General features: G+C 45.2%; 3 protein-coding genes and 1 long non-coding RNA gene across 4 annotated transcripts; 1 reads left to right on the top strand and 3 right to left on the bottom strand.

The window, feature by feature from the left end:
- Positions 1 to 30,633: 30,633 nt before the first annotated feature.
- On the top strand, positions 30,634 to 36,796 carry LOC123171578 (uncharacterized). Its single transcript, XR_006485301.1, has 3 exons — positions 30,634 to 31,970; positions 32,371 to 32,414; positions 36,011 to 36,796. It is a non-coding gene; the product is annotated as an uncharacterized lncRNA (long non-coding RNA).
- On the bottom strand, positions 32,822 to 35,652 carry LOC123171576 (uncharacterized). The gene has a single exon (XM_044589030.1). The coding sequence runs from the start codon at positions 35,465 to 35,467 to the stop codon at positions 33,029 to 33,031; it is 2,439 nt and encodes an 812-aa protein (XP_044444965.1). The 5' UTR covers positions 35,468 to 35,652; the 3' UTR covers positions 32,822 to 33,028.
- A 20,019-nt stretch (positions 36,797 to 56,815) lies between the features above and the next one.
- LOC123171409 (BTB/POZ and MATH domain-containing protein 1-like) lies at positions 56,816 to 63,914 on the bottom strand. Its single transcript, XM_044588926.1, has 2 exons — positions 63,294 to 63,914; positions 56,816 to 57,310 (listed from the first exon to the last, which is right to left on the bottom strand). The coding sequence occupies exons 1-2, from the start codon at positions 63,912 to 63,914 to the stop codon at positions 56,816 to 56,818; spliced, it is 1,116 nt and encodes a 371-aa protein (XP_044444861.1).
- A 4,498-nt stretch (positions 63,915 to 68,412) lies between these two features.
- On the bottom strand, positions 68,413 to 70,205 carry LOC123169742 (BTB/POZ and MATH domain-containing protein 1). Its single transcript, XM_044587606.1, has one exon. The coding sequence runs from the start codon at positions 69,998 to 70,000 to the stop codon at positions 69,125 to 69,127; it is 876 nt and encodes a 291-aa protein (XP_044443541.1). The 5' UTR covers positions 70,001 to 70,205; the 3' UTR covers positions 68,413 to 69,124.
- Positions 70,206 to 72,089: the final 1,884 nt, after the last annotated feature.

The following is a 72,089-nucleotide window of genomic DNA, read 5'->3' on the forward strand; positions in this document are numbered from 1 at the left end:
TTGCGCTCACGAGAATAGTTGCCATTTTTTACTGGAGAGTTCTTTTAGGTTGATTATTTTTGCAGATGATTAATAGACGAATTCCTCACGTCCAAAAATTTATTTCATAATTTTTGGAGTACCAAAGTATGGTTGCTGTTCAGATCATTACAGACTATTCTGTTTCTGACAGATTCTGTTTTCATTGCATAGTTTGCTTGTTTTCTAGTTTCTATGGCTTATATTTCTCAATATAAATTGTAGAAATGATATGGTACAGTAGGCATTGTGTGATAACAATTATGATCCTTGTCTTTGACAGTACCAAAGTGAATGGTTTACTCTTTATCATACTAACCTATCTCACGAAGTTCCGTTAAGTTTTGTGTGATTGAAGTTTTCAAGCTTTGGGTGAGATATCGATATGAGGAGAATAAGGAGTGGAAATACCCTAAGCTTGGGGATGCCCAAGGCATCCCAAGGCAATATTCAAGGAAGACTCAAGCGCCTAAGCTTGGGGATGCCCCGGAAGGCATCCCCTCTTCCGTCTTCTAAACTATTGGTATACCTTACTCGGAGCTATATTTTTATTCATCACATGATATGTGTTTTGCTTGGAGCGTATTTTCAATTTTACTTGCTGTTTGAATAAAATCATTGGATCTGAAATCTTGAATGAAAAGGAATCCTCCCATGGCTAGTTAATTATTTGACTACTCAGTGTTCTTCACTTATATCTTTTTGGAGTAGCTTGTCATTTACTCACGTGCTTCACGTATATCCTATGAGTAAATGGTTGAATGAATTGAATATCATAAATCTGAAATTATATATGTTTCATATGCTTGTAACATGGGGAGTAATGACTTCACACATAATAACTATAGGTAGTAAACTTATTGAAAGTTAGCAAACGCATAATTGGTCACTTGAACAATTCATGAAAGAATATTGAAGGAAGAGAGATTTCACACATAAATATACTATCTTGGACATCTTTTGTAATTGTGAGCACTCATTAAAATATGACATGCTAAAAAGTTGATGTTGGACAAGGAAGACAACTTAATGGGTTATGTTTTCCTATATCCGAAACATTATACTGTCTTGGATCATCCAACATGTTGAGCTTGCATTTCCCTCTCATGCTAGCCAAATTCCTTGCACCAAGTAGAAATACTACTTGTGCTTCCAAGCATCCCTTAAACCAGTTTTTCCATGAGAGTCCACTATACCTACCTATGGATTGAGTAAGATCCTTCAAATAAGTTGTCATCGGTGCATGCAATAAAAATTCCTCTCTAAATATGTATGATCTATTAGTGCGAAGAAAATAAGCTTTATACAAACTTGTGATAGGGAAGTAATGAAAGCGACGGACTGCAAAATAAAGTTCTTTATCACAAGGGGCAATATAAAGTGACGTTCTTTTGCATTAAGATTTTGTGCATCCAACAATAAAAGCGCATGACAACCTCTGCTTCCCTCTGCGAAGGGCCTATCTTTTACTCTTACCTTCTACCCTTATACAAGAGTCATGGTGATTATCATCTTTCCTTTTTACACTTTTTCCTTTGGCAAGCACTTTGTGTTGGAGCGATCCAGATTTATATATCCACTTGGATGTAAGTTATCATGAACTATTATTGTTGACTTTACCCTTGAGGTAAAAGGTTGGGAGGCGAATCTATAAGCCCCTATCTTTCTCTGTGTCCGATTAAAACTTTGAACCCATAAATATCACGTGAGTGTTAGCAATTGTGAAAGATTAAATGATAGTTGAGTATGTGGAGTTTGCTGAATCAAAGCTCCGAGATAGACCCTTCCTAAAAATAAGATGAATTGCAATTGTTTGATGACTGAGAATATAGTTTGTTAGTTTCAAGAAAGTTTATGATCTATACTTTAACATGTGAATAGCTTGTTACTTGATCATGACAAGTTTTATGAGATGAGCTGCTGTTATGACATATAATTATGCTAGAAAAAGTGATTGAAATTATCATTGATCAAAAGTGTGCACTTGCTAGCATTCACACTTCATAAATTATTTCTTTTATCATTTACCTACTCGAGGACGAGCAGGAATTAAGCTTGGGGATGCTGATACGTCTCCAACGTATTGATAATTTATGAAGTATTCATGCCATGTTTACTATTGTCTTATATGATCTTGGTATGATTTGATTAGAACTAACTCGGACTGACGCTGTTTTCAGCAAAACTACCGTGGTGTTGTTTTTGTGCAGAAATAAAAGTTCTCGGAATGCGCTAAAAATCAACGGAGAATTTTTCTGGAAAATATAAAAAATACTGGAACAAAAATCTACCGGAGGGGGTTCTCGGGGGCCCCACAAGGATGGGGGACGCGCCCACCCCCCTGGGCGCGCCCCTGTGCCTCGTGGACTACCCGTGGGGCCCCTGACTTGTTCTCGACGCCAACCTCTCCTATAAATATAGAAACCTCCAGAAATTAACCTAGATCGGAAGTTCCGCCGCCGCAAGCCTCTGTAGCCACGAGAAATCAATCTATGCCCTCTCTGGCACCCTACCGGAGGGGGCCATCATCATCGGAGGCCACGGAGGAAAATCCCAGAGGGGCCATCATTGCCATGAAGGCCAAGGACTAGAGGGAGAACCTCTCCCCATCCTCATCTCTTTACGCGGTCCACTCTCCCGCACTGTTGGGGATATTACTACTGGGCGTAAACCGGCCAGGAGAGGCCGGATTATCCCTATAATGAGTTATTATATTTGAAGCATGTGAAGATAAAGATGATGACGCTTTATGAAGGCCCAGGGCCCAAAAGGCGGATTAAGGCCTGTAGTCATAAACCGACCTGGATATGTATGCTTGTATTGTAAGGCAGAGATAGTAGAGACCGGGCCGGACACGTTTATGAGCCGGCCTCAGAACCCTGTAAACCGACGGGCGTCAACCCATGTATATAAGGGGACGACCCGGCGGCGGTTCAAAGAGAACAGATGACAACTCGAGACTCAGGCAAAGCGTATTCGCTCCCTGGTCATCGAAACCCAAGCAATCCCACAACAACTAGATCGTAGGCTTTTACCTTCACCGCAAGGGGCCGAACCAGTATAAACTCTCTGCGTCCCTTGTCCGCTTTAACCCCTTTAAGCTAACCTGTCGCGATGGCTCCACGACTAAGTCCTTTCTCTAGGACATCTATCATGACAAAACCACAACAGTTGGTGCCCACCGTGGGGCTATCGCGCGATGGTTTCGAGTTCTTAGAGGGCAGCTTCGAAGGTCTCAAGGGTTACGCCGTGGGCCGGATGACCAAGAGTCGTCGCGGCAAGCTCTACATCAACGACGCAGGCTGGGGCCCCGAGGCCGACTCAATCTAGTACGGGTACCGGGTCCCCTTCGGCGGCATCCACATTTTCATTGCCAAGATTGGCGAACCGGGCCCTGAGCCGGACATCTGCACCGACATCGTCGAGACGGCTCAGCGTGTGAGATCTGTCCGGGTTAAGCTTGTCATGAAGCGTGCCTTCGTGGGAGTCATCCACGGAGTGGAATCTGAGGATAGATCGGAATCTGGTGGTGAAACCGTCATTTGTTCCGGCGACGAGTCATCGATCGGAGAGACTAAGTCATTGTATCAGTTGCAAGATGGCCAGATTGAGGGCTGTTCCGATGGCGACAGTATTCCGGACCCCTTTGATCTGCCAAACCGGGTTGCGATCTTTATGGCCGGTACCCAGCCGGCGCTCCACTCTTCGACCACAGTGGTGATGGTTTCTGGATCAGCAGCAGCGACAGCGACCGGGGCAGGAGGCCCCGTGCGACCGCCGGCTCAGGTTTTATCTGATTTATTTGACGCTTTGGCAACACTGATGGCGGAAGTTAATCTGGTGGATCAGGATGGGCATAATGCGGAAATCGCGAAGGTGAAAGATCAGATAACTCAGGCCAAGGCCGACCTGGCAGCTGAGGATGCCAGGATGACTGCAGAACGAGTCGCATTGGATGCACAGGCTTACCGGCTTATGTTGGATCAGAGTGCATCAAATGATGTCATGAGGAGAAGATACCGGTCTCACCTGCCGCCGGTTTATGAGGCCAGGAACCTCTTTATACCCCAGGAGTAGGGACCAGTAATCCGCCGGCGGTAAACCGGGCAGAGGCACCGGAAACGGGAGCGCCGGTTCAGCCGCGTCCAACAGATCCGCCCCGTCATAACATCGTTCCGTCGCAGCACGTCCCAACACCACCGGGTCACTATTCTAACCCGATGGATAACATTGTCGCTGCCGCTTCACGACTGGCGGCTCTCCCGATAGAAGGCGAGTCTCCAGTAGCGGTCGAGACGCGACGGGCTAGGGAGCTCCTTCAGACAGCTTTAACTCAGCAGCAGGCTTATTCATATAGTCGCGAAAGGATCCATTCTACTCCCCGCCCAAGCCGGAGTTACAGCAGGCGTATTGATGAACCGACCGTGTCAAGCCGTGCGCGAAACCGTGATCTGCCCCGTGGTCATAACCCGGCGGGTGGCGGTGGCGATGCTCAAGATGTGGTGGATCGCGCTAGGGCATGTCGAGAGGCCGAGTTAGCGGCGCAGCATGAGGCCCGCCAACTTACTCCGGTTCGTCCAACCACGTCGGTGGAACCAGGGGTTACTTCCAGCTCTTTGGGAGTGTCGTGTCTCGTCCCAGCGCTGCGCAACGTGCGCCTGCCTAAGGATTTCAAAGTCCCACGTAAAGTGCCGAATTACATCGCCGATTTATCCCCCGAGTCATGGGTCGAAAGCTATGAGATGGCAATGGAGATGCTGGATGTGGACGATGCGGCGTGCGCTAAGTACTTTACCATGATGTTGGAAGAAACGGCTCGCACTTGGTTGAAAAACTTGCCAGCTAACTCCATTGGGTCATGGGCCGAATTGAGGGCCTGGTTTATTCAGAATTTCAAAGGCACGTGCATGAAGCCCATGTCGATTGTGGACTTGGCTGCCTGTGTTCAGGAGGAAGGAGAATCAACAACCCATTGGGTGCGTCGGGTTTCGCAATTCTTGCATTCATCAGACCGCATCAACGCTGACACAGCAGTTTTGACGTTGGAAGGCAATTGCCGGTTTACACCTCTGAAGTTGAAATTGGGGCGGCTCAAACGTCACTGCAATGACATGGGGACTCTTATGGCTGCTCTGGTGAAGTATGCCGACTCTGATAGTACCAAGGATCCCGAGTCTGACGATGATAAGACAGGGAAGGGAAAGAAGAGCGGCAATACCAAGGGGCAGCAGCATAACCCGGCGGGTCATGGAAACAACGGTAAGCGTAAAGCGGATAACAGTTTGGATTTTGTGGCTAATACCAACGTGCAGGACAAGGGCCAGCGGCTAAGGGTAAACCGCCCGGGTGTAGTGGAGGACCAAGTCCTAGCCGGAGCGCCTGTCTTATCTGTTAAACCAGCCTTGCCCAAAGCACGGGTCACAGGACAAACTGGCCACGCACCTCTGGAAGGATTGTTATATCATGCAGGAGTTCAAAAATTCCGATTTTTCGGTATGATCATGAACCGGGTGGCGGTTCAGGACCCGGATCTCATGGGCCGGGTTATGGTGGAGGCAGTTCCGGTTCAGGTTTTCACGGTAATCAGAGCGGACATAACAATCAAGGCAATCAAGGCAACCAAGGTGGTTATAATCATCAGGGCAATCAGCAGCAACAGCAGAGTCGGGTTATTAGAGCAACCCGAAGCAGTTGAATAGTGGGCATCATGTCTTCATCACTAGCCTGTGCAAGCGCGATTAGAAGCTTCATAAAAGGGAAGTGAACTCCGTTGAACCGGCGGTGCCCCGTTACTTACGCTGGTCTGAACAGCCTATTGTGTGGAGTCAAGAGGATCATCCACCTCGGGTTGATAATCCGGGACACTTGGCATTGGTGGTGGCACCTCAGGTTGGAGGTTATAAGCACCAAAGTACTCATGGATGGGGGGAGTAGTATCAATATCCTTTATTATGAAACCTTCCGTCGCATGGGGTTAACAGATAAAAATCTTAAACCGTCTAACACGGTCTTTCATGGTGTGGTGCCTGGTAAATCGGCGTACCCGGTTGGTAAGATAGTTCTGGAAGTTGCCTTTGGAGATGAGCATGATTCAAGATCAGAGACATTAACTTTTGAAGTGGTAAAGATCAAAAGTCCGTATCATGCCCTGTTTGGACAGCCGGCTTATGCTAAGTTCATGGCAAGGCCCTGTTATATCTATCTGCAGCTCAAGATGCCGGGTCACAAGGGAACTATAACAGTGCACGGGAGCCGCAAGATCGCTTTGGAATGTGAAGAAGGTGATGCGGCTTATGCTGAGTCGGTTTGTGCAACAGAAGAGTTGAAGTTTTACAAGGATAATGTTGATCCGGCATATATGACTTCATTGAAGGAACCAACTACAGAGCACGATCCGGCCTTGAAGTTTAAATCGGCCGATGAGACTAAGCTTGTTGATTTCGTTCCTGACGATTCATCCAAGCAGTTTAGCATCAGCGCTAACCTGGATCCGAAATAGGAAAGCGCACTCATCGAGTTCATCCGTGAGAATCGGGACATCTTTGCGTGGAAGCCTTCTGACATGCCAGGTGTACCGAGAGAACTCGCTGAGCACACTCTCAATGTCGATCCCAAGTATGAACCGGTCAAGCAATTTCTTTGCCAGTTCAATGAAGAAAGACGCAAGGCTATTGGTGAGGAAGTAGCCAGGCTCTTGGCGGCTGGATTTATCATCGAAGTGTTTCATCCTGAGTCGTTGGCTAATCCGGTGCTGGTACTTAAGAAGAACGACACTTGGCGTATGTGTGTGGACTACACAGACCTCAACAAGGCTTGTCCAGCAGATCCTTTTGCCCTCCCTCGTATTGATCAAATCATTGATGCTATGGCGGGTTGCGATCGTTTGAGCTTTCTGGATGCGTATTCTGGTTACCATCAGATCAAAATGGCAGTTAAGGACCAGGAGAAGACAGCCTTCATAACTCCTTTTGTAGCCTTCTTCTATGTGTCTATGCCTTTTGGGCTCAAGAGTGCCCAGGCGACTTATCAGCAGTGTGTACAGAATTGTCTTCATGATCAGATCGGCCGCAATGTTCATGCCTATATGGATGATATTGTGGTGAAATCCAGAAAGAAGGAGACATTGATTGATGACTTGAAGGAGACTTTTGATAACCTCCGGGTTTATAAAATGATGCTTAATCCAGCCAAGTGTGTCTTTGCTGTACCGGCAGGCAAGCTCTTGGGCTTTCTGGTATCTAACAAAGGCATCTAAGCTAATCCGGAGAAAATCAAGGCTATAACTTCTTTGGCTAAACCGAAGTGCATCAATGATGTTCAACGCCTGGCAGGCCGGATTGCCGCATTGAGCCGGTTTATCAGTCGCCTTGGTGAGAAGGCCATTCCTTTATATCAGATGCTGAAGAAAACGGATAACTTTGTCTGGAGTAACGCCGCCAACGAAGCATTTGAGGACTTAAAGCGCCAGCGTGCTAATCCGCCGGTTCTTGCTGCTCCTGTTGACAAGGAGCCATTGTTGCTATATGTGGCAGCTAACGCCCGGGCTGTTAGCGTGGCTATTGTGGTGGAGCGCAAGGAGGCCGGAAAGGAGTATCCGGTTCAACGGCCGGTGTATTATATCAGTGAGGTACTTATTGAGTCCAAGCAAAGGTACCCGCATTGGCAGAAGCTGGTGTATGGCGTTTTTATGGCAAGCCGGAAGCTTAAGCAATATTTCCAAGGTCATCCCATCACGGTGGTCAGCTCTGCTCCTTTGGGGGATATAATACAGAACAGGGAAGCGACTGGCCGGATTGCTAAGTGGGCTATTGAGCTTGGGCCTCACAGATTAAAATATATGCCCCGGACGGCGATCAAATCTGAGGCACTTGTGGATTTCATCAATGATTGGACAGAATTACAGGCGCCAGAAGAGAAGCCGGGTCATACTTATTGGACTATTCATTTTGATGGGTCCAGGCAATTGGAGGGCTCGGGGGCTGGAGTCGTATTAACTTCCCCATGAGGTGATAAGTTTTGTTATGTTCTCCGTTTAATGTTCCCTTGCACTAACAATGCAGCTGAATATGAGGCTTTACTCCATGGTCTTCGGATGGCTAAAGAGATGAATCTAAGCCGAGTTAAATGCTTCGGAGACTCGTACCTGGTGGCTCAACAAGTGTACGGTACCTGGGATTCCAAGGACCCACTCATGGCGGCGTATTGTCGAGAGGTAGATATTGTTGCAGGTCACTTTAAAGGTTATCAGGTCGATCATGTGGACCGCCGGAAGAATGAAGCGGCAGACACTTTAAGCCGCTTGGGTTCCCAACGTAAACCGGTTCCACCCAATGTCTTCCTGTATGTGCTGCATAATCCGTCCGTCAAGCTCCCTGGTGAAGAGGATTTGGCTGTTCCTGATCCGGAGGCTCAGTTGGTGGCGGCTCTTCATGTTATCCCAGATTGGACAGTTCCATATTTGGCGTATATGAACCGGGGCGAGTTACCAGAAGATGAAACTTCGGCCAGGCAGATAATTCGGCGGTCCAAGTCCATGACTATCATCAATGGAGAGTTACATCATTGCAGTGTGTCAGGGGCATTTCAACGCTGCGTATCTCCTGAAGAAGGCCGTGAAATTTTGCGTGCAATCCACGAAGGAGATTGTGGTCACCACGCCGGTTCAAAATCTCTGGTAGCCAAGGCGTTTCGTCATGGTTTCTATTGGTTGACGGCTCATGCTGATGCCGAGGACTTGGTTAAAAGGTGTGATGGATGTCAAAAATTCTCACGATGCGCTCATGTACCGGCTCAAGAATTGAGGATGATTCCAATCACTTGGCCGTTTGCAACCTGGGGGCTGGATATGGTTGGGCCCTTTAAAAGATCCAAGGACAAGAAGACCCACCTTTTGGTGGCAGTTGATAAGTTCACTAAGTGGGTGGAGGCAGAACCAGACAGTAAGTGTGATGCGGCTATGGCGGTTCAATTCCTCAAGAAGGTGATTTTCCGGTTTGGCTTTCCACACAGCATTATAACTGATAATGGTACAAATCTATCCAAAGGAGCTATGAAGGAGTTCTATCAACGTGAGCACATCCGGCTTGACGTATCATCAGTGGCTCACCCCCAGTCTAATGGTCAAGCGGAGAGAGCCAATCAAGAGATCTTGAGAGGCATCAAGCCCCGGCTTATGGTTCCTTTGCAACGGACGCCGGGTTGTTGGGTGGAGGAGTTACCTTTTGTGTTATGGAGCATCAATACCACGCCCAACAGGTCCACGGGTTACACGCCTTTTTTCATGGTTTATGGAGCGAAGGCGGTTCTCCCTAGTGACATCCGTCATGACTCGCCCCGTGTGGCGGCGTATGTCGAAGCTAATAATGAGAAGGCACGGCAGGAAGCACTCGACCTGTTAGATGAGGAGCGTGACATTGCAGCGGCTCGTTCGGCGATTTACCAGCAGGATCTGCGTCATTATCACAGCCGCCGGGTTAGAACCAGAACTTTTCAAGAAGGTGATCTAGTGCTCCGACTCATCCAGGATCAGACGGATATGCACAAGTTATCCCCCCCTTGGGAAGGACCCTTTGTGGTCAGCAAGAATCTGCACAACGGGTCGTACTACCTAATCGATGTTCGAGAGCACAAAGACTCACGTAAATCGGAGGAGGAGACCCACCGGCCGTGGAACATCGCTCATCTTCGGCCCTACTATACCTGAGCCATAGGCTCTGCTTATGTACATAGTTATGACAGTGTATATACTATGATCAATATAATAAACCGGAGCCTCAGCTAAAGCGGGGTATCTGTTGTTTTTCTTATATCATGTGTGGTTACATGGGGGCTTCTTTTCATAAAGCGGCGTCCGGTTTACCCCTTGATTCAGCTTATCAAAGCTTTATATAAAAATCACTTGGGGGCTTGGTCGTATTCGAACCATAGTCATACCTCTTGATCGGCTCAAAGCCAAACTACTTCGGGGCCAAAGAGAGTGTTGCAAAAGAACAACTCAAACATAGGCACCCACTGAGCACAGCTCAAAATGTTACTTGGGGATTCTTTGCTGTCGCAATGAACAAAGAATCTACACTTGTAATAGGCTATCAAGCCATGGCTTGGAAGCCTGGTGTATACACCTAAAACCCCGGGTTAGCCTGCCTTTTTAAGTAAGTCACTCCGCCCAGGTAAACCTGGTATGACCCGTCGAACTTTGACAAGTTACTCTGATAAGACCCTGAACTTGTCAAGTTAAAACGACGATTGGTTAAGGATTGAGGACCATCTTAAAAGGCTTTGTAAAATGGTTTAACTCTGTGGCCTGGCAGCCCATGAAAAGCCTCGAATTTGGGGCCTGGCAGCCCGTGAAAAGCCTCGACTACAAGTGTTTCATCTGCTTTTATTTGCTAAGTTTTTTCTCCTTTGATGAGATTTATAATATTTTTTAGACTGGCGTTCATTAACCCGGCCTGACTTTCAGCTACAAGTTGTCAGTATATGATCAGTCATAATCCTGAGACTACTAGCCCGGTCTGGTTTCGACTATGAGCTGCCAGCAATGAATATGGATAAACCGGTGTTTCTCACAACCCGGAACGATTTCATCATAAACCGGCATAACATGAAAGGAGTTATTGTTACTCAAGATTAGGGTTATTACCCTCGTTACAAAGTTGGTCAGCCAACATAATGACTCAAAGTCACAGGTATCAATTATTTTCATATTTGATTATCTTTTTACGACCTTGGTTATAAACCTTGGCTATATATCTGGGCATCATGACCCGTCCGGTGGTAAACCACCAGGGCACTTTCAGCTTCTTGTCTGCAGGGATAGCTTGAATAACTTGCTATGGATTATGAACATCATATGTCTTAAGCATGGCGGATTAGCAAAAGTATCAGGCACAGATAAATATGCACGATGGCATAGCAGACCAAGTGTTTTAACTAGCCTATTACAAGGCGTTTCAGTGCCCAAAAGAATAAGTGTTTTTTGATAACTGTTGTAGCACGCGGAAGGCTAAACCGGCTTCTGGATCATGCTTCATCACCAGCTTGACCTGACGGCTGCGGACCATCTTGCACCGGTTCATCCTCTTCGTCTCTACCCAGCGGCTGGAAGTCAATAGTTGCCCAGTCGATCCCAGTTAGGGCTTGGAACACAGCTTCGTCGCTTATAAGGGCGGACGGTTCAATGTCAGGGGCATAGGTATGCTTACGAATTGGCGGGATGAGATTTTGAACCTCCGGAGTTGGTGCAGCAACCCGTTTGTTGTGGACGTCATAACTCGCCTGATAATGTGAAAGATCAGCTTCTTCAGCTAATTGGCAAGCCAGTGGACGTACTTCCCGGTTTATGGCTCGGAGGTCATCATTTCCGAATTATGATCCGTCTTCTTTTAAGCTCGGATAGCCTTTGCCCGGATCAAGATCAGGCACCCACGCCTTTGCCCGGGTTAGTGCGGTCAGAGCACCAGCCCTTGCAGCAGATCTCTTTAGTTCTTCTACCCGGGCAGGCAGCATAGACAACCTTTCTAAGGTATCCTTGATTAACATTGGGGGTGGTTTATTGTGTGAAGCGGTGCAGATGATTCGTTGCGCGCCGGTATACAACTGCTCTATCAGCGTGTAGGCAGCCTTCAGCTTCTTCTGTACATCAGAGCCCAGATGACTAATGCGAGTTCCTGCATCATTACAAACGTCAGTAAACCGGCAACGCATGGGAAGATATGTTGAAAGTGTAAAGCAAGGATGTTTACCGAACACAACAGCAGTCATGGCATGTATCTGCCGCTTTACGCCAGTTAGCTCATCTACCACCGGTTTAAGAGCGGCTTCTGCGTCCTCGGCTCTTTTTTGTAAAGCGGATTTTTCTGTGTCCCAATCCGCCCGCTCCTTGTTGAAACTCTCCTTCAGCTTTTCCATAGCGGCTAAGGCACTGGTCAGCTCATCTTTTGCTTTGGAGGTTTCGGCTTGCTGGGATTTGATGTTCTCTTGCAGATCAGCGGTTTGAGCTTCCTTTTTGCTCAGCTCAGCCTATAAGAGACAGAAGTATAATGAGTTGGTAGTACATATTTGAAGTACCAAGCACATAACAAGTTATGCACCTGATACTTGGGGGCTAATGCATATTTGCTTGTTCTCGGAAATTTCTACAAGTCCCAAGCACAATACAAATATTACTCTTGGCACTTGGGGGCTAATATATGTTTGCTCAAAATACTGACATGGAAATTCTTTTAAAAAGTCCCGGTTCATCTTTATCAAGTTAAACCGGCCCTTTGGGGGCTACACCAGTGAAAAGATACAGTATTGCAAATATAAAGTTATTACTAAGTCCCAGTTTGGATTGATATCATAAACCGTCACTTGGGGGCTACTGGAGTTGATATTTGGAATTTAAAAGAGAAACAACTATACAGAGTTGAGCATTAGTTACCTCGTATCGCTCTTTCATCAAGTTTACCAAACAGGCTTCATAGTCGCGGCTGGTGTACAGACGGTTCAAGAAGCCAGAGTGAATGTCTTGAGCATTGAGATGGGCATAGCTTGACAAGTCGGTGTTCCATTTGCCTTTGCCGGTAGCAGAAAGCTCGTCTTTGGCGCTGTGTTTAGATAAAGCGACCGAATTTCTAGGAGTGATGTGGCCAACGCCAGTAATCATGATGTCATCTTCTTTATCACCAGCAGCCTTCACTGGAGTCGACGGTTTATCAGCAGTTTTCACTGGACTTGCCGGTTTATCATCAGTTCGGGCCGGGCTTGTCGGTTTCTCGGTGTGGCCTCTGGTGTCCACTTCTACTTGTTCAACAATGAAGTTGTAATCTTGAGGTGGCGGATCGTCATGAATAACATCAGCATTGGTTCCCTCCAGATCTGGAGTTTTCTCCGGTTCAATATCCATATTATCATCAGTCGGTTTATTTAGCCGAGCCTTCTTGCTGGGTCGAGGCTTGGCACTGAAAAGAACAAGTATAAAAGGTCAATACATCAGGTGAATATAAGGTAGTAAGAGTCAGTTAAGGCATAACTCACCCAGGAACTGTCTTGAGGGCAGGAACTTGTGTAGCTGTTCACTCGCCAGAAGATGAGTGAGGTGTTCCCTAATAATTCGAATCAGACAGATTAAGAGGCTGTCTGAAACAACCCGCCATGGGGCAAGAAGTGTCAAGGGTATAAGAGACCTCTGATCGGCGTTTTCGAACCGGAGTGTTCGGTAAACCGGCGGAGGTAACTACCTGGCCGCTGTGCCGGGTTGTGCGGCGAGCTTCGTGTTGCTGCGTCTTCAAAAGAAAGTTTGGGTCCAAGTAAGCAAGGGGGTGAGAAAATTTTACTTTCCGGTTTGCTCGACGGATTTTTGATGTTGGCAGAGGATCTGAATCGGAGGAAAGAATGATTACCTCTACATCATCAGCTTGACTGCCTTCAGCGTCGTCCTGATAATAGTCATTGTCAATGAGGTGTATGAAAAATGAACCAAGAGAGTCAAGTTCTACCTCTGAGTCCGGATTAGCTACATCGGCATCACCATTTGGCTCGGAAGATGCAGTGGTCCTTTTCTTGGCAGGTTTTTTAACAACCTTGGTCTTCGGGCGAAGTGGCTTTGCCGGTTTGTCTTGTGGTTTTGCCGGTTTATCCTGTGGTTTTTTCTTCCAGGACGGATCATCACCCTGGCAAAGATGAACAAAATTTTGAGAGAATGTTTTAAAGGATTAAGCTGAAAACAAAGAAGTCATATGATTCTTACAGCTGCCGGTTTGTTGGAGGTGCAGAAAGGACTTAATCCGGTCTGGCCGCAGACGGCTGATGACCCACAAGTATAGGGGATCTATCGTAGTCCTTCCGATAAGTAAGAGTGTCGAACCCAATGAGGAGCAGAAGGAAATGATAAGCGGTTTTCAGCAAGGTATTCTCTGCAAGCACTGAAATTATAGGTAACAGATAGTTTTGTGATAGGATAATTTGTAACGAGCAACAAGTAACAAAAGTAAATAAAGTGCAGCAAGGTGGCCCAATCCTTTTTGTAGCAAAGGACAATCCTGGACAAACTCTTATATAGAGAAAAGCGCTCCCGAGGACACATGGGAATTATCGTCAAGCTAGTTTTCATCACGTTCATATGATTCGCGTTCGGTACTTTGATAATTTGATATGTGGGTGGACCGGTGCTTTTGTGCTGTCCTTACTTGGACAAGCATCCCACTTATGATTAACCTCTATTGCAAGCATCCGCAACTACAACAAAAGTATTAAGGTAAACCTAACCATAGCATGAAACATATGGATCCAAATCAGCCCCTTACGAAGCAACGCATAAACTAGGGTTTAAGCTTCTGTCACTCTAGCAACCCATCATCTACTTATTACTTCCCAATGCCTTCCTCTAGGCCCAAATAATGGTGAAGTGTTATGTAGTCGACGTTCACATAACACCACTAGAGGATAGACAACATACATCTCATCAAAATATCGAACGAATACCAAATTCACATGACTACTAATAGCAAGACTTCTCCCATGTCCTCAGGAACAAACGTAACTACTCACAAAGCATATTCATGTTCATAATCAGAGGGGTATTAATATGCATATAGGATCTGAACATATGATCTTCCACCAAATAAACCAACTAGCATCAACTATAAGGAGTAATCAACACTACTAGCAACTTACAGGTACCAATCCCAGACATAGAGACAAGAATTGGGTACAAGAGATGAACTAGGGTTTGAGAGGAGATGGTGCTGGTGAAGATGTTGATGGAGATTTCCCTCTCCCGATGAGAGGAGCGTTAGTGATGACGATGGCGATGATTTCCCCCTCCCGGAGGGAAGTGTCCCCGGCAGAACAGCTCTACCGGAGCCCTAGATTGGTTCCGCCAAGGTTCCGCCTCGTGGCGGCGGAGTCTTGTCCCGAAAGCTTGCTTATGATTTTTCTTCGGATGAAAGACTTCATATAGCAGAAGATGGGCACCGGAGGGCCAACAAGGGGCCCACGAGGCAGGGCGCGCGCCCAGGGGGTAGGGCGCGCCCCCCACCCTCGTGGCCAGGTGGAGGCCCCCCTGACATATTTCTTCCGCTCAATATTTTTTATTATTTCCAAAAATAACTTTCGTGGAGTTTCAGGACTTTTGGAGTTGTGCAGAATAGGTCTCTAATATTTGCTCCTTTTCCAGCCCAGAATACCAGCTGCCGGCATTCTCCCTCCTTATGTAAACCTTGTAAAATAAGAGAGAATAGGCATAAGTATTGTGACATAATGTGTAATAACAGCCCATAATGCAATAAATGTCGATATAAAAGCATGATGCAAAATGGATGTATCAACTCCCGCAAGCTTAGACCTCGCTTGTCCTCAAGCGAAAGCCGATAACGATAAATATGTCCACATGTTTATCGGTAGAGGTGTCGATAAAATAAAATACGGACATGAGGGCATCATGATTGTTGTCATAACAGCAACATATATGGATAATGTCATATGATTTCTTATGCTCAAGTAATAATCTATTCACAATGCAAAGTATGAATCAAAAACTTTATTGAGAACCAAGAAACTATAATCTCAGTCATTGAAGCAATTGCAATTTATCATAACATCAGAAAGAGTCTATGTCAGAGCTTTCTAGCAAGTCCACATACTCAACTATCATTTAGTCTTTCATAATTGCTAACACTCACGCAATACTTGTGGTTACGGAGTTTTAATCGGACACAGAGAAAGATAGGGGCTTATAGTTTCGCCTCCCAACCTTTTACCTCAAGGGTAATGTCAACAATAATAACTCATGCTAACTTACATCCAATTATATATATATATATATATATATATATATATATATATATATATATATATTTGGATCTTTCCAACACACTGTGCTTGCCAAAGGATAAAATGTAAAAAGGAAAGGTGAAGATCACCATGACTCTTGCATAAGGTAGAAGGTAATAATAAAAGATAGGCCCTTCGCAGAGGGAAGCAGAGGTTGCCATGCACTTTCAGAGTTGGATGCACAAAATCTTAATGCGAAAGAACGTCACTTTATATTGCCACTTGTGATATGAACCTTTATTATGCAGTCCGTCGCTTTTATTTCTTCCACATCACAAGATCGTATAAAGCTTATTTCCTCCACACCAATCAATCATACAAATTTGAGAGCAATTTTTATTGCTTGCACCGATGACAACTTACTTGAAGGATCTTATTCAATCCATAGGTAGATATGGTGGACTCTCATGGCAAAACTGGTTTAAGGGTTTTGGAAGCACAAGTAGTATCTCTACTTGGTGCAAAGAATTTGGCTAGCATGAGGGGGAAAGGCAAGCTCAACATGTTGGATGATCCATGACAATATACTTTATCTCAGATATAAGAAAACATAACCCATTACGTTGTCTTCCTTGTCCAACATCAACTCTTTAGCATGTCATATTTTAATGAGTGCTCCCAATCATAAAAGATGTCCAAGATAGTATATTTATATGTGAAACCTCTCTTTCTTTATTACTTCTTATTAATTGCAACGATGACCAAAGCTATGTTTGTCAACTCTCAACAATTTTTAATCATCATACTCTTACTATGTGAAGTCATTACTCTCAATAAGATCAATATGATCTCTTTTTATTCTTTTCTCTTTTCTTTTATTCACTCAAGATCACAGCAAGATAATCAAGCCCTTGACTCAACACTAATCTTTATTAAATATAGCTCACGGACTCAATTACAAAGAGGGATCATAAAGCAAAACCGAAAACTAGATCATACCAAAACTTTATTCTACTAGATCAAGATACTACTAATAGGATTGAACTAAGAAAAACGGTAAAGATAGGAGTGTGATGGTGATACGATACCGGGGCATCTCCCCCAAGCTTGGCGGTTGCCAAGGGGAGTGCCCATACCCATGTGGTTATGTCTCCTTCCTCAGAAGTGGTGGTGATGGGGTTGTTGATGAAGTAGGCTTGTCGTCCATCTTCCAAGGCATGGGCTCACCATCATAGAAGGATGATCGAGTCTACGGGATCCTCAAATCTGCAGCCAAACTCATTCTCTTGAATCTATATTCATACTCACAGTTTTGGTTTTGCGGGTCATAGATCTGGGCTTGGAGGTGCTCGATTTTCTCGTGGAGCTTGAAGATGGCCTCCCCAATGTCCTTGGCATCCAGCTTGTGGTTGTTGGTGAACTCCGCGATCATCATGTGATTGGAGTCAAGTCCACGCTCCACCATCTCCTGGCACTTGAAAACTTGTTGCTCCATTGCCTCGAGCCTTGTCTCCACGCTTCCGGTCTTCCTCGGTCCCTCAACATCGCGGATGTGCAGCACCCCCTCATGCATCTCAATGGTTTGAGGGTGTTGCAGCACCTCCGCGAGGTAGGGATTGATGACCTTCGCGAAGAACTTGTCCTTGGGGACACTTGGAGACGTCATGATGATCTAGATCTGTCAGAAAAACAGCTCGAAACGAAAACAGAGGATAATTGCGTGATACAGGAGTCAAAACTATCGAGAGATTATATAATGAATTTTTACCGACCAAAATACGTATCGTGCGAGAAAACGGAGTCCGGAGAGCACACGAGGTGCCCACGAGGTAGGAGGCGCGCCCTCGACCCTCGTGGAGGCCTCGTGTCCTTCCCGGACTGCTTCTTATTTTTCTATTTTTCTAAATATTCCAAAACGGAGAAAAATTGCCATTAGAACTGTTTTGGAGTCGGTTTACTTACCGTACCACATACATATTCCTTTTCGGGGTCTGAAACATTCCGGAAAGTGTCCCTTATGTATTCCTCCGGGGTTATGGTTTCAATAACATTGGTTTCAACATTTATAGGATTACCTGAGATATAATGTTTAATTCTTTGACCGTTTACCACCTTCGGATTTGTGCCTTCGAAGTTGTTGATTTTTATGGCAGCGAAACGATAGACCTCCTTGATAACGTAAGGGCCTTCCCATTTAGAGAGAAGTTTTCCTGCAAAAAATCTTAAACGAGAGTTGTATAGCAATACATAATCACCTACATTAAACTCACGCTTTTGTATCCTTTTGTCGTGCCATCTTTTAACTTTTTCTTTAAACAATTTGGCATTATCATAGGCTTGGGTTCTCCATTCATCAAGTGAGCTAATGTCAAATAACCTCTTCTCACCGGCAAGTTTGAAATCAGAATTGAGCTCTTTAATAGCCCAATATGCCTTATGTTCTAGTTTGAGAGGTAAGTGACATGCTTTTCCATAAACCATTTTATACGGAGACATACCAATAGGATTTTTATATGCAGTTCTGTAGGCCCATAATGCATCATCAAGTTTCTTGGACCAATTCTTTCTAGATCTATTAACAGTCTTTTGCAAAATTAATTTGAGCTCTCTATTGGTCAATTCTACTTGACCACTAGACTGTGGGTGATAAGCATATTCATATGACTACTAATAGCAAGTCTTCTCACATGTCCTCAGGAACAAACGTAACTACTCACAAAGCATACATGTTCATAATCAGAGGGGTATTAATATGCATATAGGATCTGAACATATGATCTTCCACCAAATAAACCAACTAGCATCAACTATAAGGAGTAATCAACACTACTAGCAACTTACAGGTACCAATCCCAGACTTAGAGACAAGAATTGGATACAAGAGATGAACTAGGGTTTGAGAGGAGATGGTGCTGGTGAAGATGTTGATGGAGATTGCCCTCTCCCGATGAGAAGAGTGTTGGTGATGACGATGGCGATGATTTCCCCCTCCCGGAGGGAAGTGTCCCCGGCAGAACAGCTCTGCCGGAGCCCTAGATTGGTTCCGCCTCGTGGCGGCGGAGTCTGGTCCCGAAAGCTTGCTTATGATTTTTCTTCGGACGAAAGACTTCATATAGCAGAAGATGGGCACAAGAGGGCCAACAGGGGGCCCACGAGGCAGGGGGCGCGCCCAGGGGGGTAGGGCACGCCCCCACCCTCGTGGCCAGGTGGAGGCCCCCCTGACGTATTTCTTCCGCTCAATATTTTTTGTTATTTCCAAAAATAACTTTCGTGGAGTTTCAGAACTTTTGGAGTTGTGCAGAATAGGTCTCTAATATTTGCTCCTTTTCCAACCCAGAATTCCAGCTGCCGGCATTCTCCCTCCTTATGTAAACCTTGTAAAATAAGAGAGAATAGGCATAAGTATTGTGACATAATGTGTAATAACAGCCCATAATGCAATAAATATCGATATAAAAGCATGATGCAAAATGGACGTATCAACGGCCTCCGGTTCATTCAACATTTTCTTGACAGCCTCTGTAACTTCAGCCTCTGTTAGCTGAATATTAATATGTCGTTGAGGATCGGTCAAACTCCCTGTGTATTCACACATCAAACCGGGGCGCCGGCTTAAGGGCAAAATGCTCCAGCTTATCCAACAACGAGCAAAGTCAACACCTGTTAAACCGTTTGCCATGAAGGCTCTAAGCTTTGACAGTTGTGGGGCATAGTTGGCCCATTCCTTTGCAGTTAACCTCTGAGGAAAGGGATGTGTATTGCTAAGACGGTGAGGGCGGTAACCCGGCAAAGGGTTTTCATCAGTGGGAGATGTGTCCTTGCAATAAAACCAAGTCTGGTTCCACTCCTTGGGGTGACTGTGAAGCTTGGCGTGAGGGAAGCTGACTTCCTTCCTTTTCTGAACCGCCATTCCGCCAAGTTCAGTATTGGGTCCATCTTTGAATTCTGTGCGACGGTTTAAGTGGAAGAAATCCCTAAACAATTCAACTGTGGGTTCCTCTTGAAGATAAGCCTCACAAAAGACTTGGAAATGGCAGATGTTGGACACCGAGTTTGGACCGATGTCCTGAGGGTGAAGCTGGAAACTGGCAAGCACATCTCGGAAGAATTTTGAACCAGGAGGGCTAAAGCCTCGACCCAGATGGTCAACAAAAATGACTACCTCTCCGTCCTCGGGTTTAGGAGGATTTTCCGGACCAGGGGCCCTCCAGTGGATGACCTCCTTCTTGGCTAAAGCGCCAGTTGCGACACATCTGTTTAACTGATCTTCAGTGACCCGGGAAGGAACCCAGTTGCATTCATAGACTTGTTTGGCCATCTCAAGGGAAACCGAAACATAGTTATTGCCGGTTTAAGATTTATACGGAATAGGTATAAGGCGATACAAGTTAAGCAGAGGTATACGCATATTGTTAAACCGGAGTCTGATATTGCTAAGCTGGAATCTTACGATGGAGAAGGTGCAAAGATAAATGAATCGGCGGTTTACGAGGGGACTAATGGTACCTACCGGATTATCACTTTTTCAAAGCTAAACCGCCTATATTGGTATGAAAGGTACAGATCTAAAGTACTTAAGTGAAGGAAAAACAGGTTTCGCAGATTGAGATGATAAATTTCAGATCTGCGGTATGACAGAAAACTAGAAAATATTCAGACCTAATTTCAAGTGCTTAAACAGATCATCAAGTTCAGATGAGTTTGTATATAAGGGAGATGCTCCAATAAGGAAAAAGGTGATTATGGCTACGGCCGCACAAGACGTATCAGATTCAAACTAGCTATTTGTGTTATTAAGAACAGGGAAGAACGGCGCCGGAGTTTCAGTAAACTCTGATGAACACTGAACCCTAATGGTGGATCTAGAGTGAGGAGAAGAGGAACTCACCGATGCTGAGGAAGCAGCGGAGGATCGCCGCGTTTTCTCTGGTGTGGTGAGGTTGATGCAGCGACCGTTGTTGAGGCAGATGCAAAGATCGACGGCGGCGGCAGAGCTCGAAGGTTGGTCGGCACGAGGAAGAAGACGATGCGAAGAGGCACGGGGGGGAAGTGAAAAGGACCCCTCGGCCTTATTTATAAGGTGAATGGATAAGTGGCAGGCGCGAGAATCGAGGAGCCCGAAAAATGGGATATGTGACAGCTCTGTTGCCTCGATTGTCGGAGGCTCATTAATGAAGGTGGGTTATGTGCAGTTTTTAATAACAGATAACGTCATGGCGATTTATCATGGTCCTGGAAAGTGACGTCACAGAGGTTTACAAGACTTATGTGAAGGTGCCGAAGAAGAAATTTTCTCAAAGTATTGGAGATTGACATGAACCAGTTCAAATCAATCTGGGACCTAATGTTGGGGATATTACTACTGGGCGTAAACCGGCCAGGAGAGGCCGGATTATCCCAATAATGAGTTATTATATTTGAAGCCCGTGAAGATAAAGATGATGACGCTTTATGAAGGCCCAGGGCCCAAAAGGCGGATTAAGGCCTGTAGTCATAAACCGACCTGGATATGTATGCTTGTATTGTAAGGCAGAGATAGTAGAGACCGGGCCGGACACGTTTATGAGCCGGCCTCAGAACCCTGTAAACCGACGGGCGTCAACCCATGTATATAAGGGGACGACCCGGCGGCGGTTCAAGGAGAACAGACGATAACTCGAGACTCAGGCAAAGCGTATTCGCTCCCTGGTCATCGAAACCCAAGCAATCCCACAACAACTGGATCGTAGGCTTTTACCTTCACCGCAAGGATCCGAACCAGTATAAACTCTCTGCATCCCTTGTCCACTTTAACCCCTTTAAGCTAACCCGTCGCGATGGCTCCACGACTAAGTCCTTTCTCTAGGACATCTACCGTGACAAACCACGACATGCACCCCGCTGTAATCCCTACTTGAACATGGTGCTTTATGCCACATATTATGATCCAATGATGTGTTGCCATCCTATGATGTTTTGAGTAGATATCCTTTGTCTTTGGGTTGATTGATGATCTAGATTGGTATGAGTTGTATGTTTTATTTTGGTGCTGTCCTATGGTGCCCTCCGTGTCGTGCAAGCGTGAGGGATTCCCGCTGTAGGGTGTTGCAATATGTCCATGGTTTACTTATTATCTGTGTTGCTTGAGTGATAGAAGCATAAACACGGATAAGTGGGTCATGGCATATGGGATAAAGGGGACTTGATGCTTTAATGCTATGGTTGGGTTTTACCTTAATGATCTTTAGTAGTTGCGGATGCTTGCTAGAGTTCCAATCATAAGTGCATATGATCCAAGCCGAGAAAGTATGCTAGCTTATGCCTCTCCCTCATATGAAATTGCAATAGTGATTACCGATCTTGTTAACAATTGCCTAGGAATATTCCGCACACAGATCCATCATTATTCCACACTCGCTATTTATAATATTTAGCAATATATTCTAACTTTATGATAACAGCACCTACTTTTATATTTTAGCTCTCCGATTTCATGCAAAGTTATCCTCTTCATACCCACAACGTAGTTTTATTTCTCGTTTCAAGTTGGAAGCAAATGTTCGGTGTATGTAGAGTCATATCAGTGGCAGATAGGACTTGAGAGAATATTGATCTTACCTTTAGCTCCTTGTGGGTTCGACACTCCATACTTATCACTTCCACCTTTGGAAATTGCTACGATGATTCCCTGCACTTGGGGATTATCACGCCATTTCGGGCCGGCGAGGGTGGGGCGGGGGCGCTGAGATTCTTGGCCGGCTGGAGAAGGGGGAAGGGAAAAGGAAGGTGGAACAAAATCTGGGGGCTGGTTGCAGCGCGCTGGCGAGCAAGCCAACCACGGTGGTGCCTCTCTCTCCGTTGCGGCGAATCGGGGAGAAGGGGGTGGGGGCGACGGCGGGAGTGGATCTGAATCAGGGAGAGGAGAGCGGGGAGAGAGGAATGGATCTGAATCGGGGAGTTAGGGTTTGGGTTGCGGTTGGGTGAGAGGTTGAGGGGGTGAGGGTTTGGGTAGTTGGGCTATCGTTGGATCCAGAAGCATCCGACGGTGCTACATGCATGATCCGCGTGATATGCCCATAGACCAATCAGAACGTAGCAAACAATATAATGACCTTATGACCATATAAATTGGTCGTAATTGATTAAAGACAAATCATTTTTCATTTTAGAGTGCCCAAAATGACCTTTTTTGTGAAGGGCCTACCAAATATTTGTTGCACAATTGGACCAAATCAATTTTGTAAAATACTAGGCCATATTTAATGCACAATTAACCAAATTGTTGGGTCTCAGAAGTTTGGATCCACCTCTGGTGAAAACGACAAATTTCCGCCGATTCAGTAGGAAGCGGGTCAAATTTGGACTGCAGGCGCCTCATAGTTTGCTCTTTATTTTTTCTAAAAATCATTTCTAGGTACATCAGTATCTATTTAATCAGAGAAACAACAAAAGTTTTCCAAGATTCAACCACTAGCTAGGAACGGTCATGCCCGTAGTTTTGACTGCATTTTGAAACGGGCGTGAAAAATTCAAAAAAAATCAAAAAATTGGAAAACCTTCGCATTGTGACATAATATGTGACAAAGTGTCCAGGGAAAATAATAAACTTGTAATACAACAATTATTTTAAAAAAGTGCTCTCAGGAATGAGCTATCATGTGTGAAGATTCATGGCTTTCAAGCCAAATGATCAATCTTATGGTCACATTCATGGCATAGTTTGTTCAAATGATCTCATATTGTGAATAAGGGTGCATCTTGGAATGGCAAACGGTGTTGACTAACGAAGTTTTCATTTTCTTTGCACGAAAAAATCATTTTTCATTTTTTGAGTGCCCAAAATGAGCTTTTTTGTGAAGGACCTACTAAATATTTGTTGCACAATTGGACCAAATCAATTTTGTAAAATACTAGGCCATATTTAATGCACAATTAACCAAAATTTTGGGTCTCAAAAGTTTTGATCCACCTCTGGTGAAAAGACAAATTTTCGTCGATTCAGTAGGAAGCGGGTCAAATTTAAACTGCAGCCGCCTCATAGTTTGCTCTTTATTTTTTCTAAAAATCATTTATAGGTACATAAGTATCTATTTAATCAGAGAAACAATAATTTTTTCCAAGATTCAACCACTAGCTAGGAAGGCTCATGGCCGCAGTTTTGACCGCATTTTGAAACGGGCGTGAAAATTTCAAAAACAATCAAAAAATTGGAAAACCTTCGCATTGTGACATTATATGTGAAAAAGTGTCCAGGGAAAATAATAAACTTTTAATACAACAATTCATTTAAAAAAGTGCTCTCAGAAATGAGCTATCATGTGTGATGATTCATGGCTTTCAAGCCAAATGATCAATCTTATGGTCACATTCATGGCATAGTTTGTTCAAATGATCTCATATTGTGCACAAGGGTGCATCTTGAAATGGCAAACAATGTTGCCTAAGGAAGTTTTCATTTTCTTTGCACGAAAAAATCATTTTTCATTTTTGAGTGCCCAAAATGAGCTTTTTTGTGAAGGACCTACCAAATATTTGTTGCACAATTGGACCAAATCAATTCTGTAAAATACTAAGCCATATTTAATGAACAATTAACCAAATTGTTGGGTCTCAAAAGTTTTGATCCACCTCTGGTGAAAAAGACAAATTTCCGCCGATTTAGGAGGAAGCGGGTCAAATTTGAACAGCAGCCGCCTCATAGTTTGCTCTTTATTTTTTCTAAAAATCATTTCTAGGTACATAAGTATCTATTTAATCAGAGAAACAACAAAAGTTTTCCAAGATTCAACCACTAGCTAGGAACGGTCAATGCCTGCAGTTTTGACCGCATTTTGAAACGGGCATGAAAAATTCAAAAAGAATAAAAAATTGGAAAACCTTCGCATTGTGACATTATATGTGACAAAGTGTCCACGGAAAATAATAAACTTGTAATACAATAAATTCTTTAAAAAAATGCTCTCAGAAATGAGCTATCATGTGTGAAGATTCATGGCTTTCAAGCCAAATGATCAATTTTATGGCCACATTCATGGCATAGTTTGTTCAAATGATCTCATATTATGCATAAGGGTGCATCTTGGAATGGCAAACAATGTTGCCTAAGGAAGTTTTCATTTTCTTTCCACGAAAAAATCATTTTTCATTTTTTGAGTGCCCAAAATGAGCTTTTCTTGTGAAGGACCTACCAAATATTTGTTGCACAATTGGACCAAATAAATTTTGTAAAATACTAGGCCATATTTAATGCACAATTAACCAAATTTTTGGGTCTCAAAATTTTTGATCCACCTCTGGTGAAAAAGACAAATTTCCGCCGATTCATTAGGAAGCGGGTCAAATTTGAACTGCATCCGCCTCATAGTTTGCTCTTTATTTTTTTCTAAAAATCATTTCTACGTACATATATAAGTATCTATTTCATCAGAGAAACAACAAAAGTTTTTCCAAGATTCAACCACTAGCTAGGAACAGTCATGCCCGCAGTTTTGACCGCATTTTGAAACGAGCGTCAAAAATTCAAAAAAAATCAGAAAATTGGAAAACCTTCGCATTGCGACATTATATGTGACAAAGTGTCCAGGGAAAATAATAAACTTGTAATACAACAATTATTTTAAAAAAGTGCTCTCAGAAATGAGCTATCATGTGTGATGATTCATGGCTTTCAAGCCAAATGATCAATCTTATGGTCACATTCATGGCATAGTTTGTTCAAATGATCTCATATTGTGCACAAGGGTGCATCTTGGAATGGCAAACAATGTTGCCTAAGGAAGTTTTCATTTTCTTTGCATGAGAAAAATCATTTTTCATTTTTTTGAGTGCCCAAAATGAGCTTTTTTGTGAAGGGCCTACCAAATATTTGTTGCACAATTGGACCAAATCAATTTTCTAAAATACTAGGCCATATTTAATGCACAATTAACCAAATTGTTGGGTCTCAGATGTTTTGATCCACCTCTGGTGAAAAAGACAAATTTCCGCCGATTCAGTAGGAAGCGGGTCAAATTTGAACTGCAGCCGCCTCATAGTTTGCTCTTTATTTTTTTCTAAAAATCATTTATAGGTTCATAAGTATCTATTTAATCAGAGAAACAACAAAAGTTTTCAAGATTCAACCACTAGCTAGGAAAGGTCATGCCCGCAGTTTTGACCGCATTTTGAAACGGGCGTGAAAAATTCAAAAAAAATCAAAAAATTGGAAAACCTTCGCATTGTGACATTATATGTGAAAAAGTGTTTAGGAAAAATAATAAAATTGTAATACAACAATTCTTTTGAAAAAGTGCTCCCAGAAATGAGCTACCATGTGTGAAGATTCATGACTTTCAAGCCAAATGATCAATCTTATGGCCACATTCATGGCATAGTTTGTTCAAATGATCTCATATTGTGCACAAGGGTGCATCTTGGAATGGCAAACAATGTTAGCTAAGGAAGTTTTCATTTTTTGAGTGCCCAAAATGAGCTTTTTGTGAAGGACCTACTAAATATTTGTTGCACAATTGGACCAAATCAATTTTGTAAAATGTTAGGCCATATTTAATGCACAATTAACCAAAATTTTGGGTCTCAAAAGTTTTGATCCACCTCTGGTGAAAAGACAAATTTCCGTCGATTCAGTAGGAAGCGGGTCAAATTTAAACTGCAGCCGCCTCATAGTTTGCTCTTTATTTTTCCCAAAAATAATTTCTAGGTACATAAGTATCTATTTAATCAGAGAAACACCAAAAGTTTTCCAAGATTCAACCACTAGCTAGGAACGGACATGCCCGCCGTTTTGACCGCATTTTGAAACGGGCATGAAAAATTCAAAAAATTGTAAAACCTTCGCATTGTGTCATTATATGTGGCGAAGTTATCAGGAAAAATAATAAACTTGTAATATGGAAATTATTTTAAAAAAGTGTTCTCACAAACAAGCTATCATGTGTGGAGATCAATAGCTTTCAAGCCAAATGGTCAATCTAATGGCCACATTCATGGCATAGTTTGTTCAAATAATCTCACATTGTGCACAAGGGTGCATATTGGAATGGCAAACAATGTTGCCTAAGGAAGTTTTCATTTTCTTTGGACGAAAAAATCATTTTCCATTTTTCGAGTGCCCAAAATGAGCTTTTTTGTGAAGAACCTACCAAATAATTGTTGAAAAATTGTATCAAGTCAATTTTGTAAAATACTAGGCCATATTTAATGCACAATTGACCAAATCGTTGGGTCTCAAAAGTTTTGATCCACCTCTCGTGAAAAAGAAAAATTTCTGCCATTGTTGCAAAATTGGACCAAATCAAATTTTTTGTTGAACCTACCATTGTTGCAAAATTGGCCCAAATCAAATTTATAAAATACTAGGCCATATTTAAAGCACAATTGACCAAATGGTTGCGTGTAAAAAGTTTTTGATCCACCTCTCGTGAAAAAGACAAATTTTCGCATATTCATCTTTCCATTTTTTGAGTCCCAAAATGAGTTTTTTTGTGAAGAACCTACAAATATTTGTTGTAAAAAAAATTCTCCAATTTTCAAGAATATTAGACCACATTTTATGACCAAATTTGTGTACACTAGAAACATTTTTTATAGATATTAAACAGTTCTTAGTTTTATCATTAACATTTTTAATAAATATTTTAATGTCTAATATTTTGAACACATGTCTACATTTTTAACACACATTGTACATATTGTTTATATATGTTTAACTTTTTTTCAAATACATGATTGACATATTTTCATATATTCCTAACAAAAAAGATCTTTTCATACATACGTTATGATTAACAATTTTGTATACATATAAAACATTGTTGATATTGGTTAGAAAAATTTAAATACATGATTAACATTTTTAGAAAATCTTGTTTTGTTATCTGCTTTCCCATATATCTACAAATATATATATACCTATATAGGACGGCTGTTTGGGGCACCTAGGTGCCCGAGCACCTTGCCTAGATGTCACTCGATTGCATCGTGATTGTGTTCAGATGATGGGTGTGTGGGTTATTGGGTTTGATCCGTTAACACATGAGATTATATTTTAATTTATATCTTTATCAATAAAAACTTTCCATACTTGTTTGCATGGCTCGGATGTGTATTAATTGTGTCAATGGATTACCTTCCATAGATGTTTGCATGGCGTGCCTTACATGAAAATAGCCAAATCTGTTTATTTAATGTCCGTCATCAATTATCCATTAGTGAGATCAAGTAATTAAAAAGCTTACATAATATTGCGGTGTAAAATATAGTAACAACTTCAAGCACTGGGTATGTAGTGGTTTTTTTTGTATGTAGGGATTTTTAACTGAGTATATCCTCATTAGATTTTTGTGTACGTATATATATCCCAATACTCTACAGCTACATACCCCGGCGTAAAATATATGAATACATACCTCAATAATACATAGTTATTATACCTAATATGTTTTACATTTCCCTACATCTACATACCCAGGCGTGAAATATATGAATATATACCCAAATAATATGTAGGTATTATACCTTATTGTTGTTTGAAGTACATAGTCAAAAAATAAAATAGGTATGCGAAATTGAAATATATGCGTACATACCCCAATATTTTTCTACAACTATATACCTATTCTCTACAATTACATACCCCAATAATACATAGGTATTACACCTAATTCTTTTTGCATATTTCGCTACATACCCCCCTGTGAAATATATGAGTACATACTTTAATAATATGTGGTATTATACCCAATTATTTTTTGAAGCACATAGTCATAATTAAGTGGGTATGATACCCAACTGTTTTATGTATATATGTCCACGTAAATGTGTGGGCGGCATACATTTTTTTGTATATACTAGCAAATACATGATCTATCTTCTATGTGGAAAGGTATGAGAGAAAAAATAAAAGGAAATGCTTCATGTTGTTTCATAGATGGAATGTCTTGCATGCAAATAGATTAGGAAAGGAAATAAAAGTTGTACTAACGGGTTGGACCCGATCAAGGTGCCCAGGCACCTAGGTGTCCCATATAATATACCACTACTTGCGTTTTGCATGTTGTATGTAGTATCTGTCAAAATCGAGAGTATGTTCGTGTAGTATGTAGTATATGATAATGTTTATATAGTACATATACTACTTTTTAGGTAGTATGTGCCATATTTTGAGTACACTCTTTTTTACGTACAAATATGTACGTATTTCGCGAATATAACAAAACAATGGGCTCATATGATTTTTTTCATGAAACTTGCTTTGAAATATCTTAAATATATTATATGAACATATTTAGAATGATAAAGTAATATATATACTACTACAATATAGTATATGAGACATGTGGGGTAACTACCACCGGGTGGTACGATAGATTTCTCTCTCTCTCTCTCTATATATATATATATATATACTGATGATTATTTTTGCATACACATGAATTTTTTTATACATATCTAATATTATTTATGATTATAATTTTTTATATGCATGAAACTTTTCAAATACACACATTTAGTTTTTTAAACACATGATTACATTTTTTTAAATACGTATTAATATTAACATTTTTTTGAATTACATGTTTAGTTTCTAATTGCTAAACCATATAGCAAGATTCACGAAGAAGTTCATTATTTTCCTATTCTAATGAAAAACTTGTTATTTTCCCATTTTCGTTGGGCCAAATATATGTTTTTTTAGTAATATGAGGGCATCCCACATTTCTTCCTGGATGGATCGAGGCGTACATGGCACACAGATTATTATTTTTAAAAGGAGGTGGCCTCATTCCACCAAGGCCCAAGCCCACCTTGAGCGACACCTTAAGTACCAATGCATCCACGTTCACAACCTTATACCATTTATATTGGTCGTAATTATGTAGAAAGAAGTTCGTTGACCACTCTTGTCTGCTTTATGACCATTTAGTGTAAGGCAATTTCAGGGCATGAGCCCTTCCAAGCGAAATGGCCGTGGATTTACGACCAATTCAGCCGGGGTCACTGAAAGAAGGTACAAGTTGACATATTTCTTGTAGCGATTATTCATCTAAACATGGCTAGTGAAAAGGCTAATAGATCGGGACATCATATATGTATATAATTATGCAGCAAAGAACTCAAATAAAACCAAATAGAAATTCATATATAATCCGATCATAAAGTGACAATTCATCACACCGCAACAAACCATATTGGGAAGCACACCAAATTTATCACAATCATGTAGGGCTCATGTGACCTTTGTATCGGCAGCGGCGACGCTATGCGCCCTTCTCTGTCCTGAGGGCGTTGTCGTGGGTCTTAGGTGTATTAGGGTGTAGTGTGGCGGTGCTCTCGGATCTTCCTTTGTTTTGCTTTGTTTCGGTAGCGTAGCCGCCTACGGTGTATGTGATCCGTGTATCCTGAGATCGGCTTTGTAAGAGGTTACCTCATCACCTTGTATCGTTCGCCCATGTACTTAGTCCGATTGTTGCTTCATATATAAAACGGGACGAAGACCTGTTTTGTGGACTCATGGGTTAGGGAGTGTGATAAATTTTTTTCCCGTTGTACGACACGGGCTCTTTTCCTAGTTAGTTTTTAAATGCACAACAAATAGTTTATTAATATACGATGAGCACTTTCAAATACGTGGTCAACACATATTTCAAATATGTGATGAACATGTTTTTTTCCATCTGTCATATCTCTTTTCAATTTTTTTCCTAACTGAATTTAACACTTTCTAAAATCTTTGAAGCAAAACATTCCCAAAAAGATTTTTTTGGCTCCCATCGCAAAAAAAAATATCGCTCAACCATTTACATGGGCCTTGTCCATAGGCGTGGGTTAGGAAGTCTCAGCTCGATCCAGAGCTATTAAAAAAAAGGTTCGATCCACGGAATCCCCAATCGCTCCAGTTCTGTTCACCTTCCTACGGCGTCGCTCCCTCCGTCAAAATCATCAGCGAAGAACGGCGACGAAGATGGCGGCGGCCTCGACGCCGCTTGGCGTCGCTGCTCTCGTACTGGGCTTCGGACTCAGGGCCTCCGCGCTGGCCATTGGGCGTGGCGGCCCTCGATCTCGGCCGCCACCTCGCTAGGGGCGGCGGGGCAGCGACCTGGTCCGGACTCCGGAGCTGACGAGTGAGACGTGCAGGAGGTAGTACAACTACAAGGCTTAGCCGCCGAGCCAGAGCCAGAGCCAGAGTCTCCCGATCTGGCCGCTGTGAGTAAATGGTCTCTTTTTAATAACTGATGAAATCACTGCATGTAAGGATCTCTGTCCTAAGCTGAATTCTGTAGGCTTGATAGATTCACCGAGCCGAACTGATCTCAGCGACTGCCTGAGTTATTTTACAGATATTATTATTATTATTACTCCATCTGATCCATGTTAAGTATCCCTGATTTAGTACAACTTTATGAATCAGAGGGAGTATTATGTTTCATTCCAAGTATTTTCTTCTGTGACCCTGGCCCCTGGGTGTGGCACAATAAACCTGTTGGCTTCGGCCTTTATGTTCTTATATTTACTGGGTGCATGATTCAGTACTGCTGGACGATGAAGCCGTGCGAGTCTTTTTGCACAACTGTTGATCCGCTCTCATGGCTAGCTATCTAAAAATACTCATTGATCGTTCAGATGCACTTACAGAATAAGTTCACAAATGAGTACAGATAAACTCGTTCATAAGAAATAATATTGCCTGCATATTAGTACAGTAGGCATTACAAAATAGGTTCAATTCAACGATAAATGCAATAAATTTGATGACAAGCTGAGTATTATATAAAAATATTTAAATGGGAAATACTAATCCTGGTCACCCTTGAATTGTTGCAAGACATTTTCTATCAAATCTGCCTTGAGTTGTCGATGCATTGGTCGCTCATGAATAGCTGCGTTACGTCAGTGGCAAGTTTATGAATTGGGCCTTGGGGTGTGGGAGTACCTTTGACAATAGGTTTGGGGATATTGAGATTGTAGTGGTATGCTTGCATGGTCTGGATGTGGATTTGAGGAGTTTGGCCTCATGTAATTTGAGAGATTTCTGTCTCGTGGATCCATGAACTGCTATTCCAAATGTTCAAAACTTATGGTTTTTTAGTTGTGTTCAAACTCTCTTTTGTAGGCAGCTGAATGGAGAGGAGCCTGAAGGAGGCAACGGTATTTTGCTACAGAGGAAGCAAGCTGCGATGGCAACCGTTATTTTCAGCCAACAGACACGGGTGAACAGTGTAAAGTGATTCCGTGATTTATTATTTTCTTATATTTAGTTTGCTGTGGACCATTTGTGTATTTGTCAAATTGCTCTGCTTCCATTTGAAGAAAAAGTAAATTCCATTTTCGATGATGTATTTGAAATTTTGATAGTTTGAGCAATATTTTGAACTGAATATTGTGTATTGAACTACACTTGAGAAGTTGAGAGCCAAACTGACCAGATGGGTCAATTTTTAGACCTGTCAAAATGTGGTTCAATTTGGGATATCCAGATTAAAATGGCATTGTACTTCTCATAATGTAGCTGTTCTTCGAGATTTGGCTAATCTTATGAGCGATCACAGCTGCTTGCTAACGGCTTGTAAGTGTCTATTTCTGTGATTTGAATTCTTGTACATTTTATCATCGTTTCAGGTTATGCAGAGGATCATTTTTGTTCCAATCCAGGGATACATCAGGTATAGTTCTCATTTCCTTTGTTGAGTTCCTGTTACTGTATGTGAAATTGCTTCCAAATATTAATGGAGTACTCAATACCCTGTTAGAAAACATGTACCTATATACTTTGAAAAGCATCATATATTCCCATAAGAAATTAGGGGAAAAAATGTGGCTTGGGTCACCTGAGAGATATCGAATAAAGCACAAGATTTGCATGCATGCTGTATCTGCTTTTTTTGGATACATATTATTTCATATATGTCTATAGTACAAGACTGCACTTCTGTTTGGTGTTGCCTTGCATATAGGCTAGACTTTTCCAATCAAAGAGACTGAAGTACCAAGAAATTTACGGAAGATCCAATTGCTGACTGTACAACCAAAGCATGCCACTTACATTCAGCCGTGCTTCTAAATCTGAAAAGAAGCCACCACCAAAATGCATGCTGATGGAAAGGCAGCAGCAAATCCAAACAGCACACCATGCAGAATGATTATTCACAAGAAAACAATGTAATGGAAACAAGCAAGCCCGATCATGCACGCTCATGACGGCATGAAGCACAACAAACACAACACAGGATAACTGCTCCCCTTGAAAAGGGGTGTGCGGGGAACGGACAGCAAAGCTCTATGGTTCAAGCGCATGATGGCGCTGTGCCTCCCAAGGTGCAATGGCTGGCCTGGTTATGCCGGTATGCGTGCACAGCGCCCAGAGCACGGTGATGAACTCACCCCCTTGTGCCAGCGCTTCCTTGTGTGCCTTCACGTGCAGCTCTCCACCAGATGGAGCCACATACACCATGAGCTCCGTCCAAAGGTCAGCCAGTAGCTCCCACACATCCTCCTGCTTCTGTGCCATCTCCAGAAGCAAATCCCCCAACTTTGCTCCCCTCTGCACCATCGTTGTCTCCTCCTGCTCTTTTGAGATCTCAACCAGCTTGTCATACCTGGTGCCTGGCAAAGACAGGTGGTACCTCCAACACCCTCCCAGCGCATTCTTCAACTGCTCTTGCATCTCCTTGTACACGTGGGTCGTCCCGTCCTTATTGTCTGGAAGCAGCTCCGGATATGAGGCCACCAAGTAAGTGCAGTACCCGGATAGCGTGACTGCCACCTGGCGATGAGCTCCCATCGAGGTCTTATTCTGCAGCGGGCATTTCCTGCCCAAAAGGCTGGTAGCAATGTGCCAGATGAGGATAACCTCGGCGACGCTCTTGCTCTCGCATGCCAATGAGAGCTGCGATCTATACTGGCTTTGTCTGTGCTTCTCCGACTGCAGCGTGGACCAGCCGTTGCTGAGAGGCGCAGCATGGGCGTGGCCATCATTGATTTGAGCCACAAGGTATTTCATGATGGACTTCTTCACTTCCATGGGCACTGCCTTCTTAGGCAGCATCATGGGTGATAGGCCGCCGAACCCAATCATGGAGAATTGGTTAAAGCAAAGGTTGCGATGGCTTATCTTACTCCGTACCCATAGGATACGACGGATGAGGCCGCTTAAGATGCGGCTGTCACGCCAGCGGCTCTTGGTGGTATACTCACAGACAAGTGACACCATGAGCCAGTTGGAGAGGATGAAGACGAGGAACTCCCATACTTCCTCGTAGAGGAAGGTGAGCAAGAGCAGCATAGTGATGGCCAGATCGACGGTTGTGAAGAGCGCCTCCGGTGACTGGATAATTCTTCCTAGGAGGCATCCGACTATTTTCATCATGCCGATCGATATGAGGTAGTTGTCGGTGATGATGCTATGGTACGCATAGCGCACGTCCCCATTGCCGCAGAGGATGAACGTCAGGAGGCAGAAGGCCCATACTACGATGGGAAACAGGATGTAGTTTGCAAGGAAGAAGAAGGGGTTGGAGAGCACAACGGGCACAACAGAGTGGTAGTATTCGCAGAGGAATTGGATCTCCTCGTCGAACACTTCGAACACTGCAACTGCGACCACCATGCCTTTCAGTTCCTCCTTACGCTCCTCGTCGAACCTTTGGGTTGACAATACAACCTCGGTGCCTTGCAGCAGCTCTTCGCGAAGGCCTCTAAAGATGAGACTGTGGCAATTGGAGGTTTCCTCTTGGGTGATGGGGAGGTCCTCGAACCTCCGGCGCAGCAGCTTATAGAGGGCGAACGAGAGGCATAGCCTTTTAAGACTTGGGTCTTCTTGGAGGACTCCGTCCTTGTCCTTCTCTGCGAGCCTCCAAATATCACCAACGGTGAGGATGGTGGAGTCGGTGTTAGTGTCCGTGTCAACAGTACTGGGCTTCTTCAGCTCAAGACGGTAGCCCTCCGGGCCAGGCTTCATCTCCAACTCCTCTTCTCCCATCACGGCGTACTTGCACTTCTTCAACAACTCTGCTCCTTCATCCTGGGCATTGCCGTTGCCGGCTTGCTGATCTTTCTCTTGTAGCATCTGGGCCATGTACGAGCTGAGCAGCTCAGCGTTCTTGCCATAGGCGAAAGAACGCTTGAGCAGCTCATTGATGGAGACCCTCTGCAGCAACTTGGCAGCAGCGAGGACCCATAAGGTGCCATAGATTGCTTTCTTGCCGGTGCTGCTGAGGTTGTAGAAAACGAGGTAGCCCAGCCAAGCAATGCGGGAAGCGCGATCAATGGTGCCGGAGTGCCATTGCACGCCCGCGTTGACCAAGATGGCCTCCACTTTCTTTCGGAGGAGCTCCACGAGAAGCATCCACATGAGGATTGTCCGAGCCCGTAGCGACAGCTCGGTACCGAGCTGGCTGTAGCTGGAGCTATTGGGACTTATAGCAGCCAAAGCAGAACCTTCGTTCTTGGCCTCGGAGAAGAGGTAGGACATGACCGGCAGGAAGAGGGACAATGAGGTGGAGAGGAACAGACGAACGCTGGGGTTGAGGATGGCGCTCAGGACGGACAAGCGGCTGAAGAGATTGAGCGTAAAGAAGAGGGTGGCAAGGATGAACATGACAGCCGAGGTGAACACCATGGTGACCTCATTTCTTTGGTCTGTGTAAGAGGAGGTGAGGTTGTATACAAATGGGTGTAGCTTTGCATCACAGGGTGAGCTACTGGCGAGGAAGATCATCTTTGGATAACTGCGTGGTGTGCATGGGTTCTAGCCATAGCTAGTTGGATACATATATATAGGGACGTCTATTAATGAAGACAGAATCGTTGTATGAGAACGCCACAATAAATTTCATAGATATTGAAATGGTTAGTATATATCTGCTACATGGCATGATCATTTCATCAACTAGATAACATGTACTCCCTACTTCCAAATATATGGGGCTTAACATGTTTTTCAAGGCTGCCTTTGACCATTGATAAATAAAATCGTTTCAACAGAAACTCCTTTCACATACGAATTTACTATATACTTTTTGTAACATGCCTTTCATATATTATTGCTCTAACCGATGGTCAAAGGTAACCTTGAGAAACGTATTAGGCCCTATGTATTTGGATGGAGGGAGTACCTGTACTACATAAAACTAGAGATTTTCAGGATATGCAAACACATACTCCCTCTCTTTGGGTTTAGACGGCCTATCTTGATTTGTTTTTTGTTTTCCAGTTTATTAGTTCCATGTTTACTTCTCTTCATCACCTGTTTTTCTTACAGGAAGCTCGAAGGAAATCACTAGAAGTACTAGTGAAGATTGGATGTTTAAAGCAAAGCTACAAACTTGATCGAGAATCTATAAGCCAGCTGGCCTCAGTGTCTCCTGTCTCCTGGGAAGTCAAGCTCAGATTAGATTGTCTAGTAGTTTTTTTTGTTGATATGGTTACCTATAGAGCATGATAGGTAATGAGCACATAATCTCTTAGGCCACCGAAGCCTACACCCACTAATCTTTGGGGTCGAAGAGGGTGCTTATGCCAATAATCTGGCAGGAGCATTTTTATATCTGAAGAAAAGGCACGAACCATTGTCCTTTTTTTCGTTTTGAAAGCTTACCTTATCAGAAGGGCCCAGTGGCTGGATGATCGGTACAAGCTTTATACTGAACTTGGTAATTAAGCAAGGTATGATTCTTTCTTTTGGTACAGCTTGTTGAAACTTGCGATCCAATGAAGGAAAATATTCTTAGTTCATCTCTTTTGGAACTCTCCTTGCAGATGATACAGAATTCTGTCCTTGCAGCTTTGGACTTTATTTTAGTTTTCTTGCTGCAAATCCAAAGAAACTATTCTTAGCTCCTCTCTTCTGGAACACTCATTGCAGATGATGCAGAATTCTGTCCTTCGGCTTTGGACTTTATTCTATTTTTTTATCAAAAGAAACCACTCTTAGTTCCTCTCCTTTGGAACTCCCATTGCAGATGATGCAGAATTCTGTCCTTTCAGCTTTGGTCTTTATTTTATTTATTTTTGCTGCAAATCAAAAGAAACTATTCTTAACTCCTCTCTTTTGAAACTCTCATCGCAGATGATGCAGAATTCTGCCCTTTCGGCTTTGGACTTTTCTTTTTGCTGCAAATCGAAAGAAACTATTCTTAGTTCCTCTCCTTTGGAACTCTCATTGCAGATGATGCAGAATTCTGTCCTCTCAGCTTTGTCCTTTATTTTATTTTTTTGCTGCAAATCAAAAGAAATCCTCTCTTTTGAAACTCTCATCGCAGATGATGCAGAATTCTGCCCTTTCGGCTTTGGACTTTTTTTTTTGCTGCAAATCGAAAGAAACTGTTCTTAGTTCCTCTCCTTTGGAACTCTCATTGCAGATGATGCAGAATTCTGTCCATTCAGCTTTGTCCTTTATTTTATATTTTTGCTGCAAATCAAAAGAAATCCTCTCTTTTGGAACTCTCATTGCAGATGATGCAGAATTCTGCCCTTTCGGCTTTGGACTTTATTTTATATTTTTGCTGCAAATTGAAAGAAACTATTCTTAGTTCCTCTCCTTTGGAACTCTCATTGCAGATGATGCAGAATTCTGTCGTTTCAGCTTTGGCCTTTATTTTTATTTTATTTTTTTGCTGCAAATCAAAAGAAATCCTCTCTTTGGAACTCCCATTGCAAATGATGCAGAATTCTGCCCTTTTGGCTTTGGACTTCTATTTTCTGCAAATCGAAAGAAACTATTCTTTGTTCTTTTACTCGTATTATTTGGTAAAGGAAAAGGAAAAAGAGAAAGACCAAAGACTGGGCGATGCCAATATTCTAGTCCGATCGCTCGTACACACCATATGATTAATGAGCCCCACTTAAATTTCAGTCTTTTGCATGTGAAGTATTGCTCGGAATCCTATAATTGACATGTTCCCCTTTCTAATTTCCAGGCCTATATCTTGCACAGTCCCATGCATCCAGCAAATAAGGGTTGTGTGGGCTGTCAACCAAGCATTTTCTTTATTACCTTGTATTACTTGCTTTTCAACTCATTCACTGGAAAAATAGAAAGAGCACTGCTTGGCAGACGACACTGTGCAGACGAATTTTGGACGACAAAGGAATCAAGCCGTCCATGCATTGGCAACAGACAGCCACTCACCGCTAGATAAGGCCATCGTGCAATGGTTGTCTACACTATTTCGTGTGCAGAGCAGTTTTGAAATAGAAAACTGGTTGTTGCGTTGTGTCTTTTCAAAATGGCTTGACTAGGCTGCCTAGTTAGTTCATAATGCCTGCCTTACATTTTACCTTGTTTATATAGATAATAGTTTATTGCAAAGTGAAGCACACTATGGTAAGCAATAAAACATCAAATTATCAAAATAGATGTCAAAATAGAAACATCCAATGGACTCCTAAGTTGATTTTCGTTTTCTAGCGCAACCACTCAATGGTATGGTATACCCGCCATGACATGGCGTCAACCTTATGTTTTTTGCTCCCTAAAGCGGCCAGTCCATGTGAACTCCAAAATAATGTTCCTAATGATTACATCTGGGGAGTATAGCTGGCTCCTAAAGACGCAAGCATTTCGGGCATCCCTGATTTATGTGCCACATCTTTGTGAATGAAAGAATTGTTCAAGTTGCAGATCCATCCCGACAAGTCACATAATTGAAAAGCTAATGCCAACACAGAGACCAGCACCAATAATCCGTGGAGACCTCCCATGAGTCCATATGCAACCGAGTATAATTTTGGCATTTTGCCCGGTGCTCTCACTTCTCTCCAACTATTTTTCTCGTTCGGTGCCCAGTGACCATGGGTAATTTGCGGGGTTGTGAAATTATGGGATGATTGTGGATAACTTGCAGGTATGGGGCATTAGGGAACTGGGCTAATCCCCCTTTTGAAGAAAGGGGGAATTAGGGAAGGGTGAGATTCTTTATAGGTATGAGCGCAGATACACCCATACCATCCTTAAGGGCACCCCGAAAATTATTCTTGCCGTTCTTTCAGAGCCTTGAATTCTTAGTACTAATCCATGGAACCACAGATAGTACACAAAGTACAACATGCACATCACATTACAAAGGCACAAATTTATTTATTACCATAATAGCCAAAGTACACTAGACAAATCCAGACAGAACAAACATGCTGCACTCATGCATGTTCGTTAAGAGTGTACCCTGTGCACCGGGAGTTTTTGTGCTACCAGTGCAATGAACACCAAAAGCTTGCTCTGTAAGTTCTCAAAAATTCTGAAAATAATATAGTATATAGACAAAGCATACATCTATTACGTCACAAAATTTAAATTGCAGATTTAACTTACATCAAGAGAAACAACAATAACAAATTCAGCTACGATAGTGTTAACAGGCCCAATTCATAGACCAGTTTAAAGTAACTACTACTCATACCATGATTTGTCTTTTTAATTTCTCGGCTGCGAGTTGAATTTAGAACTTCAATTTTGTAACATTATTTATACTGTGTTCACCCACTCAATTATCTTCAGATATTTTTAGAACTTGTTGCACATATTATTATTTTTACTTCAGGTGAGCAGGTTGCACATGAAGAACCTCCAGTGCACCAGATTGGGCCTCCATGTTCTGCATGAGTGTCGAATTGCTCCTTGACAAAATATTGTAATTATCCAAGTAATAACTAACAAAGGTGTAGTATATTTTTTCACGAGGGAACAAATTAATAGTACCGAATGCGGCACATATGAGCAGGGGTTGCGCGTGGTAACAGACATATATAGATAGTCGAAAAATACAAGTCGAATAGCCATAACACACAAAACATATATGATTTTTTGCTCGTTACTAAAAAAGGAGAGTGCATAAACTACTGGCACGAAGGACAGATGGGTGCTGACACGGATGGACGTAAGCGATCCCGCTTGATTAATGCCATATCGATGGAGATGGCCGGATGCTTGAATCATCCGTGCGTACAGTCGACAATGGCATCAGCGCGATCGAAGTTCACCAGCGAGCAGGACGCCCTTATGTTGTACGACCTTGTGCTGATCCCTCCGGCCTTGAACCACACCTTGGCCATCACCACCACCGTGCAATTTGACCAGTCTGTGTTGTTGGTGGCGGGCGGCGGCGGTGGGCTTCTTATGCCACCAGAGCTTGCCTGATCCGGGGCCTTGTTGCCGCTGGCTTGCTCGGACTGCCAGTACTCCGCCGACACGTTGATGTGGGCCACATTTCCCGGCGCCTGCCTCCTCCCGTCCTGCAGCACGCTCAAATCGACCATGGCCGGCACCCATGCCGTCTCGCTGTACCATATCTCAGTGTCCAGGGCACCGTACAGCACCGCCATGCGCGGGCTGCTGTTGTTGGCAACGATGGTGAAGTTGTAGAACTTGGTATCTTCGACAGGCCCGCCGACTTTCATGTCTGTGAGAGAGAGGTAGATATGCGCGGGGGAGAGGCTGATGGAGACGATGGCCGTGATGGCGATGGCGACCAGGGTTCCGATCAGGGTCACAAGTATGATGTGCTTGTGGCTCCATTTGCTGGGAGGAGGGATATGAATCGCCATGGCAACTTAGACTTAGCTTGTCAGCAGGCAGGGAGTGCATTGGCTATATACTCAATAATATATATGAGGCTGATTAAAAGTAACCAAAAAGGGTGGATTTGACATTGGATCAGAATCAGTGCCTAGCTCGGTCACTGGATTTACCCAAGAATATACATGATTAAGCATTGGACGCAGGATGTTTGTTCAAGTCACTAAAGTGAGGCATTGTTTATGAAGTTGCAATGCCACACCACAATATATACACACGTGACCTATCGAAATGACATTCTAAGAAGTGGCAGGCTATTCTGCTGTACACACCAGCTCACATCGATCTAAGAGAGGTGGTTGCACCAAGACGTGGCGGACACCTTCACATCGGCTTTCTTTAGTTGGTGAGACCATATAGGGAAATCGTTGATTATATTTTGCAAATTACAATGGGACAAATTGAAATATGGGGGAAGACATTAGTGTTCCTAGAATCTTAAATCTTCCCCGGCACAGTAAGCAAGACAAAGTGACACGAAGTGGAAAGGGAGCTTTAGTGGGGCGAGAAGGCCACACACAGGTGTGCAGGGTGCAACAATCAATATGATGGGTTGTCTGCCAAACCGCCCCACTTTGCGGACTGACAAAAAATAGATGTCGATGGAATTACAGTTGTCTCGAGCAATAGGGGTACACTCTATAAAGCCTCATGATCCTCTTTAAGAGGTTCAACTTAATGTTCAGTCTCTTTACAGAATAGCAAGGCGAACACTTTCAGTTTTCATGGGGAGGTGCTTATTCCAGATGAAGGCAACGTTTTTTTATATTCTAGATGAAGGCAGCGTTTTTTTTTCTGCAAGGAAAAAAAATGACGCCTTCATCTGGAATATGCACCTCCCCATGAAAATCTAAGTGATTGTCGGAAGGGGAAGGCAGCATTGCTATCATCTTCAGTGGGAGATCACAACTCATTCACTGCCTTTGTGGTTAAAAGGAAATTCTCGAGGAGGAATTTGCAGTGGGGGTCATGCGAGAGAGCATAGACCTAAGATAAAATACACCTGAAAGGCTTAATTTTGAAACAAAAAAAGCACGTACTTTATTAAAGAGTGCTATCCAATCTGATTTTCATACTTGCTTGTTTCGATTTTTCAAGTCTTCTTAGGTGGAGCAAACAAAGTGCATGAAAATCACTGCTCTCGCTTATTGTGCACACACTTTCTTTTCTCGCACATCAATGCAAAAACTTGGTATATAAAATCTCCAGACATGAATGCGAGGTCTCTGAGGTCTATATCAAAATGATTCTTTTTGTTCACGGTGCATTTTGTGCTCCCTGGGACTCAGCTTGATTTATCAGTTGGAACAAAGTTGGCAATCAACATAATATCTTTTGATAAGGGACATTATTGTTAAAACAAAAGGAAGCAGAGGAATCCTCTAGTTTTACCCCCTTTTTCCTTTTGCTCGGAATCAAAGGTTGCTTGGCATTGACTCAACATTAAAGTAGTAGATGTTTAGGGAATTTATCATGTGTAGGTTTGTGCTTCGATTTAAAAAAAAATCTTGTCATATAACATATTTAGAACTCTTGAAACATAAGAAAAAACTTGTGATTGAGTGAGAACTTGAAGGATTTATAGGAAACAAAAACCAACAAACTTGATAAAAAAAAGGTAATTTGGATGCAACACAAGAGTTTGAGGAGAGAACTTTTCCATGAGGCTTAACTTATGTTAGATATCATCCAAGTTTTCAATTGATTGAGACATTGCGTGCAATTCTTACAACCCCATTCATATGATCCAAATGACTATAGGGAAGAAAATCCTAAGGAATGGAATCATCGAAAATTTCCATGAAATGTTACAATAAAAATCATATTAGTAGTCCTGAAAAACACATGTAATATCATTTATATTGATCATATGAAAATTTAATTCACTATGCATGGCTGTGATATATGTCCCTAGAGATGATAATATTCTCTCGTCACTCTGCACATTATTTTCTAATAACCCTTTTTAGTGCATAACTCAATTTCAGAACTTGGAAGTTATTTTAAATATTATATTTTTCGGGTATAATGTTTGTCATCGTGTTGGCTATAGCTAATCAAGATCGCCTTCTTCTCCGGGATGTTGATATGATCCGCAATTCGCTGTAGTCAGATCCTTCTGGCTCTGATCGGGGACCCCCTAGGTGCATGGTTTGCAATGTTACCCTGACTTCGAGGGTGTTATGGAGATCCAGAGGGGGCATTGAGCTTTGCTTATGGTGCCACGCCAACGAGTGCAAGGGCAAGACGACATGGATATATACCAAACGACATTTATTCCATTTTCTGCCTTTGTAAGGATTTAACAGTTATAATATATGGCTTTGGCCTTCTCGCCAAAATAATAATAATCAAGACTATTCTAGGTGTACAATTGTCCAATGTATTAAAGGAATTGATTGTTTATTCGTGCATATTTAAAACTATAATTCGAAGTGCACTTAACATTGAGAAGTGTCCATATTGTGTTGGATCAATGTTAATTTTGCACCCCTACATGCATCTAGATAAATAACAAAGTTTAGAAAGAGCTGCTGGGGACAAAAACGAGGTCTGACACCACAAGTATATTAAATGCCACATATCAACCAACTTATTGCGAACTAGGGGTAGCTCAGATGGTTAGGTTCCTTGTGATGGAACCAACCCACTAGGATGCAAGTCCTATACTTGGCATTGGTAGTCGCACTTTCCTCAATTTATTTCAGGCCTTCCGGCGATGTGCGTTCAGTGGGAGGAGACGTTCCCGTCGTCACGAAGACGTCTATGACGATTTCGTCAATCTCAAAATGATGTGCCGGCTCAGTCTTTCGGAGGTGTTCATAGGGGATAGGGTGTGCGTGCGTGTGTTTATATGTGCAGATGTATAAGTGTCTGTGTCTGTACTGTGTTAAAAAACCAACTTATTCAAAGATCTGAGTCGCTACTCTCTTTCATGTCTACGCCCTATAGAATTTTAGTATGGGTTTAAATAAATTGGATCTTGGCGGAGGCTTGCAGTATAAATACTTTCTTTCTTTTATCCATATTGCTCCATTATCCACACATAATCTAACCCACCTTTCCTGAGTGGGGTAGAATCAACTAACTCTCAAAGCTCAGACTACTGGTGGTGGGCTTACATACATCATACATACTGGATTAAAGAACACAGGTGTTGAGATATATATCTTATAAATGAATTATTCCTAGACATGGCCCACATAGAAGATCACTTTAGTGATCTCGTGAATCATTATTTCTTAATAAAGCCCTTCTGAAGAATAAAGTACATGCGTAGCTCCCTAAAGAAATGCATGCATGTATGGTCTTTTCCTTAAATAGTTCATGTTGGGCTTTTACGTGACCGTCTGCTGGTAAGGTGACTGGGTTTTTTTTTTTTTGCGTCACTCATTTTGTCTTTTTTTCAATAAATCAAACATAAACAAAAAACATAAGTTTTTGAAAGAAATATTGAATTGAGGACATTCATATTATCCGTACAGAGAAAGAATAAAAAAAGGTAAAACAAATGATCACCAAAAGGTACACATAAATTGCATTATTTTACAGTAGGTAAAAACTAGCACATAGTATTGTGATCTTCAAATGTGACAGTATGGAAACCCTAAGCATCCGTCCGTCAAATCCGTCCTTTTTTCTCACCCCCGACCCCCGCGTCCCTCTCTGAGGCGACACGGGGGGAACCCTATCCGCCCCGCCGCCGGCGCCCCCTTCCCCGCCTTCCTCCCTCGCCGCCGTCGTGGTCCGCTGCGGGGCAAAGCCCTGGCAGTGCCGGCGGCGGCGGGGCATCTCCCCGGCGCAGCTCCCCTACCTCCCCCAACGACGGCTCGGATTTGGCCGCTGGTGCCTTGGCGGCGTGGCGCGGCGGAGGCACGGTGGCATCCCTGCTCGGCGCCGGAGGTGGTGAGCCGCCTGCTGCCGGTGGTGCTGCCTCGACGGCTGGTGCAGCCCGGGACCTGGGATTCACCTTGGCTGGATCTGGGCGGCGGGGTTCGGGGCTGTGACCTCTGTTAGGCGTGGCGTGGTGTTCCCGTGGCTCTGCTGCGACTCGCTCCCGGCGGTGGTTGGCTAGCGGCGGGTCGGTAATGCTGGCTGGCGGCGCTCGGAGCACGGATCTGGTGCGTCTTTGGCGCTGGCCAGCGTCCTTGGGGTGCTCACGGCAGGGAGTGCGGCGGTTGTCTCTGGATCCTTGCGTGGAGCGTAGCAGGATGGAGGATGTAGGTGGTGCACCGGCACTGGCGATGGCGGCGGTGCGAGCGCAGCCATGGCGGCGGCGGCGCTGCGAGGCCTTGCTAGGAAGGGTATTGGCGGGCAGCGGGCATTCGGTTGCTGCCGTGTGAGGTGTGCGGCGATGCCTCGGCGGTGTGGGTGCCGGAGTGTGGTCGGAGGTGCGGGTCGGATCCATTCTGGTGGCAGTTCCCTGGCGCGGGTGAAGGCCGCCATGGCGGAAATGGCTTTGCACCGCTCGGTGGTTCCTGCGGCTCCTAGTCGATGTTGAAGGTGATGGCTTTAGGCGTGTTCCCTCGGAAGTGAGGGGGGCTTCGATGGCAAGTTGTTGCGGTGACGGCGGTGCGAGGCATCTGATCGGGACTGGCCGGGATCTTGGAGACGTGGAGATGTGCAGCGCTACGGATGAAAATCTTGTTCGGTTGTGGCCGAACCGGCGTTGATGGCACCTGCGGGTGTCATTCACCTTCCTGGAGGCTTCGTCGAGTGCAACGCCATCTTCCTCGCGACCTCGTATCGGCAGCTATCTCCGGGGCGAAAGCCTTGATTCGTAGGATCGGCATGATGGCAACGTCTTTGAGGTTGTTACTCTGTTGGGAGCATTGTGCTGGAAGACTCGAGGTCCCATGATGCGCTCTTCCGGTGTTCACCGCTGCCCGGATCTTTCTCCTCCGACGCCATGTGCGGTCGTCGCTGGCTAATCCAAGAAAGCTGGAGTTGCTGTTCTTCGGAGGTCTTCAGTGTCGGCCGAGACGCGGCGAGGGGCTCGGTGTTGGGTAGGCTTTTTGTGTCGTAGCTGTGTTGTTGTGTTTGGTTGTCCTTGTACGAACTGGGTGTGGAGTTGGTCGCCTTCGTTGTTTGCAGCGAGTGATAGACGTTGTTGTATGTCTTATTTCTCTCCTTCTATAAAGCTAAGGTACGCAATTTGCGTACCCTCGAAAAAGAAATGTGACAGCATGATTTGCACATAGATACATAGAACTTACGTGTATACGGCCATATTATATATACTCAGTACTTAAACAACAAAAGAGTAACGCTGAAGATTATTTGTCTCCCATCTATGATTGCATCTCGTGTTGATTGCACCGTCTCTCATGCGCACACGCCATTGCAGATGCACACAAATCCACTTGTAGAACAAACAAACACGCGAGCGCCCACACACAGAGAGAGAAAGAAATAAAGAAACTAATACAAACTCACAACAAGGAAAAGACGTTGAACAGAAGGGAAGAGAAGTAACTGAATCAAAAAATAATAATCAACGCGTGATTAATAATAGCAAAAGCGGGTATTTAATTAATTCTGGAAGGGGCCTGCATATGTAGTAGAGTACACATCTTCTTCGTCATTCACTCATAAAAGTAGTAGCCAATTAGCTCACTCAGCGAGCAAGCGCAAGATGAGTGACATCAAATACATCATTGCATCCGAGGCCGACAATGGCGAGCATACAAGATTCCCGTGCCTAGCCGTGGTGCGCTGCGCGGCGGCCACCGGGGTAACCGTGCTTGCCCTCGCAGTGATTGCGATGGTGATCCACGCCGTGCTGCGCTCCGAAGACATCCGCCTCTCCGTCAACGACGGCTATATCGGGGCCGACAACCTGCGAAGCCAGACCTATGTGCCCAAGACCAAGACTACCACCGGAGTTGGAGTAGGCAAGCTTGCTGAAACTCAACGTCGTAGTGGTGACGGCATCTCCACCGACATCATAGGTCGACAACCTCAAACCAGCGTCGTCTCTGACCGGGACGCCAACATAGGTGCCGGTCTTGGCATTGGTGGCTACGGCTACGGCGACGACGACTTCCAGGCAACCCCCAGGGTGGGGAATAATTACGGTAGTAATGGTGCAACTCGGGTCGTTTACCAGCGGGCTAACACGACGAATCTCCGGGTCATCTTGATCGCCAACAACCCCGGCGGCAGAACCAAGATCGACTGCAACGACACCACCGTGAGCGTCATCGACATGCAGTCCCCAACCAGTTCATACGAGATCGGCACGCTGAAGCTGGACAACTTCACCGTGCCGCCGCAGACGACTATCACGCTGCAGAAGCGGCTCAAGATCACCGACCCGGCTAAGCTGAGCTACATCTGGGACAACTACGGCGGGGAGGACAGCTTCAGCGTGGTGGTGCGGGTGAGCGCGAGCGTCACGTCCTATCCGCTGGGGAAGAAGACGCAGACCGAGACGCGGACCTACATTTGCCGGCTGGTCACCCTCGGTCTGATAGACCACGAAACGTACCTTGCCGCCGCCGACAGAGACTGCATCGCTGAGCCGCAAACGCTGGCATCTGCACCGGCACCGGCACCGGTACCGGCGCGGTGATCGTTGCACTGCAGTCTAGAAATTAAGCATGCAGGAGAATTTCATCAGCAACTTTGTGCTACGTATGATCTATCCATTTCGATTCCCTTGTGTTTGCTTGCTATGCGTGCACTGTAAGTTTCTCCATGTTTTTTTCTCTTCAACTGTACGATAGTGTGATTTGTGTAAGTCCCTTACTTTTCATCTGGCCGGCCCCTGTTTCAGCACAACACGGGTTGGAGAATCAATCATGTATGCATGCACGTACCCATTGTTCATTGTCTCAAAAAAAAAACATACCCATTGTTCAGCATTTGCAGTTTGATAGTCGTTTCTTTGTCTAATTTAATCCGGTCTGCGATGGTTACGGATGTACGTGTTCAATTTTTGATTGGAGTGGCTTTCGAGACGAGACTTATTTTTTTCTAAACGGAGGCAAAAAATTAACCTCATTAATTAAGGAGTTTAGAGTTGCTTTTACAAAAGCAAAAAAGATGATTACATGGCCACTACTCACATAATAGTAAAACTAATTATTAAAATAGTTCTATTCAGTATAAAGTATTACCTTGACTATGAAATGCACTCTCTCAAATGCAACAAAGTGATGTTTAGTTGTTTAATATTTAATATGAACGCATCTTAAAATTATTTGGTTAAACCAAATTACTCTAGGTGCAAAAAAGGTAAAAATTGCATGCCTTTGTAGAACAGTTGAAGTCACTTAGATTTCAAAATATGTACATGTTGAGGTCATTTTGTTCCTTAAATATCGCGGCAGAGAAATCCAAAGCTGACAGAGATTTCTAGAATGCTTCCAAGAACTTCCAGCCTTAAGGTTACTGCAAGGAAGAATAAGACCAGTATCAAATGGGTGTCTGACCTGATCTTGAGTGAACCAAGGAGATGGGATGAGAATTTGGATAGGCACTTGTTTTATCCATATGATGTGGAGGGGATTCTTTGGTTGCGTCTTCAGTCGACAGGGCACGGTGATTTTGTTGCTTGACACTTTGAGAAGAATGGGTTGTTCTCGGTTAAAAGCGCGTACAAGCTGGCGCTTATTCTAAAGGAAAATAAAAAGACGAGGGGAAATATAGTGGTGCTGTGTTGGGGGAGAGAAAATTTTGGGATATTATCTGGAAGGCCAATGTTTCTTAGAAGATCCGTATTTTCACGTGCCATGTCGCTACCAATAGCTTGGACGTCAACCGAGTTTTGCACCACCAAGCCACTATTAGTACTTGCTCTATTTGTGGAGTGGAAGATGTAATTACTTTTCATGCACTAGTCACGTGTCCAAAGGCATATATGTTGCGTATGGCCACGAGGGACATATGGGATTTACCTACGGAGGAGGGTTTTAAACATATTGGGACAGATTGGTTTCTTATTCTCTTGTATCAATTGAGTTCTACTATGCGTGACCAAATTATATTCATTTTCTGGAGAGCTTGGCATTGGAGAAATGATTTGATGTTTGGTAAGGGGAAGGAATCCGTCTCAGCCTCTTCTAGCTTTGTGGATAATTATTGGTCATCATTTGTCGCCTGTCATTCCTATCGAGTGGTGGACTCGAAGAATAAAGGTAAAGGTTTGATATCTAGATTTAGAATTGCTCCTAATCCTATGGAAACTCAGGTGATATGGTAACCCCTCCTTCGGATTATATCAAGATCAACGTTGACTTAAGCTTTGTGGAGAGCATTAGTGCTGCAAGTGTGGGTGTGGTGGCCAGGACACTTATGGGAAGGTCATCATCTCTTCTTTGGATTTCGTTGGGCTTTATAAAAGCATGGAGGAGGCGGAACTCCGGGCTGCCTTGCCGGCCTCAACATAGGTATCAGTCTCCACAATCCCATAATTTTAGAGACTGACTGTGCGTTTGTGGTTCCGGCCCTTGCAAATGAAAATTTTGGCAGGTCTTCACTATTTGATTTGTATAAGGAAGCGATCAGTATCTCAAAGCTTATAAATAATTTCAAATTTTCCAAGATTAACCGTTCAGCCAATGTGGTGGCCCATCTGATTGCAAAGTTTAATTCTGATAATAGATCGGATGTTATCCTTGTTAATGATGTCCCGTCCTATGTGGTGAATTTTGTATTGAACGATTCTAATAACTCTTTTATTTAATTAATATATGAGGCGGTTTTCAAAAAAATGCATGGACGTCTATTAATCTTAGGTGCAAGTAAGTATAAGTGATATTTATCAATGTACTAAATAGAAATTTCAAGAATATACAAAATATAAACCATGATTTGTCCTTCAATTGTTGCATTGGTCTTTTTTTAATCGTCAGATATGTTTTTGGTGTTCCTGGATTCAAAATTTGCTTGGAGGCATGCAAACTGTGAACTTGGTCTTGAAATAGCCTCGTTCGGAAAAGGTCACACTAATGTCGCAGAACAACAAAAAATGCCGCACTATGGAAGCGAGACTCCATATCTGATCTTTCCTCTAGATTTGGTAGTTCGGCCTATCGTTATTGATCTGGGTCAGTTTGCTAGCTAGCTGAATTCAAAGGACAACCGAACTTATGTGGTAATATTTTACATTAATTTGAACGATTTCACATGGTTGGAGCATTCTTCATGCCGAAAAAGGCTCGCGCCCCGCTTTATATATAAAGCACCGATCACCAAACAACGCAACACATACAACTTACCCCTACAACACACACACTTAAGGCAAGATATAAGGGTGTAAAAGAACAGCTAGATCACCCCATCAACTTCAAGCAACAACATGTAGGCAGAGAGAGCACCACTTGGAACCTCCGGAGACCTTAATTGTGAGCGAGTCACCGCGAAGAGAGAAAGCTCTGCACGACAAGTTGAACACTCCAAGGCGGTGCCTTCAAGGAGGACACGACACAGGAGCATTCTTCATCAAAGAAGTGAAATAGGATCAGATCCAAAGGGGACGTGTGGTAAGCCGGCAACATATATAGATAGCGGCAGTCCGTCAGTGGGCGCCCGGGCAGCTTCTTGCTCCCCGATCTCCACATTCTGGTGCATGGACATCAACACGAATCAGCGGCGGAGGCTCCACGATTGCTCCGAGATACATGTCATTTCCTAATAACTTTATTAACCTTGTATAGGGGGGGGGGGGGGGGGGGGGGGGGTCTGGCAAGAAGAATAATCCTTTTTACTGTGTTATGCGTTAAAAGTTCTATTTTCTTTCGGAAAAGCTTACCTTGTACCGTAGCAGTGCCCATTTTCTTTAGCTCAGTTTTTACCGTGCACTCTTTCCTTATCAATGATGCCACGTGGGCGGGTGGTTATGTCGCTGAAGGTTCAGGCATGTTACTTGGTCATGAAAACACAAGCATGGTACCCGCAACAGAAAAAAAAAACACAAACATGTTACCTGCAAAAAAAAAACACAAACACTGCACATAAGGGAAATTGTTGGTGTTGTTTGTAAGAATGTTCGTCGAGTGTTTTGAAGTGCCATTTTTTTTTCAGAAAACGAAGTGTCATGTTAAGATGGTGGGCTGTCAAAGCGTGAACTCTGACCTAAGCTTCAGGAACCAACACTCGGACAGTGAGGAACTAGTATATGCAAATGGATATATACCACCCCAGATTGCGAGATTATGGTTCCTGCGACGACCATTTGGGTCAACATCCGACACCCCGGATAGCTCGTCAGAAGGATGTCGCGTGGTATGTGTTGTGTCTGTTGAAATATATTGCCCACCTTCTTCCATCAGTTCGGACTTTTGGATGAGTTGGCTGGAGCATGAATTCAATATGGTATACGAGCCAAGAGGTTTTGAGTTTAAGACCTTGCCAACGCAGTATTAAATAAAACGATTCTGCGGTCTACATCGATCCCACGTCTAAGAACTAAAATAGTCAAGACGTGAGGGGGCGTGTTGAAATATATTGCCCACCTCCCTCCATCAGTTCGGATTTTTGGATGAGTTGGCTGGAGCATGAATTCAATGGTGTCCACGTGCTACAGTTCTAATAGGCTTCAACAGCCAATGTCGTGTACAAGAGAGGGCAACCGATGTGTGGTTTTCCTTCACTTCAGGCTTCTAGATCGATAATCACCGTGCATTTCGTGTGGAAGCTCTAAAGACACACCTGTACCATACTTCATCTGGCAACAACCTACCTCTCCTATGAGCAAGACCTCTTCAGCCAATTCTTGAGCACGGACCGTCAACCACGGCATAGCAGAAATCAGAGACTGATGGTATCTTAACTAGGCATATAGTAGAGCAGAACAGATCAGTCATGTTATCCAGATCAAATCTAATGACAAACAAACTACTTGGGGAAAAGGCAGCATCTAGATATGTCTCCCATACCCTGCCATAGCAACAACGTTGGAGTAAAAAACCCTGTCCCGCTACAGTGACATTCTAACAATGTGATTTTCAAGTGGTAAATAAATCTCAAGGTTACAGATCTCTGCATATGTGAAAATTCTAACCAAGAATAAATTCAAGTAACCATACACAAATATTGACCGCCCTTTGCAAGAACAAAAAATGGATCCCAGATAGCATATATTCGGAATGGCAGGATTTTTGCATTCATTAAGAAAAAAGAGTTACTCGGTTAATTAGAAAAAACCGAGCGAAAACCAGAATGTACAGTTTTTATGAAAAAACGGACGAAACCATCACAACCGCTGAGCGGCACACATGGAAACCCCACGCACACCACTCTAAAGAGGGCCTGGTCGAGACTGCACGCAGGAGTGATCGTCATCACTCCTCCCCTAGAAGCGTCATTGTCATCCCTAAACCCTGAGAAAACAACTCCGACTTCGCGGTAGACGATCGTCGACTCAACCCGCACTGCAGAGGCAGTGTGGAGTTGTATGAAGATCCGCATCAGACTCAGCAACCTACGACCATGCAGCGCAGCTCCGACTCTGACGAATAGCTATGGAGGACAAAACCAGGCATGGCTGGCACCACGGAAGATCGCCGAACGGGCTACCTGCAGCCAGTCATCGTATACCATAGGGCCCCTCTGCAGTAGCTTCGACTTCACAACAACAAACAAAACAAGACAATGTTGCGGACACCCCGGAGAAGAGCCGACTACCTCAACCATTTTCATGTCGTCGACATCGCTTCCACCATCATCATTTCCACAGAAGTCTCGACTTCACAACCGCCACCATCCACCGGCCCCGCTCGCCGATGCCGAGCTCCCAACACGAAACCCCCAAGAGGGAATACGACGCCTAGGTGCCACCATTGTCCAATCAAGGATCAAGGGTTTTCCCTGGAGAGGCCGAGATGGCAGGATCCGCGCGAGAGGGGTGCAACAACAAAGCAATGATGCCTCCAGAATGGTCCATGATGGACACAGCCGCCGCCATCGCTAGTCACGACACAGGGCCGAGACAGGGTCTTCACCCAAGCTCCCACACCACCTCAGCTGCACATCATCCCGCACCGGCGCCGGCAAGTCCACCAACCACCACCACCATCGAAGCTGCCCATCAACGAAGAAGAAGCATCAAGATCCGCCGCATCCAACTGCACCTCACGGAGACCACCAGCGGCCAAGCTCCAGAACGAGGCGCCGGATCCATCGACGATCACCCAGACGCAAAGCTACTGGACACACCACAAGTCATCATGCCCAGCCGAGCATCATGCTGACAAGGGACAGAGGAGCACTACCCGAAGCCAGGAACTACCATGGTCCTGAACCGAAGCTAAGCATCAGAAGCGCCGACGCGCCCCATGTGCGCCAATGCGGCTGACGGAGGCCGGATCTGCCGCACCCGCCGCCAGAGGCGCCCTTCCTTGCCATCTCGGCCCACCGAACCATGCACCACCAAGGGTGTCCACATGACGCCATATAATGCAGCCACATGCCTATCGCGTCCCTCGTGGACGAATCCACCGCCCGAGCCCCTCCGCCATGCACCCGGCCGGGGCAACAGCACCACGGCAGGCCTCCACCACGCTGGAGCAAGCTATCTCCACTGTCCCAGCCTCCTACGCACCCCACTAAGAGCATCTCCAATAGCCGCCCCAACGCGCCGCACCTTAAAAACTACTTTGTCGCGCGCCCATCGCCTGGTTTGGCGCGGCGGGCAGCGCTAGCTCCAGCAGTCGCGCTAAAATGCAGCGCGTGCGCAGCTCCAGCAGCGCGCGTGACACTCGCACAAACAACATATGCTTTCCAAACACAAGCAAAAAGATCAAACACAAACAAAATAAATAGTTCAATTTCGTTATTACAACTCAAACAAATAGTTTACCGTTCAATACAACAAATAGTTCAAGAATACAACATCAAACGCACAAATAATGATGCTCTTTGTCGCCCATTCCAAGCCCACCACTCCTCAATGAGATCCTTCTGAAGATCATCATGCGCCGCGGGACGTCGGATGGCATGATAGGAGGCAACAAAACGGGCCACCCTTTCAGCCCTCCGTCGCACTCGCACGGGATGTCCCAAGAGCTCATACTGAGAGTAGTCTACATCTTGGCCACGCTCATTCTCGATGATCATGTTGTGCATGATCACACAAGCGTGCATGATGTACCAAAGCATCTTTTGATCCCAAAATCCAGCCGGGCCTCTCACAATAGCAAATTGGGCTTGCAAAATCCCAAAAGCTTTCTCCACATCTTTTCTAGCCGCCGCCTGAGCATTGTGGAAATCAAGATTTTTCTTACCTTCCAGTTTTTTCAATGGCTTCACAAATGTTTGCCACTTTGGGTAGATGCCATCCGCAAGATAGTAGCCATAGTTGTACGTACGGCCATTTGCTACAAACTACACCGGTGGCAAATCACCATTTGCAATCTTATTCATCAGTGGTGACCAGTTGACAACGTTGATGTCATTCAAAGATCCAGGCATTCCAAAGAAAGCATGCCAAATCCAAGTCTCTTGATCGGCCACCGCTTCAAGGATTATAGTGGAACCCTTTTTTTGACCATGGAATTGCCCATGCCATGCCTTTGGACAATTCTTCCAACTCTAATGCATGCAATCTATTGAGCCAAGCATACTAGGGAAGCCGCGAGCTTTGTTCATCTCCAATAGCCTTGCGGCGTCTTCAGCATTGGGAGATCTCAAATACTCCTGGCCGAACACTTGCACAATTCCGACTGCGAAGCGCTTGACACACATGATGGCTTGGCTCTCACTCATAGCCAAGTGATCATCAACAAGATCAGTCGGGATACCGTATGCCAACATACGCAAAGCGGCTGTCACCTTCTGAAAGGTGCTATGCCCGAGGTCTCCGATGGCATTCCTCCTTTGCTGAAAAAACCGGTCATGGCTCGCTAGTTTCTCTGCAATGCGCCTGAACAACTCGGTGCTCATCCTAAACCGGCGACGAAAATACGACTCGGGGTATGTGGGATTCTCCACAAAATAATGCCTGATCAATCTGTTATGGGCATCGATCGTATCCCTCCAAATTTTCTGCCGGCCCATAACCGAACCACCGTGCTTCGGTTTTTTTTTCTTTTTTGATGTGCATAGCTAGGATCATTTCAAGATCCTCCTCCTCTTCCATATCAAATTCTTCTTCGGAAGAATCATACGACGAACTCATCTACAATGTTCAATACTATGCTATAAAAACTACAATCAACATGCACCAAATTCATGAAGTTTGAGCAATACATACCTTGCAGGCGTTTTGTCGAACACCTTGCGGGCGCCGAGCGGCAGCGAGCGTCCGGGCGCTGTTCGTCGAAGGACGGCCGCGCAGGAGGAGCGGCGGTGATTAGAGGGGGGCGGAGGAAGCCGCCGCGGCGTGGGGATAGGCCGGGGAAGCGCCGGAATGGTCGCCGGGTCGCGCGGGAGCGGGCGCAGCAAATAAGCGGCGCGTGATGGAGTTTCGGCCCGCGCGCTGAACTAGATATGCCGCGCGCGCGGTTTTTGCGCGCCCGCTGGACCCACTCTACCGATTGCGTGCGCGCTAAAATGGGCAATTTTGCGGCGCGGCGCTTGTTTAGCGCGGCTGTTGGAGATGCTCTAAGGCACCCTACATGGCCATGCCCGAGCCACAGGTCACCCCGCCCGCGAAACGGCCCAGCAAGCAAGAACTATGTCGGCCTTGCCATCCCGCGAGCCTCCGGATGCCCTCGCCACTCATGTCGCGGCCACGCGCCAGCGCTGCCCGTGGCCGCCAGTCGGAGCTGCGCCCACGCGTTCGCCGGGACCCGACGCCCCAAATCCGCGCAGGCCTCACCATCCCGGGTACCAGATCCGCCGGAGCCGCCGTCGCGCTCCCGCCGGGACCTGACGTGGCAGATCCGCCCTCGCGCCTTCTAGAGAGGTGCCCCGCCGCCACCCTCCCTGGAGCTTGACCTCGCTTCGCCGCTAGGGTCCTCAGGTGGTGGCGAGGTGAAGGGGAGGAGGGGTTGGGGAGGTGGCGGCGTCAAGGGGTTCCCCCGTGTCACCAGAGAGAGGCGACGCCGGGGTGGGGAGTTTGTGACTTTCCGGGTTCCACTTTTGTGCGGGTAGCATATATTAAACAACACTGACCACCATTAATAAACAATGGTAAGTAAGAATAAATACTATATCAAGTAAATCTCTTGAAAAAACAAGTATCGTGCTACCATAGCATGCTGGTTCAAGGCCTACTTGTAGATTAGATGTGGTAGCATATCACTCCATGACTCCAATAACCGGACTGGCTAAGCTTTATCTTCGTCTCTGAAGCTGCAGACAGGATCATAATAGGGCAATAAACTGAAGAGGTACCTATTCAACAGCTTATCAAGTGAAATGCTGTCCCTCCACAATAGGAATAGGGTAACCAAATGCGGAATTGCAGAACATAAAATATGACACAGTGGGCCGTGCCTGGTTAAACTAGTTTGTAATCTTCACAGGTTTTGGTTCCAAAAGCACCCTTTTTTCGAAGTTCTACCTGCCCCCAAACAAGCAAACAAAATAACTGGTAACTAAAAGGCAAACTAGCCATTTTACATCGGAACAATGATGTGAACAAGATATTGGTCTTGTAACAGACTTATTTGGAGTCGTATATAATTAGGACTTATGTAATGTAAAAATCGGCACCTATTAATGATTTTGCCGAATAATTCAGTGTAGTAATGCTATTTGCTAATGTTTCATCACATTTCATGACAGATATGGTCATGATATCGATAGCTACTCACTGGATGAGAAAGCATAAAAGGGATTTGTAGCACTGAAAAAAATAGCGCGCTACAGCAAAATAGCGTGCTGAGAATTGCCTCGCTAAATATATCGGTGTACAATGTCTCGCTAATAGCACGCTATAGCGCGATATAGCACGCTAATAGCATATTTTGAGGTCGCCGCTATTTTGCTGTAGCGCGCTATTTTTTTCATTGATTTGTAGTGATCTAGCATAGGTTAATACTCCCTCCGTCCCAAAATAAATATCTCAACTTTAGTACAACTACAAAGTTGTATTAAAGTTGAGACATTTACTTTGGGACCGAGGGAGTAACACATAGCATGTCCCAAGACATGCAATTTTTTAAACTTACCCTCAGCCAAAAGATCTCCAGTAACTTAATAAATAGAGAAACTAATCTCAGATTGCTAGTCTCAACTGAAGTAACTACACTGAAGCTGAACAAAAATTACAGCACCCCACTGTGCACACGGCAAAGACCCGGGAAACAACAACAAAAGGAAGAAGAAGAATTGGACCGCCCAAGGTACATAGATTCCGGAGAGAACAAAACGACCTGAAGAAATCAAAGCAAAGGCAAAACAGCAATGATTCTTCTGATCGATCAATCAATCCCTTGACCAATCTCCAGAAACTTCAGTGCATATAGCGAATTCAGTTCAAAGTTTCAAACTAAGTTCTTTCCAGCATTCCTTCGACCCCAAGAAGACGCTTTGACACGGTGCACTCCAACATAAAGGACACTGAAGAAACTACACTAATAAAGCTATAACATGGCGATCATACTACTGTAATTTGCGAATCTTCGCAGCTTTCTCCCACATACCAACAAAGACACTAGGACATGCTCTTTTCAGGTGCTGATACCCTGTACTAGTCATCACGTCATCCACTCTATCTAAAGAGTTGATAAATCCAATGCAAGCATCTTTGAGCTTGCTGCAATGATGCTGGTCAGCAAGAGCTAACGTGGTCGCCACATTATTGGCCTCAAGAAACTTGCAAAGTTTTCTCTCACACATCAACTTCATCCTCTCCACGCCGTATCTGTCCGTGGCCACGAGCAAATGCTTGACCATTTCTTGTTTGTCATCATCATTGAGGTCGTCCATGGGAGGCAACTCATCTGAGTAGATGAAGCGAAGCAATGCTTTGAAAACAGCAGGCTCCATATCTTTGATGGTTATACTTTGCTCAAATTTGTCCCTCATTGGCCCGTAGAGTTCGGCCTTGAAGACCGGCGACCGCATTGCGAGGACGATCTTATGGGCAGTGAAAACCTCATCTTTTTTTTTTTTTTTGAAATGGAACGCAGCGATTCCATACTTCACACCGGCTCAGCCAAGACGCTGGCCAAACGTACAGCTCCATCGTCAGGGAGATCCTCAGACCAGGTTTCTCCACTTGCCTCATGGCAAGCACCATAGGCAGCTAAAGCATGAGCAAGCTTATTACATGCCCTCGGGGCAAAAGAAAAGGAAACTGTGCTAAAATTTAGCCTAGCGAATTGACGAATCTCCCTGAACAGGAGGCCTTCAGGAGCACGGTCCGCCTCTGTTCCCTTCAGCGCCTTGACAAGGACCTGGCAGTCCAGTTCGACCTGAATATTTGTCATGCCCCAGTTCGATGCCGCCACCAGGGCTGCCGCACAGGCTTCCGCTTCTGCCTGAGTCGCCGATGCAACATAGCGCAGCCGTCCAGCTCCAGAACCACAGATATCACCCTGGTGGTCCCGCACCACAAAGCCCCAGCCACCCGTCATCTGTTCTGCTGAAAAGGTTCCATCACAATTGATCTTCAGGCAGTCCTCCGGAGGTTTGTTCCACTCCTGAATTTGTCGTGGCTGCTTGTCGGGACAAGGTGGTTTGCACAGCGCGAGGGAGTCCGTGGCCCAGTGATTGATCTCCGACGGCAGCCGCTCAGCAGATCCCGCCTTGTCTCCCGCATTCAATTTGTTTCACCAGGTCCACCACCGCCACAGAAGACATGTAATCAGTACTTTCTTGGGCTCCGGTAGTCGAAGTATCTCATGCATAAGTTCAGAAGCATTTCTGCTCGTGCACATTCGCTGCCGCTCTGGTTCTAGCTGCATCGCTATCCAAACTTTCCTGACCTGCTTGCAGTGCAAGAATAAGTGTGCCCCATCTTCATCTCGTCGCCGGCAGCAAACACAGAGAGTGTCACATTCTATTCCTCTCCGCTTCATATTCAATTTCAGTGGTAGGCTGTTGTGCGCAAGGCGCCACATGAACTGCTGAATCTTTGGTTGGCAAGGTAAGGACCATATCTCCTTCCACTCCCAATCTGCTACCGGGGGGTTTGATGCTTGAGGCAGACCTGAGTCCCGTATACTGATGTACAACTTATAGGCAGATTTAACTGAAAATTGGCCCTTGCTGTCATAATACCAGGCATAGAAGTCCTCGACCTCCTCACGGACAGGTGTAGCAAGGATGATTCTAGCTTCTTCCTCTCTGAAGATTGCACGCACTAGCTGTTCATCCCACTGTTGGGTTTCAGGGTCGACCAGTTCACAAACTCGGGTCAATAAACATCGTCCCCTTGGCGTCAAAACAGTTCTCACATGCTCTCTGTTCAGCCACGGGTCGTCCCAAATTCGCACTGAGGTTCCATCTCCCACTCTGAATATAAGGCCTTCTTTCAGAAGTGACACTCCTTTCAGAATGCTTCGCTAGGTATAGGAAATTCCAGGGTGCGGTGCAGCATCAAGAATCGATGATCGTGGGAAGTATCTTGCTTTGAGAACCTTTGCACAAAGGGAATCGGGGTTGGATAACATACGCCAGGCCTGCCGTGCTAACATCGCAAGGTTGAAGCCATATATGTCTCGGAACCCCATCCCCCCCCCCTCCTTTTTTGGCCTTGTCAAAAGCTCGCAACTCAGCCAGTGCATTGTGTTCTTCTTTTCTTGCTTGGCCCACCAAAATCTACATACCATCATGCCAATCTCTTCACACAGAGTTTTTGTTATATCAAAACAAGACATAGCCAAGGTTGGTATTGCCTGAGCACAAGCTTTAATAAGCACATCCTTGCCCATTTTTGACAGTAGTCTCTCTTGCCATCCCTGAATTTTCTGCCAAATCCTCTCCTTCAGATATGCAAAGACTTGCTTCTTAGCTTGTCCAACATAGACTGGCAGCCCCAAATATCTTTCCGACCTCGCCTCAGCTCTAATATGTAACGCATCCAGCACCTCCTTTTTCTGTGCCTCCTTTGTATTCTTGCTAAACATGACAGAGGACTTTTCAAGATTGATTACCTGCCCCGAGCACACTTCATATAGTTGTAGCATATTCTGCAGTGACGTAGCGCTCTCTCGTGAAGCTTTAATGAGCACTAGTGAGTCATCCGCAAACAGTAGATGGTTGAAACTAGGGGCTGTACTGCAAATTCGAATACCACTTAAGGATCCCGTTGCCTCAGCCTTATTCAGCAAAGAAGAGAAACCTTCCGCACAGATAAGGAACAGGTATGGAGAGAGAGGGTCGCCCTGTTGGAGCCCTCTCTGCGGCACAATGACATCAGTGAGTTCTCCATTGACCCTGACTTTGTAGGATACCGAAGTTACACACATCATGATGCGTTCGATCCATTGCTGCTGGAATCCAAGCTTTGCCATCATCTTCTCCAAAAAGTGCCACTCGACTCTATCATATGCCTTGCTCATATCAAGTTTCACTGCCGCATACCCTTCCTTCCCTTTCCTCTTATTCTGCATATAATGTGTGCACTCGTATGCGAGCAGGATGTTGTCCGTAATCATCCGGCCAGGGACGAAAGCACTTTGGTTAGGAGAAATAATATCTGGGAGGATTTGCTTCAACCTATTGGCAAGTACCTTGGATATTAGCTTGTATACAACGTTGCATAAGCTGATCGGTCGGAGGTCCTTCATACTTTCAGGATTTCTAGTCTTGGGGATCAGAACAACACATGTCTCATTCCATCCTTCCGGCATCCGACCCCCATTGAGAAACTGAAGCACTTCAGCAACGACTTTGTCCCCCACCGCGTCCCAGCATTTCTTGTAGAAGACTGAGGGCATCCCGTCCGGGCCAGGGGCTTTGATATCCCCAATGCTCTGTAAAGCCTCGAAAATTTCCCCCCGTGTGTACTCTTTCTGCAACATCTCATTCATGCTGGGGGTCACACGTGCGTCCACACACTCTAGCAACTCCTCTTGGCGGGCTCCTGCACGGGATGTAAACAGGTTTAAAAAGTAGTTAGTTACAACCTCTTTCATCTCCTCCACCTTCTCCACAACACCACCATCCTCCTTCCTCGGCCTCTTAATTTTATTCCTCCGCCTTCTCTCTGATGCTGCCGCGTGGAAGAATTTTGTGTTGCGGTCTCCTCCTTTCATCCAATTAACATGAGCACGTTGCTTCCAATATGTTTCAAGTTGCTCCTCCAGCCGGCTTAGTTTAAAGCGGAGGATATGTTCTCGTCTGACTTGCTCCTCACTAATGTTCTTCCTTCTCTCCGCTTCCAACTCCTCCTTCACACGATGTATTCTCTTCTCAAGATCCCCCAGGATATTTCTACTCCAATCCACTAGTTCTTTCATGACTCCCTTCACAGCCCCCTCCACCTCTTTTCTCTCCATACATGTCTCCCTCTCCCATGCATTCTTCACTATTTCCCGACATCCCTCCTCGTCCAGCCATCCCGCTTCAAACCGTGGCATGGCCGCGTGAACAGAAGCTCGCCTGGTTGCCGCCTGTCCAACCGTGTCAATAATGACCGGTCTGTGGTCGGAATGACGAGGATCTCCATTTGTGACTCGGTATGCAATGAACCTTTCACGCCATGCCCGTGTCGCCACAGCTCTGTCCAACCTCTCTTTGACATACTTCGCTGCTATGTGGTTGTTGTTCCTCCATGTGAATGTGTCCCCCACATATCCAAGATCTCCCAACTCGCACTCTTCTAAAGCGGTGCGGAATCTGTCCATACAGCCTTGGCTCCTTGGAGGGCCCCCTTCCTTCTCCCAAGAGTGTAGAACCTCGTTGAAGTCTCCAGCACATAGCCAAGGCTTGCGGCTTTGGTGCTTAAGATTCCTTAGGAGCCTCCAAGTCTTGTCCTTCTCATCCATCTTCGGTTCCCCATAAAGTCCGGTGAACCTCCACGTAAACCCATCCTCCTCCGTGATTTCTGCATCGATATGATATTTTGAGATGAAACCAACAATCCTAAAATTTACCTCCTTCTTCCAAAACAAAGCTAGCCCTCCACCTTTCCCTTCACAATTCTTAACCATCATGCATGTCATGTTCATCTTCCACCGAAGCCACTCCAACCTTTGCTGCTCCAGCCTTGTCTCAGATAAAAATAGAACGTCAGGGTCCTCCTTCTTCTGGAGCTCCAGAAGACTACGAATTGCCGGGCCGTTCCCTAACCCCCGGCAATTCCAAGTTATTAGTCTCATTGGGTCTCGCGGAGCTGTTCCGACAGCCCCGCGTTTAATGTTACATTATTGCCCTCCATCTGCATCACTTCTTCCATCACTTTGCTCTTTTTTTGTGAACTCTCCTCTTCCTCTTCCATGTCCTCCAGCCCCCTTTTCTTCTCCAAACCCATCACCGCACTGCCTTTCGTCAACTTTCCCTCCCTGTGGATCCTTTTGAATCTCCCCCCTTTTCTGTTCGGCTGCTCCTCCCATACTACTCCCTTCTTTGACCCCTCTCCGATCACACCCCTCTCTCCCACCCCACCCTGCCCCTCATTTTCGTCTGAAGTTTTTACCATCTTCCGCTGTTCTGCACTTGACTTCTCCGGTTCTTTCACCACTACCACCTCCCGTTCACTTCCAGCAAGCTTATCATCCCCCCGTGGTTTGTTTGGTGGGTTACCCCCCTTCTCCCCGCCTTTTGTTTGCTCCGGAAACAATTTCTTCCTATTACCAGAGTCCTCCTTGCTGCTCCGGTGCTCGTCGTCCTTAGCTTTCAGTTTTAGTGGGCTTGTGACCTCACCCTCCTCCCCTTTCTTCCTACCCGCAGCTCCTCCTGAGGATGTATCAGACTTCCTCCAACTAGGCCCATCACTGGCCGACCTATTTTCACTACCTCCCCACCCATACCACCTTCTGCCATAGCCATAGCCACTGCCATACTCCGCACCTCCCCTCCTCCTATCATCAGCTCCCACATTAGCTTCAGGTACATAACAGAGCCATCTCCCGTATTCAGCTTCCTCCCCTCTTTTCAACTTTTTCTTGCACTCTCTATCTATATGTCCCATCAGTCCACAAATGTAGCAAAAATCAGGCAGGAATTCGTACTTGAAATAGCACCAGTTTTTCTCCTCCTCCTCCCTCCTCTTCCTTGAGTCTTTCACTACAGTGTCCCCATCCTCATCCTCCTCGTCCTCCAGAAATAAACCCCTCATGAGAGGTTCAGCCACTTTGACTCGCACCTTAACACGGAGACACTGACCCACCGCCGTACCATCTTCTCCTGTATCCACCTCCACCAGGTCATCGATCTGCTCCCCTATGTCCTCAGCCAGATCCTTGCACATCATCCCCAGCGGCACATTGTATATGCGAACCCAAATTGGGACCTTCTCAAAAGTGTATTCGTCTATGGTTTTGGCCGGATCAAATTCCTCTACCACAAGCAGATCCTTATTGAACGTTCAGGGACCATTCTCCACCGCCTTCCTCCTCCCCATCTCCTCCTGGAACACAAACAGAAATCTATTCTCCCCCATGTCCTTCACTTCCAATCTCTTCATTGGGCACCAAGCTTTCCCCAGCACCACCTCCATCCCCCCCGTGTATCCCGGCTTGTCGGACATTAGCTTCCCCATCGCCTTCAGGTCAGCGTCCTCCTTCTGCTTCTGCATGGATCTTCTCCACCCCACCTTCACTCCCTTCTTCTCCGCTTCCGACAGATTCATCTTCCGCAGCATCCCTTCCACCTTCTCCATCACTACACACTAGGGATCAAAGCACAGATCCGATCACTCTAGGTTTGGTGGTTTTACGACCAGGTGCCCTAGAACACCCGGAAGGCTGATCTGTGTGGGTTCGGGAAAAACGGAACCAGACCCGGGATGCGATCGTTGAGATCCACCCCAACTCCGGCCAGTGGAAAGATGTGTGGGAAGACCCAGGGACGGAGCCCTAGCAACGGCGACGGCTGCTGGGGAAGACGAGGGGGCGAAAGAGATCGCCTCCCGATCGCCTCAGCAAAAACCCTAACCGTCACTCACGGGACGGACCTCCACTGTGAAAACCTCATCTTTGACCTTGAAAGACACATCCGATCCCTCCCCCTCCTCCAGCAAACTTCTAAGATTGTCCGACAAGTCCGAAGGAGGCACTTGGATGTGGAAGTTCCTTGTGGTCATTGACATCTGTGCTACCTTTGGCTTGATAACAGTGAGCTCACACTTAATGAGAAGCACATCGTCGGGGATGTACCAGTGCGAAGACGCTTCGAGGTCGCTCCTCGTCGCGAACGTGGCATAGCCCCAGGACCAGGTTATACTACCAATGGAGCTGCTCAACAGCACAGGCGCCATTAGTTTTGGCGATGCAAATTGTGCCGGCGACCCTGTAGCCTGCTGGACCAGCGTCAGATGGCACAGCGCCAGCACCTCCACATCTCTGTTCATGAGCTCGAGGTAGACTGAGACGTAGTCTCTGTAGGCCTCCGTGACACCGTCGGGGTAGTAGCGGACACACCAGTCATGGCCCCCGACGGAGAAGGTGGCCGACCGGATGAACTTGCCGACGCCGAAGCCCTTGCACACGCTGTAGCCTTCAATTTTGAACACGTGCTCGCCGCGCGTCCTCTCCGGCGCGCAGGTCGAGGTCGTCGAGATCACGGGATCTGGGATCAGGGATGCCGCCATTGCTGGTCTCGATCTGTGCTGGATGGACAAGGAAACTAAGCGCCGCGGATAGGAGATTTTTTTTTTGAGAAATCCGCGGATGGGAGATGTTAAGGTTGATCACGATGGTCTCCGTGGACTACTCGAAGTGTTTTTTTTTTTTGAAAGATCCAGCAAAATGCTGGCTTGATTTGATTTAGCAGGAAGCAGCGGAAGAACAACATGATGAAAATCCGAAGATCAAAGAAAAAGAAAACGACAGCCCTATTAACTGCCGAGCTACCATCCCAGCCAACACGACTACAAAGCAAAAAAGGCCTGTCCTAGGCTAAGCGTCACCGCCGCGTCACTTGACCAACGCCGGTATCCTCCGAAGACAGCAGCAGCTCCAACTAAGACTTTCTTTGTCAACGCACCATCCACCCTTGAAGCAGAGTGCAGGCAGATGGCGGAACTCGGTCGGTCCCAGACAAAGCTTCGTCTTGGACTTATCAGCGATGGCGTACATTGCGCCTGGAGCTTCACCAAAAACAGCGGCGAGCACCGGAGGAGCGCCACATAGAACCTCCAAGCAGTGTCTCAAAAACGTGATGCTCCCAACAGAGGAACGACGTCGGAGACGCCGTCATCACGCCGATCCAACCGGACCTAGGCTTTCGCCCGAGACACTACCAACCAAGCCCGAGGAAGATGCCGACACACCTCGGTGGCGCCTCCAAGGAGGAAAATGACACCTTCAGGCGCCATCGGCACCGGCTCTTGTTGTGCAGGACTTTCGTCCGTATCGTCGCACACCTCCGCTCAAGCCCTACGGAGCTCGTCCATGTCGTCTCACACCGCCGCCGCAGCAGCACCTTGTTGTTGAAGCCGTGAAGGCATGGTCCACCTCCCCACGGCGAGCATGCAGAGGCCAGATCGGGCCCCGCATCCCACATCTACCACGGCTGGAGCCTCCTTGCTCCAGCAAGCGCAGCCCTCCCAGATCCAGCACGGCCCATCAGTGCCCTCGACGCCCTCCACTCGCCGCCTGGTGCAGTGCCCACCTCCGCGCCAGGCCAGGAGCAGCACGGGACGGAACTCGAGCCCTCGTGGCGGCAGCGCGCCAGATCCGCGCCACTGCCACCGCCGGACCGCTGCCCAGCCCTACGCCGGCCAGATCCGTACCGGCCCTCATCCCCGCGCCCTCCTCCTCCTTTACCGCGACCCCTCTCGGCGCCCTCTTCCTCCACCTCGCCATCTCCCGGGCACCGCACCAGATCCGCTCGCATGGACGCGCCGCTCGACGCCGCAGGCCGCGGAACAGCCGCCCATCGCCCGACGAAGCCTCCCCATGCAACCAACCGTAGAGCGCCTCCGACCCGAGAAGATCCGCCGTCGGGCCGCGCCCCGCCGTGAAGCCGGCCGTCCCGCGCCGTCCTGGCGCCTCGCAGGGAGGGGAAGGGCCCCGCCGCCGCCAACGTACGTGCGGGCTTTGCCCGGCGCCGTCCCCTGGCGGCGGCGAGGGAGGGGGCGAGGGTGGAGGGGGGCTGTGGCGGCGGGCTGGGGTTTTCGCCCGGCCGCTCGCGGGAGCAGACGAGCGAGCGGGCTAGTGACTACTCGAACTGTGATCAATCACCGTGAGATCAGGGGACAAACAAGGCAGGGTCCTGGGCTAATGGACGCTTCTCTCGCCTCAAGCGCATTGCACCGCGGACAAGCTCGTTAACCCTGGACTCGTTCGCAAAAGGTTCGCACGCTGAAGGTTTTCTCCGGGTTTTTTTTCAGTTTCTTATGTTTTTCTTCTTTGGGTTTTTTCACCGGCTTTTCTTTTTTATTCGTTATAACTTAAGTTTTTGTTATTTTTTCACCGGTTTCCTTCGTTTCTTTCTCGAATTTCATAGATTTTTTACAATCTTCCTCTTTCTCTTTGTTTTTTATGGTTTTCTTTGTTCCTTTCTCGGATTTTCTCCCTTTTCTGATTTCTATGTTTCTTTTTATTTTTTGCTTGTTTATTTCTGGTTTTCTTGTTTCCTTTTTCTCTTCGGTTTCTTTTCATGTCTTTCTATGGTTTTCTTTGTTTTTCCCTTTTTTCATTTCTTTTTTCAACACATTTCTACATTTTTGTTACACATTATACATTTTTCATACATGTCAAGAGACATTTTTTAATACACGCTAGACATTTCCAATACATGATGAAGATATTTTTTTTCAAATAAATATTATGATGTCTATTGTTTTTCATACACAATGTACATTTTTTACATAAAAAATATTTTTTAATACAGAGTTAACATTTTCATACATATGATTAATATTTTTTTCAAATATATGTTTTGATGTCCAATTTTTTTCAGACACATCTTACATTTTCTTATACATCCGATATATTTATTTGTACATGTTTAAAATTCTTTATATACATGTGTTCAAGGAAACATTCTAAATATACATGTTTAACATTGTTTAAAACATCTATTTTTTAAGTACATTAACATTCTTATACTACTGTATTTTGCGGGGCTTAGCAAAGATACTAGGACATGCTCTTTTCAGGTGCTGATACCCTGTACTAGTCATCACATCATCCACTCTATCTAAAGAGTAGATAAATCCAATGCAAGCATCTTTGACCTTGCTACAATGATGCTGGCTGGCAAGAGCTAACGTGGTTACCAAATTCTTGGCCTCAAGAAACTTGCAAAGTTTGCTCTGGCACATCAACTTCATCCTCTCCATGCCATACCTGTCTGCAACCACGAGCAAATGCTTGACCATTTCTTCTTTGTCGTCATCATTGAGGTCGTCCATGGGAGGCAACTGATCTGGGGCAGACTAGTGTAGAATCTGGGCTTACAATGAAAAAATAGAAAAAAGCAACCTTAGCTGTTGGATTGAATATGGTCGGTACAAATTGAATCTTTTTTCTATTCTTTCAGTGTAAGCCCAGATTATACACTAGTCTCTCCCCTCTCTTGCACACAGACACTGGTTGAAGTCTACTATAGACATCTAATACCCAAGATTGCTCGTCAGAAGGGTGTCGTGTCGTCTCACCTTTGTCGGCGATTATCGATCTAGAAGAAAAAACACACATTGGTTGCCCTCTCTTGCACACAGACACTGGTTGTTGAAGTCTACTACTCCCTACGTCTCATAATATAAGATCATTTTTTACACTAGCGCATTTTATATGAAAGTTCAAGACATTTGACACTAGCGCATTTTGTATGAAAGCTCAAGACATTTGACACTAGCGCATTTTGTATGAAAGCTCGAGACAGAACTATTCGGTAGTTCATCTGGCCACTGACTAACCTCTCATCTAAGTCTGACCAAGACCTCTTCAGCCTTTCCGTGAGAATTGTACTGCAGTTCATCTGGCAACGACCGATCTCTCCCACGGCATACAGTAGCCTGACAGTCAACCACTTGAGACTGATGGTATCATAACTAGGCATATATAGAACTGATCAGTCAGGGGAGCTACAGTAGCCGGACTTCCCTTCCCTGAGGTTCCATAAACAGTGCTCTAATACAACGATACAACAGTAATTTGTGTACACTTGCCTCCTCTGTTTTACTCAAGAAGGGTATTGTAGCACCCTGACTTCCCTCCTGTAAGTCAGAGGATCCTCTTCCGCATCTAAGATATGTCTCCATGCCCTGCCATAGCGACGATGTTGGAGCAGAAAACCATGTCCCACTACGGAGACATTCTGACAATGTGATTTTCATGTGGTAACTAAATCTCAAGGTTACAAATCTCTGCATATGTGAAAATTCTAATCAAGAATAAATTCAGGTAACCGTACACAAATGTTGAGAGGTCTTTGCAAGAACTAAATTGGATCCCAGATAGCATAGATTAAACAACAATTGCTACCATTAAACAATGGAAAGTAGGAATAAATACTGTACCAAGTAAATCTCTCTTGAAAAAGCAAGCCTCCCGCTACCATAGCATGCCGGTTCAAGGCCTACTTACAGACAAAATGTGTCAGCATATCACTCCGATAACAAGAATCGTTAAGCTTTCTATTTGTATTTAGAGCAATAAACTGAAGTGGTAGCTATTCAACAGCTTATCAAGTGAAATGCTCTGCTTTCACAAGAGGGTAACCAAAATGTGGAATTGAACAACATAAAACATGACACAGTAAGCAAACGTAAGAGAACAGTGGGCGCTGCCTGGTTAAACTGGTTTTGTAATCTGCACAGGTTTTGGTTCCAAAAGTTCTCTTTTCCGAAGTTCTGCCTGCCTCCAAATAAACAAACAAAAAGAATCTGGTAGCAAGACGCAAGCCAGCCATTTTACATCGAAACATTGATGCGAACAAGATATTAGTCTTCTGACAAGACTTACTTCCAGTCGCATACTCACATATAGTTAGGACTTCCGCAGTATAAAAATCGGCACTGATTAATGATTTTGCTGAATAATTTTCTATAGTAACGCTGTTTCCTAATGTTTCACCACAATTCACATTTGATATGGTCATGATAGCTGCTCATTGCTATGAGAAAGCATAAAAGGGAATTTGTAGTGATCTGGCATAGGTTAATAATATATATCATGGCCGCATACAATTTTTTAAACTTACCCTCAGCCAATAGATCCCCGATAACTTAAGAAATAAAAAAAACTAATCTCAGATTGCTACAGCCTCAACTGAAGTAGCTACACTGAAGCTGAACAGATTACACGACCCCACTGCACACGGCAGAGACACGGAAAACAACAACAAAAGGAAGGAAAAGAACTGGACTGCCCAGGTTACATAGATTACGGAGAGAACGAAACGACCTGAAGAAATCAAAGCAAAAGCGAAACAGCAATGATTTTTCTGATCAATCAATCCCTTGACAATCTCCAGGAACTTCAGTGCATATAGCAAATTCAGTTCAAACTAAGTTGTCCCAACATTCCTTCGACCCCAGGAAGACGTTTTGGCACGTTCCACTGCAACATAAAGGATACTTTAGTAACTACACCAAAGCTAACCTGTGGCAATCATACTATATTTTGCGAGCCTTGGCGGCTTTCTCCCATATATCAATACAGATAGTAGGACATGCTCTTTTCAGGTGTTGATACCCTGTACTAGTCATCACTTCATCCATTTTGTCCAAAGAGTTGATAAATCCAATGCAAGCATCTTTGAGCTTGCTGCAACGATACTGGTCCGCAAGTGCTAATGTGGCCGCCACAGTCTTGGCATCAAGAAACTTGCAAAGTTTTCTCTCGCACATCAACTCCATCCTTTCCATGGCATACCTATCCGAAGCCACGAGCAAATGCTTGACCATTTCTTCTCTGTCATCATCAGGTCATCCATGGGCGGCAACTCATCTGTGTAGATAAAGTGAAGCAGCGCTTTGAAAACAGCGGGCTCCATGTCTTCAATGGCTATGCTCTGCCCGCACTTGTCCCTCATCGGCCCATAGAGCTCCGCCTTGAAGACCGGCGACCGCATCGCGAGGACAATCTTATGGGCAGTGAAAACCTCATCTTTGACCTTGAAAGACACATCCGATTCCTCCCCCGCCTCTAGCAAACTTCCAAGATTATGCGACAAGTCTGAAGGCGGCACTTGGATGGTCTCGAAGTTCATTCTGGTTTTTGGCATCTGTGCTTCCTTCAGCTTGATAACAAGGAGCTTGCACTTAACGATAAGGACGTCGCGGGGGAAGTACAAGTACGACCAAGCTTCGAGCATGCTCCTCCCCGCGAAATTGGAATGGCCACGGTGCGAGGTTTTACCAGGGGAGCGGCTGAACACCACCGGCTCCGTTGGTTTTGTCCACACGAAGCACCCCGACTTCGGTTCGGCTTGCTTGAATAGCGTCAGATCGTACAGCGCCCTCACCTCCACGCCCTCGTCCATGAGCTCGAGGTGGACCGAGATGGAGCCGTTTCTGGCCTCCGTGTCGCCGTCGGGGTAGAAGAGGAGGCGCCAGTCGTGGCCGCCGACGGCGAAGGTGGCCGACGGGAGGAAGTTGCCCTTGCCGAGGCCCTTGGACAGGCTGTAGCCGTCGATCCTGAACAAGTGCGCGCCCCCCGCCCTCTCCAGGGTGCAGGTCGAGGACGAGGTCGCCCAGATCCGTGGGCTCTGGGGTGCCGCCATTGCTGGTAGCTTGAACTCTGAACAAGTGCGGCGGGCGGTGGTGTCGACGGGGTCAGCGGGGACGGAGAACGGCTGCGACGAGGCTCGGGAGGCGCCGCAGGGCGACGGGAACGGCGGCCGGCGGCGGTGATGGTGGGGAAAGCGAGGGTTCGGCTGCGCGAGAATGGGTAATTGGGGGGAATTGCTCGGCCCACTCCAGGGCTCCTTTGATTGAAATAAAGTTCAAAAGAATTTGGATAGATAAGAAATTTTCTTCTTCTTTTTTGCAGGGATAGATAAGAAAATTTTAAGCCCGTTTGAGAGGGGGGTTTTCGGACAACCCATGAAAACTCTGTTTGAAAGAATGGTTTTTTGTCGGGCTAAACAAATTATATGGAGAGGCGGATCTCCTTGCCCTCTGCTCTCCCATCTAGTGATGCCCTCTCGTGCAACAGCTCCTCTGGCACGAACATTTTTTCAAACTCGCGTACGATCTTTTTAATTCACAAACATTTTTTATTAGACAGAACTTTTCAAAATTAATAGAAAAAACCGACCATTTTTTCGACATAGCGGACCGAAAAAAATAGCGCGCAAGCGGCTGGGGCGAACGGGCGAGCCTAATGGGTGGTGGCTCATGTGCCCACCCATGATCGTTTTACCAACAAGTTGGTGCTTAAGGGCATCTACAAGGCTTCAACGCTTATATGGGAGCTTAGGAAAATAAAAGATTTTTTTTCTGAATCTCCAAGGCTAGCCGTAAATTATAGGCGCTACCCAGAATGAAAAGAGAACAGAAAAGTTCGCTAGCGCCCGGTGATAACTTTTGCTTCAACGCTAGCAAATATTCTGGGATTGAACGGGATTTTGCTGAAACGGCTGGGAAATAGATCCTGGCGTCTGTGCTTAGCGCCTTCACTATAGACGACCAAAGGTGGAGACCTCCTATACAGCATGGTGTGCGCCACCAATCGCTTCCGGTGCTTGAAGGGAGCAACTTGGGCCGCGGCCTGATACGTCTCCAACTTATTTATAATTTTTCCTCGTTCCATGCTGTTATATTATCATTTTTGGATGTTTTACAATCATTTTATAACAACTTTATATCATTTTTTAGGGTTAACCTATTGACATAGTGCCCAGTGCCAGTTGCTGTTTTTTGCTTGTTTTTACTTCGCAGAAAATCAATACCAAACGAAGTCCAAATGCAGCGAAACTTTTTTGAGATTTTTTCTGGACCAGAAGACTCTTGTTGGGCCAAAGAAGTACCAGAGGGGGACTCCGAGAGGAGCACAACCCACCAGGGCGCGCCTGGGGGCCCAGGAGCGCCCAGGTGGGTTGTGCCCACCTCGGCCGACTCCCGCACCGCCTCTTTGCTCTATAAATACCCCGAAAATCCAAAAACCCTAGGGGAGTCGACGAAACACAACTCCAGCCGCCGCAAGTTCCAGAACCACCAGATCCAATCTAGACACCATCACGGAGGGGTTCATCATTCTCATTGGTGCCTCTCCGATGATGCGTGAGTAGTTCATTGTAGACCTACAGGTCCGTAGTTAGTAGCTAGATGACTTCTTCTCTCTTTTTTGATTCTCAATACAATGGTTTCTTGGAGATCTATTTGATGTAACTCTTTTTGCGGTGTGTTTGTTGGGATCCGATGAACTTTGAGTTTATGATCGGATCTATTTTATCCATGGAAGTTATTTGAGTCTTCTTTTGATCTCTTATATGCATGATTACTTATAGCCTCGTATTTCTTCTTCGAATCTTTGGTTTAGTTAGGCCGACTAGATTGATTTTTCTTGTCATGGCAAGAGGTGCTTTGTGATGAGTTCGATCTTACGGTGCTCAATCCCAAGGACAAAAGGGGACATGAAACGTATGTATCGTTGCTACTAAGGATAACAAGATGGGGTATATTCTTACATGAATAGATCTTGTCTACATCATGTCATCGTTCTTATTGTATTACTGCGTTTCTCCATGAACTTAATACACTAGATGCATGCTGGATAGCGGTCGATGTGTGGAGTAATAGTAGTAGATGCAGGCAGGAGTCGGTCTACTAATCTTGGACGTGATGCCTATATAATGATCATTGCCTGGA

This window comes from Triticum aestivum, chromosome 7D (assembly GCF_018294505.1).
Source record: "Triticum aestivum cultivar Chinese Spring chromosome 7D, IWGSC CS RefSeq v2.1, whole genome shotgun sequence".
NCBI lineage: Eukaryota > Viridiplantae > Streptophyta > Magnoliopsida > Poales > Poaceae > Triticum > Triticum aestivum.

Coding starts and splice junctions, on each gene's coding strand:
- LOC123171576 (XM_044589030.1), bottom strand. CDS start 35,467: ATGATCTTCCTCGCCAGTAGCTCACCCTGTGATGCAAAGCTACACCCA.
- LOC123169742 (XM_044587606.1), bottom strand. CDS start 70,000: ATGGCGGCACCCCAGAGCCCACGGATCTGGGCGACCTCGTCCTCGACC.
- LOC123171409 (XM_044588926.1), bottom strand. CDS start 63,914: ATGGCGGCATCCCTGATCCCAGATCCCGTGATCTCGACGACCTCGACC. Junction 57,311..63,293: donor CTTTCAAGGTCAAAGATGAG/GTTTTCACAGTG, acceptor AAAAAAGATGAG/GTTTTCACTGCCCATAAGAT.